This window comes from Ostrinia furnacalis, unplaced genomic scaffold, assembly GCF_004193835.3.
Source record: "Ostrinia furnacalis isolate ACB-3 unplaced genomic scaffold, ASM419383v2 OfSCF7284, whole genome shotgun sequence".
Lineage (NCBI taxonomy): Eukaryota > Metazoa > Arthropoda > Insecta > Lepidoptera > Crambidae > Ostrinia > Ostrinia furnacalis.
Window position 1 is genome coordinate 3335 of NW_021137523.1, and position 72089 is coordinate 75423.

The window sequence follows — 72089 nt, forward strand, 5'->3', positions numbered from 1 at the left end:
TGCGAGTGCACACTCGTATTGTAGGTACACCTATTTTTTAACGTTCTTAAGTGTGCGAAATATTAGTGAACATTGAATAAAGACATTTCATAACATATTTATATGGCTCAGATTGGCAACCCTAGAGTATGTTATAGCTTATACAAAAAAGTTAATTCAATACCCAATCATAGCGATATTTGACATGAATTTTTATATGGATACTGATTGCTCATTTTAAATAATAATGATATAGTTGACATGGCTTGTATTAAATACGAAAATAGCTCCGAAATTACTTAACTAAGTATGAATATGGGTACTTTATAAGGGTAGACGATAGTGAATACCAAAAAGACAGAATGAAACTTAGATCAATTGCGAATAAGAGCTCGCATTTTATTATGAAACTCACAATAGTGAATCATATCCATTTAAAATAACTGTTTAATATACCATTTCATAGTTCAACTCTCTCGCCACATCAGGTACATCACGAAAGCACAAATCTGAACAATAAGTATGACTACGAATACCGCTATCTTTAAAAAACACTTCACGTCGAATCTTTTTATTTCCACGTACGCAGGCGGCTCTAGCATAGGATTTTCCCTCGGTTTCTTCAGACTTAGCACCATTTTACCAGTTCTTGCCTTGCTTCAGGATAAAATATACACAGAACTTGACCTTGCCTTTAATTTGGCTTGGATTTGGTTGCTTTTAAGAAACCATCATCGTTGCACAATTCATTTTAAACTTTCGTGTTCAAATAATCAGTTTGTAAGTCACAATAACTAACATAGTATAAATGTTTTATTTAAATTGAATAAAATTTCAGTTTGTTGTGATACTTTGCGACAACAACGAAGAGATGACATACAAATGCCAGAAGTCACTAAAGTAACACAAATCAAAACTCAAACAATTAAATAAAACTTTTATTTCTACGTAGCTAAAGCACAAATCTATAAAACCTCTTTGACATTCTAATCCAAAGGATTTCTTTTCAGTCTGCATTTTTATTTCAGAACTTCTTTCAAAGTACGACTTCTTTAAAAGCGACTAAAGAACAAAACCGGTTTCTTCACAAGTGAAGATGTGTTAAAAGTTCCCTTTGCCCTTTCAGAGAAAAGTGCCTATTTGTAGACTGTAGAATTCCGTATATTCAAAAGGAAGCAGAAAATATCGCTCAATGAGCAATGTTAAACAGTGGCCTATTGAAACCATCTGAAACCTTTACAAAATCACCTTCCTTTGGAGCTTTTTGTGCAGACCGACGATGTTTATACTTCGCACATTTTCCATACACAATTTCGTGCTTCTGATGTCGTCTATATAGGTCTCACACTCGGGAGTTGCTATTCCAGCAGTAAATTAATACCATTCAAAGGCCTGCTGCTAGGACGTCCAGAGTTGGTAATGTTTTGGTGAATTAATGTTCATAAATGAATGCGTTGAATCAAATTCTAAAGAGTTTTTGCTTTTGGAATTTAATTGGAGATTTTAGAATTTTTGCGGTTTCTGAAAGGACCTTTTCAGGCGTCGCACGACACGCTTTTTTCAAAGCAATGAACGTGTATGTATAAAGTTCACTAATATATGAACACACCTAATCCACTTATCGTTGATTGTCCATCAGTTTTCTGCCTAAAAATTCGTCGGTAACACATTCCTAGCTTTTGTTCCGTTACAGGAACTGTTCCCGTCGCGACAATACTGCACTATTGTCGCGGTTAATTGTTCCCGCCTCGACTGGTCGAGTGTTAGCTAATGGCGGCGTAATTTACTTGTAAATAAAGTCTGTAATTGCTGTTTTCTAGCCGCCTTTGTTGGAACTTTGGTAGGACTACTAATAAGTTGTAAGTCTGAGGGAGTTTTGTTTAAAATGTTAAAAGAAAAATATATGTTTTATTTTTAAAATTACCAATATAGTCACTAGCTTTAGAGTATACAATTATCTATGTAGAGCATGGGCTCTTGTAAGTTGAAATATTATAATAACTACTAAGTCAATATCTTGCAGTAAGTGAAGAACATGGATAAGGCATAGAGATGTTGTAAGATCGGTAGAGCACTTCTTCTTACCAGCGCCAGCATAAGGTCTCTTTACGATTAGAATAGAAAATCAGGTCTTTGCTTATTTACTCCTTATTAATAATAAATAACTTAAAAACATATCTTTACACACAATAATTATAACACACTAAAACAAAATATAAGCGGCCCCATTCACATAATTTCTAAACGAACGTCAATAGAAAAATACAATATAACTCGCTTTTCATGGAAACCTCTGACGCGAGCGAGTTTGCAACTAAAATATAGAACATAAAGCTATTCAGAGAGCTAAGGAGTGAATCTTTATGAATGCGACCAAATTGTATGAGAGTAGTCCTCTTTCAAAACTTCTCATGAATAGTGTTAATTCGCTATAGGGAGTTTGCTCGGAGCCCGTCAATAGAGCATTTGGCGACTTGAGAAGTGCCCCAGTCGCGATATTGTGTATGGAAAATGCGGGAAATATAAATGGCGCCGAGGAAAGGGTCTGGTTTGTATAGACCCCGGGCGCTTCAGTGCGTAGCGTATTGTGACACTGGCCCTTTTAAACGATTTTAAAAAGTCGCTTCAGTGAAATCTCGACCAATATTAAACATTCGATATATGGGTACCTATAATTGACTTTAGGTGGGGATCAATTGACTCATACCTATATTTATGCAACAGCTAATTAACAATGGGGTTAGTTAAAATTGATGTGCATTTCTTTCATTTCTCCCAGAGACCCAACCTACGTAGCTATAGAAGGTACCTAAATGCAAAGCATTTACGATGTAAGTTAAATTAAGTTATTAGTCAATGCCCTTCTACCTACAAAACTAATGCCCGTTGCCGCCTCCTCCGTTCCTCCGTTTTCCCCAATCGCTTCCCGATGGTGTCATATATGAGCAAGAGCGACAATCACAAAAAATCGTGTTGTGGAGCCGCTAGATTGTTACAAGTGTTACATACAGCCCATAGACACAGCAGCAGAAGAATAAAGTAGTCAGCGGCCAGTGTTACCGAGGCCTCATTATGTAAACACGGCAATACAACCCAACCCTCTCGTCTTCAACACATCGCTCCAAAAGTGAAAAGTAAAAAACGGGGCGTGCCGTAACAAAGCGGCGAGCACAATGGGCCCGCGAACAATGCTAACTAGAGGAGCTGTAGCCTGTATCACTCGCAGATAAAGACGCTTCGGCAGCCTGACGGACTAATTTGGTGAATGACGGCCCGTGTCGATAGCTAGAGTTTGGCGATAAAGAAACTTGGGTTTCAATTACACGAGCTCTAAATGTGGAGTCGATAGTTAGTCAATTTTAATAATGAGTGCCGCAAGTGCCTGTGGAAACCAGTGGAGCGTAGCCTGTATCACTCGCAGATAAAGACGCTTCGACAGCCTGACTGACTAATTTCGTGAATGACGGCCCAGTGTCGATGGCTAAAGTTTGGCGATAATGGCGCTGGCTCTAAATGTAAAGTTGATAGTCAATTTTATTAATACATAGCTGCGGTAAAACGAGTTCCACAAGTGTCTGTAGCAAGTAGCATGTGTGCTGTAGCATGTATTACTCGCAGATAAAGACGCTACCAGCATCGGCAGCTTGACGGACAAATTGAATGACGGCCGAGTGTCGATGGCTAGAGTTTGGTGATAAAGGAACTGAGTTTCAATGGTGCCTGGTCTAGATATAAAGTTGATAGTATTTTTTTTAAAACGAGTGCCACAAGTAACTGGGCTAACTAGAGGAGCTAGCCTCTATCACTCGCAGAAGACGCTTTGGCAGCGTGACGGAATAATTTCATGAATGACTGCCCGTGTCGATGGCTAGAGTCGCCAAACTCTTGCCATCGACACTGGGCCGTCATTCACGAATTTAGCTTGGTGATAAAGGAACTCGGATTTCAGTGGTGTATATATTGATAAGTTTATTTATGGCTAAGTAAAACGAATATCGCAAGTGCCCTATGCCAACTAGAGGAGCTGTTGTAGCCTGTATCACGCAAGTATCATTACACTGCCGCTTTTTGTCACACGATGTGACACCTCTTTTAAGCGCTCTACCACACGCATCCTACCCTACATTATATCGGCGTATTATAATTCAAACGACACTTAGGACATAGAACATCCGCAAGCTCAGCACTAACGACTCAGTCCACAACAATGTGCCCTCTGAAGAGCTCCGAACAATCGAATGAAGACAATAAGCAGCGATACTCAGAGACAAAAAGAGGCGAAATAAAGGCTCACTTGTTTCCTGGCCGCATTGTGAGGACGGGAGAGGGCAGAGACAAAAGCGTAATGTGCCACGGACCCAAACAATGGAGCTGAGCCATTATTGTTACAGTAGCGCCGCTTCGCGGGATATGTTCGTGGTGCGAACTTGACATCGCGACGGCCTTGCCTCTGACGGAGTGCCAACGCTGCCGGGAATTTATAGTGCAAAGTTACATGTCATCCTGGTGCTGAATAGTCACTATTCAGCCAGCATTTTAGATAAGAGAAGCGTCATGCACTGCTCATTCATATTTGACATCGTAAAAATAGTGAGATCCTATAAAATTTCACAGATTAAAGAAAGCTACTGCGCGGTAAGTGGAACAAAAATATCATCGGCCTTTCACACTCAAAGTGATAAAGATTAATAAAGTATTCCTAATTGAAGCTGCAATGCTAGTGCCCTGACCAAAATTTTGCAAACCCAATCTGCGTCACCTCAACTTTGATAATCTTGCTTTCCTTCCCGGAAAAAAATGGCTATTGGATTTGAAAAGGAAAATATATGAATGGACCTACAAAATCGACCGCCAGTGTATTACTTTTTCATGTAACAAAGTTTTCTATAACGATGCGTTTTACTAAATTAGCTTTTTATAAGCTGGCCGTAGTGTAATTTAAAAATTAAATACCTAATAAAAGAAAATTCTATGACGTAGGTACCTACTACCTATATTGGATACGAAATTTCAGCGTGTATCAAGTAGGTACCAACATAAAATATACGATGCAGGCACAATTTAAAAAAAGAATATAAAGTAAAATATACCTTATGTCCTTATTTTGTGTCACCACCTGCGTAACTGGCCCGCCAGCTTACGCTCAATCATAGGATGCTGTACTAAAAGCTGTAAGTTAGCTGCGATATACGATGCCAGCTCTATAACGTCTAAGATTTGCTCAGCGTTAGGCTACACATAAGCTGTGACGCTCATGGTGCAGGACAAGAAAAAATATGTAGAGCAAGAGAATGATAAACAACCTATTTTGAAAAAAAAAATTAAAACTGTATTTTGTACAAAGAAAAGAATATAAAAATACATCTCTAAGTAAGTTAAAGTTTGACAAGCATCTCAGCTTACGCACAAAAGTTTATTCAAACTATTGCTAAACTCACCAATTCTGCTTCAGATGCTGCCAATACCTGTAACAAATACCATCAAAATTAGATATCAGTCATGAATAAAATCTAATTCATTTATAACGAGCAAACTGTAATCCGTAGACAGTATTCGTCAGTTATTTGACATTTTGACATATTGCCTATTAGATACTGAAACTGTTAATGTGCTAGTTATAAAAAAAAAATTATCATCTATATACCAGAAGTTATTTTCGGATAAAAGTTCGGTCGAATCGGGTCTAACTGTAGCAAAGAGTACCATTTCTTTCTGCCATCTGACTTCGGTGCGCTATAAAGAGTAGAGACTAACTAAAATATTGCTTAATTAGATGTCAGTCATGATTAAGTAACAGCTTATCCACAAAAAATACTAGAACACGGCTCACTGTGCAGCAAAGAGTACGATTCCTTTCTGCCTTCTGACGGTGCTCTATAAGAGTAGAGGCTAATATTGCTTAATTGCTTGTCAGTCATGATCAAATTTTCTATATTCGTGTATAACGAGCAACTAATCCCCAGACAGTACTGACCACGGATCACTGTGCAGCAAAGAGCATGATTCTTTTCTGCCTTCTGACGGTGCTCTATAAGAGTAGAGGCTATTATAATGCTTTGCCCGCGACACTTTTGATCTCTCGCCTGTTGGCTCTTCCAGTGTCCGACACTCGACCGCACACTGGGGTTGTCAATAATTAGGACTAACCCTGGGAGGGTATTTGTTGTTATTATTAGGTCTAATGGGTCCAACGATAGCGATGGTTAAATAAAAATATATTTAACCATCGTTATCGTTGATATTTAATTGATAGTTAAGAGGTATAATAACATATTTTCATAAACCTTTTACAATGAAACAAGATCCATAGAGACAGGGTAGATCCTGTCCCGTATCTATGTGCATTAATTCTAGTGAGTTGGTACAACAAACACCTAGCTACTTTATTTCAGATTTGAAAACGCCCAAACGACGGCATATTAAACTATCGGTACATTGTTCTTATGTAATGAATTAAAAGCGGCAACAAAAACAACGATTTGCCGTATACATAACAAATGGAACCTTTAATTAATTCTTAGTTTTCATTTATTGTACATACTCGTACGTATGTGAAATTAAGTTATTATAATCATCATAATTTATCATATCATACTTACATTACAACCCCCTCAGAAAACTACTAGGGATGCCAAAATACCTTCCAAACGACCCTTCTTGTACCTAATGTTACGAAACTTTGTAATATTTTATATCCAAGCACCTTCATTATCTTCATTAATATCATCATCATTTCAGCCTATGGCAGTCTACTGCAAGACGCATATATCACGTTTTTTTCAGCCTACTATCTTCTTGAGATCATCGGTCCATCGAGCTAGTGCGCGTCCGGCTACATTTGCCACTGTCTTTTTTATAACATTAGTATGTACGCGGCTTCACCCGCGTGAAATTTAGTTTGTCACAGATCGTCATAAATTAGTGCCTATATGTTATTCTAGGTTATAAACAATAATACTGTAAAGTTTCATCAAAATCCGTTCAGTAGTTTTTGCGTGAAAGAGTAACAAACATCCAGACATCCACACAAACTTTCGCATTTATAATATTAGTGTACTATGTATTAGGCAGACCAGAGGAACAGCCCTACAGCAGATGTGCAAGCACGCCCGGGCGGGCCTGAATGCGGTGGGCGGGCGGCGTCCCACGGCGCACGTATCAAAATTCAATCTTTTACCGCTACATGCATCGCAATATTCAAATTGAATTTTACCGGACGGGTTTCTAGTTGTGGGCCTACGATTCTAGATTATTAGAATTAGGAATTTTTCGGACATAAAAATGAGGTAGGTATTGTGAGATTCCAGACTTCAAGCAATACGAATTACTGATGCCATGTCTGGGATATAATAAGTATGCTAGATATTATAGTTATAGTTAAATAGTTATTTAGGAATCCAACCGAAGACCCTTGGATCAAGAGACGGTAAGGGACCCTCCTGCTCCTATACCACTAAGATACGAGTAGGATATACCTAACAACATAAGCCCATAAACACTCGATAACGATCACACTAAATTATCTCCAAGCTCAGCAATTAATAAAATCCTATAGTGACGTGGTCTTTGTCCAGCCCATTCATATGCTAACTCCGCGGCGGCTCCAAAGAACTGCACTTCATTGTGCCTCCAAACAATGGACGAATTACGATGTGCATGTGACCTCGTGTGAATTATCGACGGCACTGGTCGCTATACTTTCGTTGATATTGGTAGAATCACCGCTTCATTTTATAGGCTGATATGACCTCAAGCTACTCTTTCTCACTGGGGACTCTGGACTAGGTAACCCCGATCAACCTGTGAATACTAAAACAGTTGGTTCGTTATTGCTAAAAAAACAGTATTTTGTATTCTTTGTTTTTTTTTTCAGGAAAACTTTCGGCTTGATCCTTAAATACCCAGTATCCCCAGTAGGTTAAAGATGGCCCGCTGTATGACCTCGTTGAATTAAATACTCTGGCCACAGTTACAAGCGGTAAAATATTTATATCTACTTATTTACACCGCGAGCCATAGATAGAGTAACTTTGTATAGCTGGAGAGCGAAAACCACAGCGGCGGCTAGAGAATCCTTAGCTACTGTTGCAGGTGAGCATTGTTATATTGTTAGTCAAATAGTCTCATATGTATAACCGCTGCTGCTTGCGTCCGGTGTCTAAATATGCGCCTATTTTTGGAAATAACGCCTTTCCAAAAACCCATGGCGCCAAAATTCTCCTAATATTTTCTTTCATAGCAATGTAGTAGTAACCGAGATCGTCAATAATTGAGAACATCACGCCATCAATCACTGTCCCACTTTTTATGGGCTTTCAATACGCTGCTTCTCTATAAACTTTGAACGGATGAAATGCCAAGCTTAGTAACTAACTCCTTTTGAAGTCAATTTACTCAGAAACATAATTTTACAGCTAATAAAGGATGGATTGTTTTGAACAACTTATCGATTTTTTTACTATTAAAAAGGTTTTACATTTAAACATTAAATGCTGTCATGTTTAATAGGGGTAACAATGAAATATGTATCACTTTACGTCAATTATCAATATTATATCAGTGTTAAAAAAAAGTAAACCAAAATGGTCTTTATTACATATCAGCACCTTACCTTCAGAAATTGCGTTCCCTACTAAAGCAGTCCCTTTAAATTAAAACACTAACGTATGCAAATACGCCGATTCTCCCTCGCATTCATCAAAACCGGAGTCAATAGAAGGTCAGTGTTGCCAAGTCACTATCGTCCGACAAAGGCGAATAGTGGAGCCAGGTTTGGGTCCATTGTAATAAATTAATTAATAAAATCAGAGGGCTGCCGGCGGCCATTGTCCAGCAGGATGGATCTGATCTCATTAACCAGTCATTGTGGTCAGCACAATGGCTAAGCAAAGCGTCATCCTTGCTAGTGCTTTAGGTATAAGATCGGTTGAGGTTTAATTAATTTGCACAATAGACATAGCCGTTTAAACTTTAGAAAGCTTACTCACATCGCTTGGACATGGACAGAGCCATGTAAATAGAACTAATATTAAACTTAAATTAATCGCTATCAAACGTCTATAGTGTCTGATGAAGTCTAAGCGCTCCTGCACACGACGCCGCTACCGCGCCGCTACACTGTTCATACGCGCCGCGTGAACACTGCTCCCGCGGGCGAAATTATGCTTTGATCGGCGGCGCCGCGACGACAGCGCGGCGGCCACGCGGCGGCCGTTTTACTCGGTGCATATGAACAGTGTAGCGGCGCGGTGGCGGCGTCATGTGCAGGAGCCCTAATGATTGTAACCCCAGTCTGATGTAACAAACCCTTTACATGATACAGATTTAAATAAAAGTGAGTTTTGGAATGGCAACACGAAAATGAACGTAGCATCTCGTACCGTTTGTAGCGTTCTCGTAGCGTTGTAGCTTTCTCGTAGCATTGTAGCGTTCTCGTAGCGTTATCGTAGCGTGTTGCTACAGTACAGACGCTACAGCGAGATCCGGATGCTACGAATTTTTTTTTACAATTTGTAAAATAAATATTATCAAACTTCATGATGTTAACCTTAAACTTGTAGGTCTATCTGTTTCTTTTTTTCAAACTTTGTGAATTTATGTTACAACATAATATCTTGGCTTCTTTGTCTTGAGAGGACTGGTGAAGATGAGTTAAAATCACAGACTGACTTCATAAGGCACCAATAACACGCAAAGACAAACGCACTAAACAGAATAATCCGCGTAGCCAGCACAATTCAAAGAGCAGATATCATTCTTTACGGGTCGATAAATCTTAACAAAACTATCCGGGCCGGCAAACAGTAAAAAGGAATAGTATTCTTACACAAAAGTCTCTCTGTTGGACAATAGATGGCGCTTGATCTAGATAACGATATGTTAACATTGTCACAAAGGCGCGGTAATGGCGCGATTGTGCGCGCACAATGCTTTCAGTTGTCACCTCGACAATGAAAGCGTTCGTATCAGCCACTGTTGTGTTCACTCAAACGGCTAAATCGAATGAAAATCGCTTTAATATTGTAATAGTGGTCGTTGATGAAAAGTGAGTTTGTGGACCGCAAAATTGGCTCGGCGTCGTTTAGCCAACTCTTGCCGTTCCGAAGTTTCGGAACTTCGAGCTGGGAGCTAGACTTTAATAAATAAATTGGATCTTCTCATTTTTATCCAGAAGGCATTGCAATTGATTCTGAATGGGCGAAAATTACGAGTAGGTAGGATAATGATAAATTTTATCTTTAAATGTATAATGTGGAATGATTAACTCCTGAGTCGATATACGAGTAATAACTCACACTATTTTAAACTGACATTTCCATACTAAACGTCACTTTAAAACACTGTTTAAATTTTAAAATTTAAATCTGAAATTATCCTTATGTACGATTTGTCCCCTTGAACTTGGCTGCTTTGAAAATAAGGTAGGTATACTATAGATAAAACTAACTTATTGTGCAATAGCAAAAAGTAAATAATGCTAGTAGCAAAAAGTAAATAATACACAATGATTACAAAAGCACACGTACTAAAAAGCATTCCAGTGAATGTATACCTGTTCAATGAATCATCCATTTGTTAAGAGTTGAATAATAAGCGATTGATAAAATCGACCGACGCCACTGCCTGTGACAATTCGCACTCGAATCTGACTCCACAACAATGCTTTACCAGCACCAGGCTAACCTGACACTCACCCCCCTTCTCATTCGAACCAAGAGCAGAATCCTGGAGGGCGTGAGAGGGAGCTTTCAGAGGTCCACCACCACTGGTCGAGAGGCATAAGCCGCCCACCAACTATTCAATGAGATGTTATTCAGCCCATGATTGATCACAATTTCAGACAACATTGTATGGAGACAAATGAAATGCATAATGAATTGTAATCGAACACACATGCTTTATAATATCATCTTGCCATGTCTACGTAAAATATTATTAATTCGGTCAAAATGACTTCACTCTTCTTGCGGTTGCAGGACTAGCAGGGACGGTTACAAACAAACATTAGATAAACGTGACCTTATTCCAGGCTATAACGAGCAAGTTTTAACAGAATTTTCTACCAACTTTGTTTAAAAGAATATGTGCCACTTTACAGCAAATCGCGAAAGACGTTAACCTTAAAAAGTTATGATGTGAGTTAGTTAGTTAAGCTGTTTTTCTGTCTCTACAATCCCCCACTGTACAACAAAAAAGTTTACATTTCCCCAAACGAACTTAATTAAGCGTAGCCGAAGATTATTGAACCTATTATGTATTATATTTTGATTGGCTCTGTTTTTGCTCCCATATATCAGGCGAGTAAGCAATAACAATGGAGTACAACGCGATAGGCGATATCTCAATCGCGATCCTCACGGGTCATCCGTATCAGTATATCGGAACCGGAATTAATTAATCTACTGATCCGGACCGCTTGCGGATATTAGCTCTGGGTGTTTGACAATTTATTGCTTATCTGTAATCACAGGTTAGTTCATATTTATACAGTTATACAGGGTGACAGGGAAACTTGACGGATTCCTTGAAAGGAATTCTAAAAAATTTAAGAACGGTCACACCTCGGTAAGCATCCAGTTTTGACCCGTGGTTCACAGGACTTAATTTGTTGCTAATGATCTCTAGTATAATCCCTTTCCTGGAATAAGTCGAGTATCCTGTCACCCTGTATTATTTTTAAACTACACTAATAGGGTTTCTAATCCAAGGTAAAATCTTTATCATCATGATTTCTCAAGCAAAAATTCTATGTGATCTTAGTGCAGCATCATTATCCGCCTCTGTAGTCGAGTGGTATGACCAACTAACTACTTCAGATTCAGAGATCCCGATCAAGATAGTTATGCATTAGGTGCGATGCAGGCTAAGAGCTTACTCATTGTACATAAAAAATCACGACCATAGGTTGAGTTTTTCTAATTTTTTTTTTGCAAAAATATTACGTCTACTGCTCTAGTTTAGTTTCGACCAGTACATTTAGGACTGTCCCTATTATTATGTAAAATATTACTAACTAAGTTATAGAAATTCGCGTCGACTATTCCAACACTGCCAAAGAATTTAAAGCAAACAATGAAGATCGCTGAGTAAAAAGATACTTTCCTTTGAAATAATTGTAACAATGCGTGATTTATTATTTAAAATTAACATTGTATTGTTACGAGTTCTTATTGATATCTAAAGTTTTACTCGTATCATAAACTGTAAAAAGATAAAACCACCTAAATTACATTTACCTTATCATGTAAATAGATGTTGAATAATTTAATGCTTGATGTTAAAAACTTTATACCTAAATATAAATTGATAACTCTTTATTGAAAAGCAACGAAGGTCCGTGAATCATTTTCATAATAAACCTTTTTAAAATTACTGATGGTCAATGAAGTGATCGAGCATGCATCATTTTCCGTCATTTCACGCCTTTTTAATGCAAACAATAAACAATGGCGGCATACAGGGTGTCTCAATTTATTCCGAACTGTGAATTTATTATGAAACTATTGATGTACAAGTGGGTACATTGTTCGGTTGATAATAGGAAAATCTGTCAACACGGGAACAATGAGGAAGTTACACGGATCAGGAATTAGAGTCATTGTCCTTGGCACAATGGAGGGCTACAGCGACAGCGCAATCTAATTAGATATTATTTACTACATACCTACTCCGTGTAAAATGTGTTGCTCAGCAGATATTAGTCTGGATTATTATGTACCCATTGCATACACACTTCACAGGGCTTTTCATACATATAATATTCTATACACTATTAGTTTGTGAGGATGGATAGATTTTTGTTACTCTTTCATGCTTTTATTTATTTTATAATTTGCATTGGACGAAAATGGACTTGTATCACCCAGAAACAAAAACGAAAGTGTGTGACTAAGAAACACTCTATTCACCCCTCAGTTACTCTACCTCCAAAATTGACCACTTCAGAATCACCCAAGCGTTTCTTACAAGAAACTTTATACCAGCCTCGTGTAGCTATTGTCCAAAAACTATTGATAGAAAATATGAAACGGGATATGTCGTCCCCTCCGGTTGTCAACGCAAATTGTGTGTTTGCTCTGCACTTCATAAGAACATTTCGGGGGCTCATGAGGGATGCAGCATCTTAGTTATCAAATAGCAGGTGAATGTGCAAGGCAATCTTAGTTGAAGAATATGTGACTTATAATAATTATGTAAGAAATAAAAATGGAGAAAATGTGAAATATAATTTTAAATTCCTTCCTTTCATCACATTTTTGCGGTTACGCATCCAATTTGTCAATCAGACCAAGGCTTTCTATGACATTCCGTAGTTAGAAATAGATCAATTAAGATTCCTAAACTCTTCCAGAGATTACAAACAAATTGAAATGTTATGTATTGTGTGTACCTACTATCCCATTAAGTCTTCGCCTTTGTTCGATCAAATAAACGCGATATTCTATGAATAACTTACTGGTTCGTGCCAATATGAATAGAACGCGGCGTATGCGTTGCAACTCGGAATACTATACGTGAGTCACCGCAAAGTTCTTTTGTCGCGATTATCATGGAAAATCCGATCAGGGGAAGCGTGCCGGTCGCTTTCAACATCGGCAAACTGCATTATGAGTTATCTGAAGCTGAGCTATTGTTTCGGAAATGCGGACACCGCCAACTCTATAATCTAGCTCGCTCGGCGCGAGCGCTCGCTCCGCTCGAAACTTGTGGCTGGTCAATAGTGGCTGCGTTTTAACGTTATTTCTTTAGAGGGAGCCACAATGCCTATTGAAAGAGGGACGTTGGCCCAATGTTGAACAATGCTTGCACACTCCAATGTGTTTTGCTTGGAAAGACTTTGTGAGACAATCTTTTGCGTTAGGATAACATGGATTTTTATAAATTGAATTTAAATAAAGTTTTGCTCTTAATAATCGTTACTCGTAGTGTTTAAATAACTCATGATTATAAGAAGAAAGACGCAGAAGATCTGTAATTAAAGTAAAAGTACCTACTCAATTAATTTATTTTACGGTTAAATGCACGATTTAGGTAGTTCATTTTAATAAGCTCTTAGACCTTAGAATAAACATATTAAACATTGCAATGGCAATAGTGAATATGTAAGTTTAGTCATCACGATTGTCGTAGCCATATAAGATCCTCATAAAAGTTTCGTCCAAGATCCCGCGCGTTACGCCGCGATACCAGAATAGGTCTACAATGTAATCTCAGGAAAGCTTCAAACCAGCCATAAGCGGTAATAGCGCGAGTTCGTAACTCCATTCAGTAGATTATAGCCGATCCATTGAAAATATCCATAAAAGTCGAACATTACCCGAAACAATGGGGGGAGGGCCAGGGTATTAGGTGCTTGCGCGTCTATTGAACAACTTTTGTCCTATTGTTGTCCAGGGGAGGCGAACACAAAGACACGGCGCAGACATAGACCGAAATTCATCAGCAACACGATTGTTTGCTACATAAAGGACGGCATTGTGGACGACAAATATGATATCGTAACACAATGTGGACGCAATAATTAGAACGGTGAGCCGTAGGTGCGTACTTTACGATTTTGGCCGGTGTCTGTCATTTTTGCTACCTTATATGCTATCTACGCAAATCTATTTTATTAAAGAGAAGAGAGATACCTTGTTTTTATCTTATAGTATGATCACTGACGACAATAATACAATCCATGTAGACTCTACATTGTAGCGTATAAAACCTTTTTAAAATATTTTTGCTCTTATTATTTTTTATAAATTACATATTAAAAAATTAGGCCGCTACCAATCGATCAACATGGAAATCATTAGGGGAGGCCTATGTTCAGCAGTGGACGTCCTATGACTGAAATGATGATGATGATTTGGCTGACATATGAACAGCAATCGATAATATATCAAAATGCGGTTGACATGGCTGTGGTGTGGCTCCCTCAGTCACGCTGCACAAACTATCAAAGATTTAGAGTTCGTACTGGATGCGATATTGCTCAAATCAGCACAATTATCGACTCCGTATTTTACTCAAGTTATAATATCAAAGAATAATCATGATTATCTAAATTAAAAAATAATTAAAAGTCTAAAAAGCATAACACATGCCATTTTTAGCTAATACAACCTGCAGTAAGAATTCATGGCAAGTGAACCAGTAAGTGAACTGAATTAAAATGACTAGACCAGTGGTTCCCAAAGTTGTCTGTCTACGACTCATCTAATACAAGTTCCCAAACTCGGGCCCCACCTATAGGAAATTTAACCGTTACGAATATGCCTAATTATAGGACTCGGATCTGTAGGGTGGTGTTTCGTTCTACAGGCAGGGCCCACTCAATGTTCGCTCGCGACCCACCACTGGGTCGCGACCCATAGTTTGGGAAACCCTGGACTAGACTATTCTAGTTCTTATTTTTAGCCGACTTCAACAAAAGGAGGAGATTCTCAATCGATTTGTTTTTTTTATTACAGTAGGGAAATAGGTAACTCTACATTCATCTATAACACTATCTGGATTTGTCGCCATTTCCATTTATTTAGCTCCTTGCCCAGTGTGCCGAAGTGATTCGCGTCACAATGGGACCACTTTCGTTTTTTCCTATTTGAACTCACTTAAACATTGCGGTTCGGACCGGCACTTGTTTGGTCCCGATCCTCTTGTTTGCATTGACATTATTGTATCAGTTTACTATGCAAGTGGGTGGAATAAATATTTTTAGATATTATGTAAGATTTTCATGTTTATTATCTTCGTTAACTTACAAAAGCTTCATTTTTCTATTTTAAGTCTGGTATTAAAATTCTAGTAAGTTTTCAGTCTCCAACGTCATAAAACTGTTTATTTAGTTGAATTCATTGTACAAAGAATTCATATTAACTACATTATGGAAATCATTGCGGGAGGCCTATGTTCAGCAGTGGACGTCCTATGGCTGAAATTATGAAGATGGGATTTATTGTTTTGAGTTTTATTAATGAAAAAAGTTTTCTACACAATTACGATAAATGTCAATATCGAATTGCCTACCATACTCACTAGGCATTCCAAGGCAAAGTTTGTAGAGTCATCAAAAGAAGCTCGTTTGCGATGTGTTCATTACACTTAATTTAATCTATCATTCTTATCATTCCCAAAATCTTTTTTAATGTAAAAAATTAAGAAATTCTGATGATTAAAGAGTATCTCAACGAAGAGTCTTGATCCGCGCCTGCCTAATCTACGATCGCGCGTCGTTCGAACTATTGTGCCCCATCGGGCGGGCATTGTTTACCGCACTCGATAAAAAATGCTTTGGCCCTAGTCCAACTGATGCTGGTGCATTCTAGCCCTGTAGACCATGGGATGTGCTGAATGTGGCACTTGAACTTTACAGTATCAATACGATGCGATGCTGCTATTTTCTGGAAGAGAGTTGACGATGTCTAACCATAGAACTTAGGGAGACTCATGTACAAATTATCTCGTAGGTAGCATTCAATAATGTTAATGATATGAACTATTTTCTGAATTCAAGCTTCGTGGTAGGTAGATAAACGTATCTAGGTGGAAGTCTAGATTGGTCATATTTTTTAAGAAAGAGAGTGAAGTAGTGTGCAATGCCGTCATTTCTTTTTGTGGTAAATAAATATTACAAATATGATACCCAAATCACACTAATCTTATAATTTTCTGCTTAAATCTTTTAACTGAAGTCTTATAAAGCTTTTTATAAAACTAAAGGAAATCTGTACCTCATACAAAGAAACCGCGGGAGGCCAGTGGTCACCACAAATTAAAACTGCGTGTCGATTTTCATTACCAAATTCATAAACATCTACATGTGAATGTACACGTCAAATAAAGACCAAAGAACAATGAGTACATGCGTTTTTACCAACCCTTCGTCGGCAGTTAGAAAATGCATGTCACCCGCTGACCACCCCAGCTCACTGAATGGGGCAATATTGAATCGCATTAAGCTAATACTGCTATGAATAATAGCGGCACTTTATTACTTTGTCTATCTGTGGGGAGGGGTTGGATTTTGATTTTTGTTCGTAGGGTGTTTTCAATATTGTCAACACAAGCCCCGTTTTTATTGGTGACCGAGATAGATTTCCCGTTTACTCTTCTAATGTTTCCTTGAAAATTAGAATCCTCTTTTTTGTTTCCTTTTCCTTTTATTTCCATTTAGGCTTTTTACTGTTTACTTTAATAATGTTCGTCGGTCGGGCTTTCGCTTCATCTTATCTCTTTAAAATACTTTTTCTTTGAACAGCAAAGTAAGACGCTTCACAGTACTGAAATATTGTACTAACCAAACATTATTTCAAATTAATTTCAAAAAGGAAAAAATATCGAGTAGTCGTGTTAGAGGAAATCCTCCAATTTATACATTACGCTCAGCAGAATTGAATAGCGAGTAATTTTGTTTCTTTCAGGCAGAGGTTTGGGTGCATGCGCCCTAATTTGTGAGATGAAAGCGTTTATTTCAGCAAAACTAATGAAAATGTTGATTTAATTTAAAAGAAAACTGAAGTACAGAAATGTAGCGATCCTATGACTCGTGGAATGAACTACTAGTATTGCAAGTCACGAAGTTGGAGGATCCAGAGAGTTGTATTGTAATAGATAGACATATCCAAAAAATCTAACGCCCGTATTCACAAACGATGCTATGTGAAGCAGAAAATCGAACGCAAAGCATTGATCGAGCTCTGTGATTGGTTCGTGTCGTGTGTCACCCTGTGCGTCCATGCGCACTATGAGTGCACTGTTGCACATAGCATTCGTTGTTTTGCATCTAGCAAACGTTGTTTTGCACCTACGGGTATGTAAGTTCACATCCTATTCTCAGACCTACTGAACATAGACACAAAATTTCATTTCAAAGAATAATAACTACGCAACATAAAATACATCATAACGCCCTGCCCTTCACCAGAGTGCTCTATTCTCGCTCCAGCTCTTACTTTACACCGCATTCTAAGGTTGAGGATAGCTCATTGTGAAGGTACAATGAGGGCGGCAATCCTCCCGCCTCGGCGGTCTTGAATGTGGTCACTTTATACACAGAATTCACATGCAAAGTGAGAAACTATCGTCCTCGTGCGGCCTTTCTTTCAGCCCGTACCTACGGTGCTTTGCTTTGTTTCAGCCTGAAAGCTGACGTACTGAGCCCGCTTGGAGGCATAATAACGAGGTTTAACGAGGACCATTCATAATGGAAAGCCTACAGAATTGATACAGAGGGATGTTATTTAATTTTCTAAGTAAATTCGCATATTTGGACCGGCAAAGGTAAGTTTATTTATTATGCTTATTCAATAAATTAACGTGGCTCCGTCGTCACACCGCTGAGATTTTATTCGACGTATCTGATCATTCAAAGCAACTTTAATTAATTTTATTCCATTAATATTCCAAGTAATATATTATCTTTTCACCTGAAATTCGATCCGCACCGCCTCAAATTCATCGCTGAATTTGTTGCACGTCGTGCCTACTGTTTTTCAAGTTTCATTTATTACCTTTACCAACGTGGAGCATTGAAAATATGTAGACGCTACTTCCTCCGTACATACACCAAAGAAAAGATGTAAACACCACGCGACACTTTACATCGGAATGTTGCCACATCTCGCGACAAAAGCGAAGAATGAGGCCGGCATCAAAGGAAAATAGGTTAGGCTTGCAAGTCGGTACGACTCCACAGGACTCAGGACTTGGGTACATCATTTTAATCTAAATACACATATACAGGGTGTCCCAGAATGGGTGAATCAAACTGATAGGGGAGGTAGCTCTACTAATGTATTATCCCAAAAAAATATGAAAAAAAAATAAAGCGCATAAGGAAGCAAAAAAAATTTTTTTTTTTAAAGTGTATATCAGCTTTGCCTAAGTATCTGGCTATAATTGCTGCGTTTGGAGTTAATTTGTACTTTTTTCTTACTAATATTAACTGTACATGATCGCTTCGTTTATCTGTAAACAAACTTTTGACAATAATGACTAGATTTCGAGTTTAGAGCACTTTATTTACGTTAATTAAGTCATCGTAATTCATTTGTTCGATACTTAGTACTAATTTATTATTCTGTGGTAAGTTACGTACGATAAAAACAACGACGTTGAAATAAGTGTCTTATCGCCACAGTACCTACAAGGGAAAGGTAAGTTTAGATTAGGGAAGATACGATTAGATTAAGGCTCAATTTTAGTAAATTATGTAAATTGTAAATACATAGTTCCTATTTAATTCAGGGACGCGTCACGTATAAATTCAAAGATTCAATCACTGTGACAAATTTAAAAAAAAATTCAATAAACACATGTTTTTGTTCACCTCTGGTAATGTATTCTAAGAATCATGTTCTTGAAAAACCGTAAAAGGAACATGTCCACAATTCCACATACAGTATTGTTGAAATGTACAAACAATCGTTAGAAACAAGTGTATAATAAACAATAATTTTAATAGAAAGGTAGCACAATAAATATTGCAAGTACATTCCGCGATATAAAAGAGCCGATTGTATGATGAAATAATGGCGCGTCGATAATACCTCCCATACATTACGGCCTATTCATCCACTGACTCAAATACAATTCTTTGTATGGTTTCAGTTAAGCTGAAAAATAATACAATACTGTAACAAGTACCAGACCTTCAACTTTCAGGGACAAAGTATTTTTTAAAGTTTGTATGACTTCTTACAGAACTCATACAAATTACGATTAATCTGAATTTATCGCAATGAAAAACTCTTCCTTTTTCCTATTATTCCAACTTCTGGCATGTGTAAGTAAGTAGGTACCACGAGTAAGTAGAGAATTAAAAAACCTTCAAAGATTTGTCATTTTCAGTCATACATAATTCACTTGTCTTTAAATTAATTTTATTGTATATAATAGCTTAAAGACAAATGTGTGTTCTAACCCTTTGCTTATGAGTGCGAAGTTTAGTTATTTGTCCTACATAAAAACATAACCCTCCTTCTGGCGCAGTCGGGTAAAAAGTAAGGGAACAGCTCTACCTAAGCGAATCCTGTCGAGCTCCAATGACTCAATTTCGCGATTATGTCGCTGCCGATAATATACATAAAAATAGGGTATTAAAGTAAACAATAGATAGGAACAGGGTGGTGGGGGCGATCGGTATTTGCCGCTCGCATTGTCGTTGAATAATTTTTGTTCCTATTGTGTAGCTGAAAGTAGAGCCTCAAAGACGTTGAACATAAACCGAAATTCATCAGAGCACCGATTGTTCGACTGTTAATGGTGTTTGAAGCTGATGTACGCTTCGGACTACGATTTTTTGGATTTCGAACTTCGATTTGCAGGGTGACCTAACTCACTGAAAGTAAAAATAACATCTGGCAGTAGGCAAATTCACTAAAAGTAAAGTTCTGTTAAATCACCGAAGTAGTTAACTGAATGTAAAATGCGGGCAGCGCAGGACCGTTCATTATGGAAAACCTTGGGGGAGGCCTTTGTCCAGCAGTGGACGTCATTTGGCTGAAACGACGAATGTAAAATAAAAAATAAAATAAAATATGGTGTTCGATCTTCAGACTGAAAACCACTTCTTAAACCGTGCATGAAAGTGATGTTATTATTTAACTTTTAGATAATGATGTAATATAACTCACACTTGACCGATTTTAATGATGACTTAACCACACATAGTTTTTATTAGCTAATCTATTACAAAAGGCACAAAACAACTCACAATGAACAAATAATTAACAACATCATTCCGTACCTAGCTGTTTCTCTAATCACGAAGCAGTGTCTCCAAGATGACATCACGCTTAACAATATTTCGACAGTTACTATTCAAGTTGTGTAGCATTGTTACAAAAAGCCTGAGCGCTCCTACAAAAGCTTTAAAGAATGAATGGGAGCGGGGGAGCGATTCAATAGGAGAAAGGGGGGTAGTTACGTAAGTATGTTTTGTGGTGCGTGCGGTGCAAAGGAAGCAGTTTTTCTGAAGCGCCAAAAAGTTGATTGGGTGTAACAGATGACTTGCAAATGCAACCCTATGTACATCACAATAACAGCAATGATTCGTGACTCCTGGCTCGAACATGGACTCGAACATGGGCTCGAACAAGTACTTTTTATTGAAGTCAAAAAGAACAATGGAATGGTGACGTGAGAGATTAGGTCGTAGTAAATTCAAGATTTAGATTATTTAACACCTTTCCCATGTGAACATGTTAATCAATAACAAATAACGAAAGACACCTTTTAATATTTATGCAATTAATAATTGAACAATATTACATAAAACATTATTGAAAAATTCTAATTTGAGTCATATTCCTATTTGAAAACGCGTGTCAATAGATTTCTAACAAGGCCCGTTTCTATAACATCGCGGTTGTTTCAAAAGATGCACCAGCATTGACACACGTAGGTATACAAGACACAAGCACTGCATAGTACAAATAGGCATGACTAATGCCTTCTTAGCGAGAGAGATCTTTGGTAGCGTCGGCCCAAACAAAGGTCAAAGCGGTTGAGAAGTTTAGTGTGACCCCCACAAAGCGTGGAACGTCATTTAAATGCACACGTCTCATTGGCTCTGAATACTTGAGGGAAGTAGAAAAAGAACGCCAATTACGAGCTTTGTGAGGACAACCTCTTTCGACTGGAGTAACTTTGCGTGTGGGGTTTTTATTCGGTTAGGCCTTTCTGGCTGGCCTTTGATGTCTTTTGGTATGTTCTCGCTAATTAAGCTCTTGCATCTCTAGAGGCGTCTGAAAATGTCGAGTTAGACAAATTCGTGATGTTAGATCAAAATAACGAACGACATCTTCTTGCAAATTTTTCTTTTTGCGAAAATTCCAAAAATTCGTTTTTCTTTTTACTAAAAATACCTACCTCTTTCATCGCAGCTAGCCTGGCAGAGCCATGGCCAATAGAACACTATTCGGTGCGACCGCAAAGGCTTTGGTGGCCGGCGCTCTTTGCAGTCTTTCACTTCCGCTTCCTTTTAAAAGCATTCGTCTTTGCTTTACAGTTCTTCTTTGATTTGCTTCAGCAAGTGATATTCAAAAGTGTAAGGAATGTGAGCAAAGTTTTATTAATTATCGTCAAAAAGTAAATTCGTACGTTTACCTACCACGATTTGTACGTTTTCTGTGTACGTTTAGTGTGTGTAATTTGTTATTCTAATTTGAATTTTCAAAAACTTAAAAATATTTTTTCCGGCTTTGACGAGATAGAACGCTGAGCTTTTTGTCCTATCTAAATGAGTGTGTCCTATCTATAAGTCAGCTTGGCCTAATCTAATGTCTGTTCTCCATTAGACCATCCAAGGTTTTCACGAACATTAATATAGGTATGTTCGACCAAACATTTCCCTGCAATTTTCCCAGAATATCTTCGGAGCAGCATGTTATCCTCTACACAATCCAATACTCAAGCTGCAAACACTTTGCTTAGTTTTGCAGCTGGTCCGATATTTAGCCTAACAATGGATTGTGTATGTTTGGCCGAAGTTTGGCTTTATGCTTTATCCGCGGTGATGGCAGCAACCCTTCGGAGGATTGCGCCGCAGCGGCCGCAGGCGGCCGATGAAAATGCATTTACGAGCGTTCGGCCGTTCGTTAGTGACCGTCAATACGGCTCGCTCCACCCGCTATAAATTTAGTATTGAGCGGACACACAACAAAGCGCGTTTTGTCTTGCAAATGAAAACGCGCACATTTCGCGGTATTGTGCGCGGCTGTTTCGGTGCCCGCCATTATTAACGGCGAACATGAAAGACAAAAGGTTCGTCTGCAGCACTGAGGCTGGCCTAGATAGCGGATTATTGTACTAACACAATAGGAGCGTTAATTCCGCGACTCTACTATTATTTGGTTGTTTGCAACTTTATCGCCGCTTATTGATGCCATCGCTATCGATTTTCGCGAATGAATGAAACTTTTGTTGGAGGTTTTTCCAGTGACGTGCACGGAAAATGTTTACATATCGCTGGAAGGTTTATTTACCTTTGTCACTAAAACTAAGTACTGTTACTAGGCACAATGTGCTTTTGTAACTTAGATAAAGGTCTTCAAAACAATTGACTATCAACATTAGTCCTTCACTACCTTGGTACTATTACTTATTCTGTGCCTTCAGGTCAAATTAAATATAGGGGAGACCGGGTACAATAGTACCACGGGTCAATAGTACCATCGGCGATATTTCTTCATACAAGCGACGTTAGATTGTGTGCATAGCGTCAGAATATGCGCTTTTTGTGTTTCCATCCGCTCACCAGTCGGCGGCGCTTGTGCTGAGAAACGAAGGTGTACAGGAAGGATTTTTGTTTTTTGCCCAGCCGCAGTAAGTTTTTATGTCAAATATATGAGCCCATAAGTTGCCTAATATGCTATTTGTTACCAAAGTATTGTTGTCAATAGTTTATCCAGGCTCTAAACTTTGTATTGACAGCGAATTATTGGCATTCACTGTGAAAATGACTGAATTTTAGGTGAAGTTCTCTTGACTACCTACTTCGAACAATTGTACCAGTCTCTATGGGGTCAATTGTAGCGGTACAATCAACCCCGTGGTACAATTAACCCCTGGAACCTTGTTTTATACTTACTAAATAATATTTTAAATTGGTTTTAAAGTACCTATACTTATAATAAGATAAGTTATTATAAAACATTCACGTGGTTATTTTACATTTTTACAATTATATTTTTACAATTACAGGCATACCTACCTACTGAAAATATAGTCTAGGCTCATTCATAGTTGCATGCATTAAGCATTAATTAGATACATACTTAATGTGTTTTATTAAATAAGTAGATAAAAAGGTGATATAAGTACCTAAATGCCTACTTAAAATGTTTTAATATAGGTTTCTAAAACCCTTCTGAATATGTACATTTTAGCTTAATTCAGTAAGTAACTAAGTATTTGAACATTTTGTTTTAGATGCCTCGGCGTAGAGTCAAAAGTACGGATCGCGGATCAACGGATCTATTCCTTTATGAACAGGCTTATGAAAAAATCTTAAAAGGTCGAAGCAGTAGTAGGTATAAATAATCAGGGTCAATTGTACCAGGGGTCAATTGTACCCTCATACAAAAATAGATTTTTCAGTTTTGATATTTCTATCATTGTTATTATGCTTATTGTTGTTTCAGAAGCAATATCCGAGCCAAATAGATGGCATATTATGTAGAAACAGTTAGTTTATTCGTTTTTATGGAAGAAAAGTTATTGTGTTGTTTTTAAACTTAAGTGTTGATTTTTCATACTTGTTCCTAAATATTTTCGATCTCAATTAATAAAGACTGATGATTGTAGGAGATTAAGAGAACAGAATACCAATAAAGGTGATGATTAGATAAACATAACTACTTTTATTGCCTCATATATTATTGGTACAATTGACCCGTTGTAGGGGTCAATTGTAACATGAGACATCGTACAGTTCAAATTCGTTTTTCATTAAGTATTCGAAATAATAGTTCAACTCTGCATGCTTAAATTTGTAGCTTAAGAGTCTAGTTTTTACAGCATCCTAACAGAATAAGTTACATTTCATTAGATTTCTCAATATTGAACAATTTCCAAAAAATGGTACTATTGTCCCCGGTCTACCCTACTTACCTACATACTTAAATAAATTAATGAAAGCTAACATAAAATAACTAACCATTTGATTTTGATTTTGATTATGAGCGGAATCAAAAAATAATTAAAAATAGAAAAAAACAATTTCCATATTTTATTTTTAACACCCGACCCAAGAAGAGAGGGGTGTTTTATGTTGAATTATAATAGGTACCTATATTGATAACATGTATATTTCAGATGTGGGCAAAGCTTGTATTTCTTTCCACCTACCAAATTGAATACTTTGAACTTTGATTTCACTTTTATACAAGGCATTTTGTATTCAAAGAAAAACATGTAAGGATTCTGCACACTTTTCATTCATTGTACGCTGAAATTGAAGAATATAGAAAGCTATGGTAAACTTGTAAATTATTATTGAATTTTATTGAATGTGGAAATTAAATTTCTTTCGTATGAACTAAGCTGTTTCATACGACATCATTTATTGGGAAAATTTTAAATACCAATAATGCGTTAAAAGCTGAAGCTGTAATAAATCTACCTTCAAAAACGTAAGCCAAATAATATTATTGTAAGCAAATAAATAAATCCAACTGCTTATTGTTTGTAAACAAACTTACCGCTCCTCGTGTGTTCCGTTTCGCGTAAATAATATTCCAAAGAGGCCACAACACTGCACAGATCACCAATAATTCACAAACACTGCACAGTCACTCAAAACTGGCACACAAGAATTCACTGACGCACAAAAAATAAAAGCAAATTCGAAAAAATAATAATGGCGGGAGTTTTCCCGCGCATTGTCGAAAAAGTTCGGCCCGGAGTGTGAGGGAGCGTGCCTCAGAGAGTGGCGCGGTTGGCGGCAGGCGAGGACAGACTGCGAGCCGGCCGGCGCGGCGTGCTTTCGTTCTACCTGTGGTTTCGCGCAGGACTTTTGCGCACCACTCTTGCACCCTTTTGAGCTTTGAAACTTTTGAAAAGTAAGTATTTTTTCAATTCTTGAATTCTTGAAAGAATAAAAATTAAAAAAAAAATAAGTAAGAACTACTTATGGAGTTGGAATAAAGTTGACTGGAAAAATAAGGGAATTTCAGGATTTGGACAACAGAAAAAAAAGTGATGTAGTAAGTTATTTATTTTAGACACATACTATGAAACGAAGGGGTACTGGATATATTTTAAAATATTTATTGGAACCACAGATTCTACAGTGTAGATTAAACAATTTATTTTTTAATCCTTCAAGCTCCGCGAATCTAGACACAATAGATAATCAATTGTTACGCGGTAGCCGGCTACTGCTTGGGGGCTAAGACGACTATTCTCATCATTCTTCATCATTGTTTTTTCAGTTGTATCTAGATCGATCCCATAACCCAATATGACTGCCATGATAAAGTTTCGCCTTCAACACAGATACTTACAAATAGAGTACACGTCTCATCAAAGGAAGAAGCCAGAAGTAGAAGATACAATGTGGAAATGTTGGGTAATATGTCCGAATACAATGGTGCGAATACGCGGCACAAAGCCGCGGGCGGCATTGTGCGATCCCGTACAATACACCTTGCATACGAATATGTACATAATAGCATCTACAAAAACTATCGACATACAATTTGCAACCTTATTTTATTACCGCATTAATGTCACGTTACACGCAAAAATGACATACAATCTGCATTGCGTGTCGAAATAACTGATATTAATGGAGTATGGACGTATTGTGGACTCTACAATGTAGAGTTAACCTTGCTATTTAATAAGTGCATAATGCACTGAGCTATGTTTTGTATTTTTATAGAAACTCAAAAAAAAACATAAATAAATTATGCAACTTTACTTCTGATTAGTATATCTAAACATTAATCGCACAACTAAGTTGTAAAATAAACACACTGCAAGTTGCAACTACGGAACCTATTTAACGTGTGACTTCGCGTATTCGCGTCGGTCAAAGTAGGTGTAGTAGGTACCTGATTGTTGTTTTTATAACCAAGTAAAAAATATAGTACAGCACTAATTAAAACACTCGTGTAAATTACATAATTAGTTAAATTAAAAGTAGGAAGCTTCTATGGTTGCTGCGAGTCAGAAAAAATAACGTCATAAAATTAGTTCATGCCATACAGTCGGTTCTTGCCTATGATGGAGGTTTTCAATTCGATTGTTTTGTATTATTTCTGAAGTTTAATGAATAACTATAGAAATAATAAGAAGCAAGATGCAGTCCTTATGCCATTTAATTGATACTACTTTTTAGCAGCAGCGTAGCAGACCTGAAAATCTTTTACCAATAAGTAAATCTGCTACGGTAAATAAAATACAGCCTACACAATTTCTATTGATCGCCTGCACCGACCATAACTTCAAACTTATTCACGTGGAAAGTTGAAAGCTTCAATACGTAGGTACACAAAATAAATGTGAGGAATAAAATAAGTTTCGCGGTCCACCATTGTGTGAGGGCGGCCTTCCAGTCCAAACAGTATTTTCATTGTGTCTGCCATTACCTAGCCCTCTTTCCTCTTTTGTATTCGCTTTTCTATTGAGGAGTCCTTCCCAATGACGCTTACGGAGGCTTTGAAGTATGTAAGAGGTAGGTATATCTACATAATTCTGAATAACACATATGGAGGCAAACTAAAGATTTGGTAGCATAGGCATTCGTGTAGGTAATTGCTAGTTATCTAAATAAAAATACTTTTATTGAAGTTCACTGTTATTACTTTGTTAAAATAATTTTATTCTGTAACTGAAAATCAGCGGTCACACACAAACAAAAAGCTTTCATTTACCTCTTCGCGGTCATTGTGGTGGTAACTACTTAGGTACTAAGCGCCTGCTGCAATGTGGGTTGAGTTAAGCCACATGAGTAAAGAAAAAGGTTTCTTTACTCAAGTGGTTAAGTTTCGTGTCTCCTTGTCGGATGGGAATCAGCCCCCCTAGACAAGTTGCGTAACGCGACAGTTGTAGGTAATTTCGAAATCGCTTCGCTCCAGCTCCAGCATTTTTAGGGTTCCGTAGCCAAATGGCAAAAAACGGAAACCTTATTTTAGGTTGAGTTACTTCGCTTAATTTTGGGGAGCTGGTAAGCGCTGAGATGATTGTAATTAGAGTGGGTTTACAATAGTCTCGCGGGAGACACGGGAATCGGCTATCCGTCACTACTATAATGGACCTTTGGGCCTTATTACTACAAAAAGTTTGTGGTAAGGTAAGTTGTCACGTTAGTTTTATTTTTTTAAATGTATTTATTGAATTGTACTTGTATGAAAGTGAACACATTACAGTGTAATGTCGTTGTAATGATTACCTTGTGGATTACCTACAGTCCTACGCCGATTAGATATCGGCGGATTCTTCATGCCATGAGCAAACTATCGGGCGACTTAGTATGATGTGGGCGTCAGGCAGTCAGGCGCCTACCTATGACCTGACCTTACTCGAAAATAGTCTGTCAATGTTCACCAGTTAGCGCCATGTCTTATAGCCCACAATCTGTCTTATGCCCGTTTTTACCATCAATCCTTATTTTATAAGTGACTCCTATGAAAACAAATTCCTGTTAAGAAAACAAATTCCCCTGGGTCTGCGGGTGTCTATGGGCGACGGTAATCACTTATGTTGTACCATCAGCATCAGGTGATCCGTCTGCTCGTTTGCCTAAAAAAAATGTCACTTAAAAATTAGGGATTCATTGTGAAAACGGGCATTGCCACACAAGTGTGACAGGACCTTACTAAAGCCCGGTCCGTGAGCACGTAGAATTTTGTCCAATGACCCCTAGCTACCGATCCTTATCGCTCGCGCGTAATTATGTTACTATCGCGCTCGCACACTTACTGCGGGTGCCAGTCGCACAGTCGCGACAGCAATATAATTACGCGCGAGCGATAAGCATGGGTAGCTAGGGGTCATTGGACAAAATTCTACGTGCTCACGGACCGACCAGACTATAGCTAGTAGCAGAGTAAATACAAATGAGTAGGTTTTCCTATGTATTACTTTTCTCTATGGAGTAGGTCATCTTCATAGAAACGCCCGAGCGCGGTTTGTATGTGAACGCGCCAATACGTAGGTATGCGGCGCGCACGCACACACTGACAAAATTTAGCGTTGATCCGTTGATTATTCTTTATTCTTTATAATAATTATGGAAACCCTAATTTTCAGTTTTCAGTATAGTACCTACACGTACTGAAAGTTTCCCGAAGCTCAAGAGTTCATCTTCAAGAAATACCAAAAAATATTTTTAGGAGTTTTTCTAGATGTCGAGTACTGGTAATAGGTAGTTTTGTTTAATTTCATCTGGTCACACTAAAACAGACGCCATTTGCAATTTTATTGCGAATGAAATAGCGGCGTAGTTTTGTTGTGAAATTCAAACAAAAGCTCTCGTTTTAGCGTGTGTATCATTATAAATGTGAAGTTCATATAAAATAACTACAAACAAGATATAAAACCGGTAAGTGCTATTGTTTCCCTGGTTGTTTCCTGCTATAACCTTACATCAAGGACTAAAATGGCGTCCTTCTTGTACTCTCACTTTTATCGGCTGTCAATCAATTTACTAGCGGATAATTTACGTTTATTTACATATTTATTCAATTGATAACTAAGATTTTGTTTTAGTGTTCGCTATGGAAACGTCACTGGACGCGTCCCTAGTGGCGCAGTCCATAAATTACCACGGGCAGCAACTCCAAAAAACGTGGGAGGCTGAACGCGGGGAGGATGATTTATCGAAGATCGGAGTGGGTTCGCTGGATTTCGCGGTGTACCAGTCCAGGCACAAGCACCTGACATTCCAAGACCGGTCAAAGCGACTCAAACTACACCAGTTCATAGCAAAGGAGGCCAATGCTATATTTGATTCTACATTGCTGGAAGAAACGCCGTCTTCGTCGAGTTTAGGGGCTGACGCTACCACACCAGAAGATAGTAAGTGTCTCATAATATGTAGTATCATTCAAAAATCCTTTTTCACCTCTAAAACTTACATGCATTGTTTGCTCATGTAGGTGTTGTTTTTATCACTCAATATGCTAATTACACAAAATAAATTACCATTACAATCTATACCAATTTCAATATTTACATGGTCTTTAGAATCAACAATTTAAACTCTTATCAAGTACCAACTTATTATCAACTTAGTAACTGGTCAATTTAATTAATTACATTGCAGGAATTATTTTACTAAATGCATTTATTCCTATTTTGTTTCAGATCTCTATGCTTTGATGCCCCCATTTGAAACATTCTTGAATGTTGATAAATCGGCTAGATTGAGGCATTTCTTTGATGTAAGTATTCAGAAATAAAGAAATTCCTTTTCGGACTATAATCAGTAGAGATGAAACGGATATCCGGTAACTATCCGGTAGGCCGGATATCCGGCCTATATTTACTATCCGGCCGGATACCGGATAGTAAGTCACTATCCGGCCGGATACCGGATATTAAAAAACTACGACATTTTTTTATAATAAAATGAAATACATTAATCTTTGAGGTAAATATCAATAAAATGGCTTATAATAATGACGGCTTTTATTTAAAGCCCAAAAAGTTACATAAAAGCCATATTAAGGCCTTTCAAAAAACTAATTTCTTTTTCTGAGCTATTCACTCTAATGATAAATACATAAATAGTAAATATCTGTTAATGTCGAAATATTGCCAATAGTCCAGTCAATGAATGCCTTAACGACGGTGTAGAGAGAAATCCATGGAACACAATTTCTGACCTCGGGACTTTATTTAGCCTAGTTAGGTGGTGAACATAGCAAAAGTCCCCGCCCTTAGCCCTTAAGCCGGCGGGGAGAAGGGGGTTTAAAAGTATCACTTTTCGGTTTTTCGCTTAATCCTCGGAAACTATGCGTCCTAGTGACATGAGTACTATGAAACAAAAAAACTTATTCAATTTGCTACAGGTAAGACCGTCAAGTTTTTCTATATCTTGTATAGTTTTTCGCCATCTGCTCTAGAAGGTCTGTAAAATTGAAAATTTTATTGTTGTCTTACATGTTCCTTTCAGGAGAAAATCGACTAAATCAACATTAAGCAAACACTATAGACATGCGGGAGCATGTTAAGCCTAGTTCCAGGGAGGGGACTGCACCGTGCGTATATTTAGACGAACCAATTAGAGCCACTTTTGACTCCTCATCATTCAAAAACTACTGTGCATTAACACTTCAAATTTGGCTTATGTATTGAGACTTGCAAGATATACATCAGCTTCAAATTTCATAAATATACCTCAAACGGTTATTTAGGTATTGACGTTCAAAAATCGACATTTAGAACACTAAAATATATCTATCACATGTGAAATGTTAAAATTTACTGATTTTTTATTTGTTCCTTTGTATTTACATAACTACCTTTCTGGATGCCAAATTTGAACCTTCGAGGTCATCTGGAAGTGGTTAGAATTTGGTCTATAGGTCAGACATGTAGATTTTTGGACGTCAATACCTAAATAACCGTTTGAGGTATATTTATGAAATTTATGTAAACTGATGTATATCTTGCAAGTCTCAACACATGAACCAAAAGACAATGCCGGAAATTGGCGTCTTTTTTTTTTTCGCGCGGCCACCGACCAAACCATGTTTTTTGGATACAAAATAGTGTAATAAACCAAACTTACTATGACATGTATACCTCTAAACTCAGTCTGAACTGAGTTACGAGCATTAGAAGTTTGACGATTTACATACTAGATTTGCTTTTTGCACGCAAGTTTTGTAAGAAATTGCAACAAAATAGTGACATTGTATGTGTAAATAAACAATACCATCCATTAAAGGCTCCAGACATCAGTGTGGAGTAGAATCAGCGCAATAAGAAAATATCGCAATATTTTGTTGCAATTTCTTACAAAACTTGCGCGCAAAAAGCAAATCTAGTATGTAAATCATCAAACTTCTAATGCTCGTAACTCAGTTCAGACTGAGTTTAGAAGTATACATGCCATAGTAAGTTTGGTTTATTACACTATTTTGTAATCAAAAAACAGAGTTTGGTCGATGGCCGCGCGAAAAAAAAAAGACGCCACCTTCCATACAAAATCTGGCATTGCCATTTGAAGTGTTAATGCACAGTAGTTTTTGAGTGATGCGGAGTCAAAAGTGGCTCAAAGTGGTTCGTCTAAATATACGCACGGTGCAGTCCCCTCCCTGGAACTAGGCTTAACATGCTCCCGCATGTCTAGAATGATTGCTCAATGTTGATTTAGTCGGTTTTCTCCTGATGGGAACATGTAAGAAAAAAAATAAAATTTCCAATATTACAGACCTTCTAGAGCAGATGCCGCGAAAACTATACAATTTTTAGAAAAACTTGTCTATCTCACCTGTAGCAAATTGAATGTGAGTGTGAGTCATGTCACTAGGACGCATAGTTTCCGAGGATTAAGCGAAAAACCGGAAAGTGGCACCTTTAAACCCCCCTCTCCCCGCCGGCTCAAGGGCTAAAGGCGGGGACTTTTGCTATGTTCACCTCCTAACTAGTCTAAATAAAGTCCTGAAGTCAGAAATTGTGTTCTACAGTTTTCCATCTATAATGCTTTATTGACTGGACTACAAATAAAATGAGCGTTTTTTTTTTCACTGCTGGTCTGATGACATGATGCAGTTCAGTCAGATAACGCAGCAAGTGTAGTTAAACTAATTTAATTTTCGCTATTCAATCACACACTCACGATGGCAACCGAAATCGCCCGAATTGATCTGCCCCCTAGACAAGTGGCAAAATCTGACATTCTATTCGGTTTCAGACGGATTCGATTTTCGAAAAGTGTGACTAATTGTCTAGTCTACTAGACCCACTGATCGCGTTCGAAGCACCTGTGCGGCGTTAAACTCGTCATGACATGCGACGAGACAATGAGCCAACTATCCGGCCGCCGGATATCCGGCTATCCGGCCTAGCAGCTGGCCGGATATCCGGTATCCGGTATCCGGCCAAACAACTATCCGTTTCATCTCTAATAATCAGAATCTAATTTAAATTCTATTTTCAGAATGTGAAGACAGGAGAACTTATAATTGGCGCAGTGATCAACAGGACTGCTTCTGGCATGATGCTCAAGGTACTCTGCACAGCAGGGCCCACTTCCAGATTTGTGGCTGACATTAATGTGAAGGTAAACTTTTGTCTTCTTTGTCTAAGTTGTCTTACGAAGCTAGATTTATCCTAAGTACCTACATTGGCGCAAGAACTTTTAGTTGAGTCATTTTTGTTCTGGTAATACTTAATAGTTACATTGGACAGACAACAAGTAGTTTGATAGAGAATACTTGTGTCCATTTATGTGAATGTTTCACAATATGGTGAAGTAAGAAATGAGGTAAGTGGCCTCATTTCTTAGAGGCGTGGGTGAAATAGCCTTCCGCCCACAGACTTAAAAGCAGCATATTTACAACTTTTACAGAAGCAGCATATTACCACTTTTACCATACAAATTCAAATTTTCCATTCAAATACTGATATTATTGTTTTTTTACTTTTATCAATTCTCCCAACAGATGTGAGTGAATTCAGAATCCTTTTAAAAAGAATTTCTCTTTCTAATGAACTTGGTCTTGTTTGAAAATACTAATAAAATTCAGTGATCCAGTTACTATGGTGAAAATGACATAAAACGATTTTTGGACGCACTTCATTAATTCATGTTTTGTTCCAGGCATTTTTACCAGTTACAAATATCATACCAGCTGTAGACAAGAAAAATGTATCAAGAAACTACCTGATGAATGACACTGTGTGCTGCGAAGTCATTGAAGTTATCCCAGATACGGACAAAATGGTGTGCGGCATGAAAGGAGCCACCCGCGGCCCGGACGATCCTCCGCCAAAGCCCCCTCTAGGACTGCTCAGCACAGACGACTTTCCGCTGGTGTACAAGTATGTATAATAGCAGCCACGCTACAATTTATTGATAAATGTCGTACACAATTTTACAGGGCTATCAAAGCTACTTTTGTTTTAAAACACATTTTGTATTGTTTTTATATGTATCTTATATTGTGTGAAGGTCACGAGGCTATAAAATCAGTGGTATATTTATTTGTATAATTGAAGAAACTTGTTTATGACATGGAAGTGGTTTTGCAATTAATATGAAAGAATGCTGATGAAATGGAATGCTGTCCTACAAGTTAGAATGGATCAAGAATAAGAATCAAATCCTGAAGAATTTACTGGCAAAGGAATATGAGCAAACGTTTTAAGCAAAATTATAAAGAGAATACCAACAAAAATACCTCTGCTTTTGTAAGCACTCATGTGGAATTTGGTTGGTTTTTCACACAGCTGTTTTTAATCACTTGGGTAGGTATGTAAGTGCAAGGAAGATGGCTTTGGATAAATGTTTTCACTAGTTTGATCACTTTTCAGTACATACAAATCACACTTCACCAATTATGTGAAAATTATTGCATGGTATAAGATCAAAAGAAATTTTGACAACCAGAACATGTGGATGATTAAAGAATATTTACCTAAATGAGTATAACATTAGGATGGATCATTGATGTACTTCAAGTCTTGCAAAAGCCGAAATCATTTACACATTATTTTTGTTTTATTTATAACATGAAGAAGGTCAGTACAACTTCGGGTCAAATTCGATGTCTATAACAGGAAACTTAATTCTCTATTAAAGCTAATATTTAATATTCCAGCAATTACCATTTGATTGGACATTTTTGTGAAAGTTACCTATCGGACGTTGGCGTTATTTATTTTTATAAAGAAGTAGCTACCAAAAATTTTAGCTGATGTGAGGCTCCAGAAACCACACAAACTGGTCTGAAAAGACATTGCTGCAGTTCCGATTACTTCACTCTGGACCCTGCTGTAAACCCGAAAGGAAGACATTCCCTCCACTATTTTAGGGTGTTCTTTTCTAGGTGTACAACAATTCCCAAGACTTAGCTGCCATGTTACCATGAATGTAGCCCAGGCACTTTGGTAAAATTTATGTCACATAGTCGAGGCGACATCACTAAAAATGTTTTTGTGTGAAATATAAATTTTTTGAACAGCTTCATGGGAACAGGTGAGGATAAACGTATGTGTGACATTGAAAAAAAAAATAGGTTAAATGCTTGATTACTTCCTTATTAATTTTCAGAAGATGTAATTATAAAATCTCTGAGATTTCTTCATGAAATGAAACTGCGTCGCCATATAATATGTATTAATTGTTTTGTTTTCTGACAGGAAAACTATGGATATGAAAGGAGAAAGTTATGAAGCTATTTTGGAGAAGAGTCCAGGCTTCAATAACCCCAACTGCGTCCAATATCTCTCTGAACTGCTAGGAATCGCGAACATGCATTGCACCAACTTCCAATCACTAAGGTAATAAATTTTATATTGCAAATAACATGCTTAATACATGAATTGCAATTACCTACCCGCCTTTTGAGACATTAATCCTAATACTTAATTTTGTTCACTTAGGGGTGGATTCCCGCCGCCGGATTGTGCCGATGAACTTCGCCAAGCGCAAGCCAGCAAGTGGGCATTCCGCTCGGTCGCTGAAGGAATAGAACATTTTAAGGCTGGAAGACACTCAGAAGCATTCCAATGTTTGAACAAAGCTCTCAGTATAGATCCGAGAAACGTAGAAGGCCTAGTAGCAAGAGGAGCTCTGTATGCAAATAGTGGAACATTCAAGAAGGCCATAGAAGATTTTGAGACTTCTTTGAAACTGAACCCTAATCATGCTAATGCAAGGAAATATCTTGGAGAGACTCTCGTAGCTTTAGGTCGTAGCTATGAGGATGAGAACAAGATAACTGAAGCCCAGAAGGCATACGAAGATTGCTTAGCTATCATACCATTCCATGAAGAGGCTCAGAATTCGTTAGACTTCCTGAAGAGTAAAACATCGACGACCAAGCCATTGATTGAACCAGCTGAGCTGTTGTTGCCTGGTCTGACCGGTGCCAAGTCGTTTGAAATGAAAGAGACACTGAAACAGCTGTTGAATTTGACGGAGAAAAAGGAAAAGAAAAAGAAGAAGAAGAGAGGCAAGGGTAAGAAGAAGAGGTCTAGCAGTTCCTCGTCATCGTCAAGTGACTCGAGTAGTTCCAGTTCCTCCTCTGAATCGTCGTCCTCATCTTCGGAAAGCAGTGGTAAGTAAAACTATGTTATAAGGTACCCACAAGAGCACACTGCCGTGCGCCTTGTCGATTGTTTGAGACTTCTCGTACACGAACAAATGCTGGAAAACGATCACCCCTGTTTCGTCTTGTACAAAATTATAACGAGAGCTTTCACTCAGTCGATATTATTGCGGCTCAACCAGGTGCATTCAGAAAAATGATATTGCTCACATTGCAGAACAGTGCTATTTGAACCAACACAAATTTATAAGTACACTACCTCTCAACGAAATGTGTAATGATTTTGTTTAATAAATCTGTGGTAAACGGTGTTGGTGACAAATGGACACTTACTATTGTAATGTATACTTATTTGTATAATTTCTCGTTTGTCACTGTTTGTTTACCCCAATAAAATAAAATAAATAAAAATAAAGTGTAAAGATTGATTTAGACTTAAGGTTGATAAAAATCATGATTGTTTGAAAATGGTGTGTTTGACTTATTAATTTTCTACTAAAACTACTATTTATCTTATACTAGCAATACTCTAACGAACCACGAACAAATCACGGGGATTCCCCTTTTCCCAAAATTGTCGTGCATTTAATCGTTCGCCTAATTTCGTCATACGTAGTAACAATATGGGATAATATTTATTGTCAGAATGACTGAACGAAAGAAGGATCCCATTTGGCAACATTATACATAAATGTATAACATAAATAACGATTTTTTTCTAAAAAAAAGTAAAGTCAACCTGGACTTAGTAAAACAACATTGAATGGGTTTGGTTATGCAAAGCTTTTTATTGGCAGATTCGGAAGGCCCCAACCGAAAGAAGAAGCGGCGTTCGCAATCGAACAACAAGCGGCAGCGGTCTCTGTCGCCGCTCAGCAAACGGATGGCGATGCTTGGAGAGGCTGATTCTGCGTCTCGCACCCACAACTCTCAGTTCAACCACCCCTACGGGTACCAGCCGCCGCCGCCGCCTATCGAAGAGAACAACTCGCAGCCCATCAGGTCGCAAGCCGATATCGACTATGAGCTGAAGGTCAGTGGGTTCTTTTTCCTAGGTTTAGATATCAATTTGTTGTTCAGCTCACTTTTGATTAACGTGCTCTTTAAAACACATAGCAAACAAATTAGAACTTTCTCTTCTTTGGGTACTATCATATGATTTTAATCAGTTTATAGTCTAAATTAATTGGTAATTTCAATTAGAATTCAATAGATGTCATCTCAAGCCATATTGTTCAAAAAATTGTGATTCTAATTATTACCGAAGTATATTTATATCCACAAATGTAATGTGTGTAATAGAAGAAAACATCACCAGATCACCTTACTTTATGAAGACGTCCATGATAATTAATTATTAGCTGTGCTAAATAATCCTACTTTTCAGATGAGTGCCTTCAGGTCCAACCCAACGAAGACAACCTTATGTCATAAACCATGATTTGAGAAGAATGCTTCTTAATAGCGCTGCAGTGTGCCAAATTGACATAAAGCGTGATTGTATGAAGCTATAGCTTTGTTCTTTACCCATGTGCTCTTACTAAAACTGAATTATCCCAAACAGGTCCGCAAATTCCTGGAAATGACCAAGGAGGATTCTGACTACGAAGACAAAGTGCGCAACTTCCTCGAGGAGACGGCGCAGTACAAGCGCAACCGCAAGATGCAGGAGCTCGGCCAACAGCCGCAGCCGGGCGCCGAGCACGACAAGAAGAAGAAGAAGAAGAAAGATAAGTCGGTGTCACACACAATCTACTTTTACCTCTCTTTCACACACAGGCATCGTGACTTTTACCTCTCTTTTACACACAGGCATCGTGACTTTTACCTCTCTTTCACACACAGGCATCGTGACTTTTACCTCTCTTTCACACACAGGCATCGTGACTTTTACCTCTCTTTCACACACAGGCATCGTGACTTTTACCTCTCTTTCACACACAGGCATCGTGACTTTTACCTCTCTTTCACACACAGGCATCGTGAGCGCAAGGTGACGCCATCTCGCGTCAGTGGGTGCAACGCGATATATCAACCGTCGCCATTTCACGTAGCTCTCTCTTCCCCTTTCACCCTCTAGTTCTCTTGTCTCTTTCACTCTCTCACTCTCTATTTTCTCTCTCTTGTCACACTATTACAGCTGCTTTTTGTCACGTTGCACGGTCGCACTCAAGCCGTCTGTGGTCACCATATGGAAACCCTAATGTTCTACAAAGGTGACAGCACCATCATAACTTTTGATGAATAGTCTCCATGTGTGGAAAAATACACATTTGACAATTTGCTTTATTGAAATAAATGGTGACTTGACAACCTGAGGCGTCTAAAATGTATAAATTAAAACAGTCTGCATTAATTACTTGTGAGTTATTTATTTTAATAATTATAATATATTTAAAGTAATTAAAATAACAGGTGTTTATGCATTACTAACTTGTGTACAAAAACATCTTACTACGAACTTTAATCATGTCATTTCTTTTGTCTGCCAGCACAATACGTGGTATCACAAATACAATAAAAGTGCAAATAAAACAAATTGTTAAAGCAAACTCAACTGTGCAACCACATAAATCTAGTTGCATGACAAGAAACCAGGGCCGTGTGATATTTATGTCTTTGCTTACCGTTCTTTGTTCGTGGCGGACATGCAACTAATGTGAGTACCATTTTTTAGGAAAAAGAAGAAAGAATCTAAGAGGAAGCGCAAGGAACAAGAGAGGGAAGACAAAAGAAAGGCGAAACTTGCGCGCGCGGCAGCCAACAACTCGGAGTATAGCTTGCGCGACCTGGAGAACATCAGCGATAAGAAATTCAGAGATGCCATAAGGTAAAAACACCCTGTTAGTTTTAAAATAATATTGGATGTCCAAAAAAATCTTTGCAAATGTAAAATTATTCAAAAACTTCAATTTTTGGTCTCGTATTTTAATATTCGCCATCCAAAACCTCATACAAATGTTGATTTTACAGGAAAGAATTGAAAGGGAAAAAGAGAGACCTCAGTTCTGAGGGCGAATATGACAGAAAACACGGGGACAAGAGGTACCTTTTATTTCGTTATTGCGCATACTAAGGCACAAAACAAACAGTGTGCGAACTTAGTAAACGCAATAATGGGATATTGTTGTAACTAACATTACTACTATCTGTTGATGTATCTCTTGCTAACACAATAAGTAAATGGGCTTACAGCTTTTTGCTTGATTACAATTACATTTTAGGTATTTTTATGTATTCTGAAATCAGTAATAGAATAGTTTTTCCTGGATTCTAAAGTACAGTTGATAGCACATCATAATATATTGTCTGTTAAAAATTACACCTGAACGACTGAATTAGGGTCCTATTACATTAGGATACCATGGTGGCGCCACCGGTTGAGCCACCAACGGAGAATACCTCATCTGCTAACAGCTTGGTTGCGCAACAAATTTGTTGCAGGTAACCCAAAATTTTACCATTTGGTAGCTTAACCCTTAACCACTGACGTACGTACGTGGTACGTCGGTCAAACGGTTTTTCGTTCAAAACTTCATTTTGTGCGGGAATTTTTGCGTGTCCTTTATGGTAGTTTCCTAGTGGCCAGAGATGCGTGTGCGACGGGAGAAAATAAATGGGTATCACGTCCCTAAGTAGGAGAGCTAGACCACCCGACGTATGTGGTACGTAACGTCAGTGTTAGTGTAACTTTTTCAACATTGCTTTTGTATGTTGGTCCATAGATAAAATTAATTGTTAGCAGTCTTATTTATTTACTTGGCCGTCTATATATAAAAAACCTTATTTACGCCAAAAATTATTACAAATGACGAAGAAATTAGCAAAAAAATCCAGTGGATGAACATTTTTATATTAGTTGCGGTTTTCGAGTACAATCATCATGATGATGAAGGAGCTTTAGTTCGTGGCTTTGGATTTGACTTCTTCTGAAGATTGTATACCATATTTTCATATTTCCTAGCTAGTTTGAAGCACGGCAAACTGGTGACCAGGTCATCAAACAAAGAAAGACTATAGAAAATAGCCTTCCTAAATGAACTGTATTAAAAAGTGACTTAATTTGTGAATTATTGCTATTGTGATTTTTTCCTGATTAAAACTGTTATTAATCTTTAATATGGCCAAAATAGAAGTTCCTAGTGTTATCGAATATTTTTGTGTTGATTTTTAAAAATTGCCTGTCTAACTTTTATTACATCTGGAGGATTTCACTAATATCATATTATTCTATTAATGTGACTATGTTTTTTTTACTATCTCTGTTTAATATAAACATGTGTAAATAATTTAAATTCAAATTTCACCAAAGTTACACTCTATTGATACATCAGGAGGTCTTCAAAGTTACGTACGTATGCCGTACGTACGTCAGTGTTAGTGTAACAAAATGACACGTCAGTGGTTAAGGGTTAAGACACCACGGTGTCCTAATGACACGGCCGTTCTAGGTCACTGTTTAGTAGGATATGTCGTCGTCTGAACGCCTGTTGTACAACTTAGTGCCGCCGTCGCTGGCCACCGGTGGTTGTGGTCGGTGGCTTATTTGCGCCGAGTCTTAAATCCCTGCTACTAACAAAGCCATTTACTCCAGGATATTAGACGAGATGCACGGCCTAGAAGAGTTGGAGTCGAAACTGAGCGCGTACCACGTGATGGTGGAGAAAGAAATGGTGGGCAAACGTGACGGGCGCGGCTCCGTCAGTCCATTGGATCAAGCACCGCCGCCGCCGCTGGAGAAACCCAAGTGGAAGATGTCCATGAGCGCTGTGAAAGATTCGTGAGTGTTGTATAGTCACTGTCATATCCTATAGCGGATTTAGCAATAGGCCGAATATTTCTGAGCGTGTGCCACGTGATAGTGGAAAAAGAAATGACGCGCAAGCGCGACAGGAGCGGCTCCGTCAACCCGAGAAACCCAAGTGGAAATTGTCCACAAATGCCGTGGAAGATTCGTGAGTAGTGGCCATTGAATAGTCAACTTTACTAATCATTTCAACCACTACTGCATATAGGCCTCCCCTATTGATTTCCAGATTAGCCAATCGGCAGCATTCTGCATCCAACTCCTTTCTGCAACCTTTATGATGCCATCTTGCGGGTTTTGATGGATAAAATTATTTTTCTGTAGCATTGATGTTTCCATATTCTAGCACATTATAGTCCGCGCCACCAATACCATATTGTTTGTAATGTTTTATTTACTTATCATTTGAACTATGAAGAACTGTCATTGGTAAATTTATAATCTTTGCTTTCTCTGTTATTAGGGTAAAGAAGAAGGATGCCCCTGTATCAAAGGGTTACAAAGAAAGATACGCGTTTGAAGATAGCTCAGACGATTCCCAAGACGCACCAAAGGTAAGCTAATTATTTAGTTTATTATATTTCCCATCTTCAACACAGGTAAATTATTTATTTTATTATGTTTTTATTGTTTTAATAATGTAATAAACTTGTGCAAATATTAATACATACATTCATTGCACGCTCGCTGCAATGAAATGATGGCACTTGTTCAATTATAGCTTTTTCACATAGTTAATTCTGTTGCACTGTTAATAAAGTAATTTAATGAGTAAAATGAAAGCCCAGTTGCTCTTTTTTATTGCACAATAAAAAAGAGGAATGTATTAACGTTGGACATGTTTAGCCGGCGCCGGGCGACAAGAACGTGTCAGTGCGGCGTGCCATGGCCATGAAGGAGCCGCCGCCGCTGCCGGCCGCGCCGCCGCCTTCCAAGTCGCGCGAGCCAGACCCGCCCGGCACCGAGCCCGTGCACCCGCCGGTAAGGACAAGTCTTATTACAGCTAAGCTCAGATTGCAGCGGGATTCCGGATTGAATGTGTTATGACGTCATGTCAATGAAGAGAAATGGAGCTGCTCCAAAGAACGACGATGTTGGTAAGATCAAAATAAATAAACTATAACCATACCAATATTGATTAGGTGAATTTAATAGGACATTTATCTTGATTTAATTTTAACCAGGTCAACTGATTTCTCATTGATCAAAAGTAATATAACTAATCCTTCTTTATTTTTTATAAAATGTCCTGAAAATCCCTTCCTGTGCTCTAAATGGAGCGTATGGTACATGGACTAAGACTGAATTTGAATTCAATGAGGGTTTTCGCGATTGAAAAATCCGCCAGATGGCAATACGTAGACGTGAGGTCTAAATGCTGCATGATTGGTTATTTTTGACATAACATTGACAGATATGTCAAAATCCACCAATCATGCAGCATTGGGACCTCGCTTTTTTAATCGCGAAAACCCTCATTGACTGAATTAACATTAGAGATCCATTAGATTGTGGAGCGTAATATTCTAAAGCATAAGTCATTCCAAAACCTTTTTCTTCCACAGGTGCGCAAAGGCAACATAGTCCTCGACAAGTTCGGCTCGTTCCGTCTCGCTCAGGAAGGCGAGACACCGGTGTCGGTCGGCGACGGGCGGCCCGAGCAATTCGTGACGCGCATCAAACCGCCCACGCCGGCCGGCCGCCGCCCTCGTTCGCCGCCCTCGCCGCGCCGAAGGTCATCGAACTCCTCCGACGACGACCGACGCTCGCCCAAAAGGTCTAGAAGCAGGTGAGTTAATTCTCACCGCGTCATTTTTTAAGCTTGTGCCTTGCTGGATGTTGGTTGCTGCTTCAAAATGCCAATAGACGGCATTCGTTTTGCAGGTGAGCTGGTACATTAATCAGGCTTGTTGCAGTGTAATGCTAAATGTATTTAGAAAATATTTTTTTGAGAAATTCGACTGCCTATAAATATTTGTTTGCAAAATACCAATTCTATACCGTTGTTTTGTAACCCATGTGCTATGTGTATGTGTGTGTTTTTACCTTAAAATAATCATCTTATCAGTCTGCTAGAACATTGACTGACATAAACTAGCTCCAGAAAATATATGAATGTAAAAATTTCGTGACACTCTCCCAGCTAATTTCGCGCGTCTCAATAAACACTTAAGTTATGAGACATTCATATGAGATTATTAGCCTAGGAGCAGACCACCGATTTTTTATCGGCCGATAGTTTAATCAGTATGGGCATGTATGGAAGTGCGCACATTACACCGATTGATTCTTCATACAAATTAGAATCGGACCGAACTATCGGCCGGACAAAAATCAGTGGTCTGCGCCTGGGCTTAATGGCTTGAATACGAACTTTATGTACTTTATAAGTTGACTATCTGTTCATGAACCAATGAGGCTAACTCAAAATCAAAAATATTTATTCAGTTTAGACCACAAGTGGCACTTATGAACGTCAATAGAAAATAATAAAAAAAGAAAAGGTAGCCCTTATGGGGCACTTTACATGTCTCCTTATCTTTTGGGCCCTACCAGCGCTGTTAAACATTTCTAATAAACATCCTTTGGTCGCATCTACTTCTTCTTTATCTAATAAACACTCACTTCCCAGGTCCCGTCCTCGCAAGTACCGCTCCCGTTCAGGCTCGCGGTCTCGCTCGGGTTCCAGCGCGTCTGGCTCGGCGGCGTCGCGGCGCCGGCGCTCGGCCTCTCCGCGGTCGCGCTCGCGATCCGACGCGAGCCGATCGTACTACTCGCGGAGCCGAAGTCGCAGCCGGTCCACGTCGAGAGACAGGTGATTACACGACTAGTAATATTTTGTGAGTTAAACCTTTACCTGGTAGTGGCAGAATTGTTGCCACCATATTTTGAACCTTATTGAGAAAACATAAGGTTCAAAACTAATGAAAAATATTTTTCTCTATACCAGTTAAAGGGTTAAGGTGTAGGCTTGCCTAAAAATCCAGTGTCGATAGCCTGTCGAAAGGCCCTCGCCCACGGCGACTTTTTGTAGCGATGCAGTCGCGCTGCCGTAGCGCGTTGGCATCACTTCTGTATTGCGTTGCAAATGCGACTAACGCGCGCTAGTAGCGTTCCTGTCGCGCGTTTACGAAAAAGTCGCTATGGGCGAGGGCCCATAATCATTCAAGTGGTGAAATTGCATATTTTTTTATAATTATCTACTAACGATTGGTTATTCAAACCATTTCTCCGGTCCGCCTTGTTGGAAACCGAACCTTAAACAGATTCTATCGTTAGTATGAGTGATTTCAAGTGGTCGATGGTCGATTTTTAGGCAAGTCTACTGAGAAGGTCCCAACAACAGTGTCAAGACTTCATGATCAGATATTTGATTTGTGTTAATTCAAGCCTAAAATTTCATGACTGATTTATGCAATGATTTCCCAATTTGTTCATTCCTTTTTTTTATTTGGCAAAATTCATTTTGAGAATCGATAAAATCCAAGAAATAATATCACATCACTTTTCAAAAAATAAAGTTAGGTCAAATATTAATCATCACAATATTGTTTTTTATGCTGGCATGGTAAGCAGGAATCGGCATATGATGAAGTAAGGCAGAAACACTCCACAAAATTCTAATTCATATTTTTATTTTGTTATGTTATCAATTCATCCATCATTCCTACGAAATCAAAGTTTACACAAATACACTTTACATTTATGTTTGTACTAGATGCAGTTTGCCAGTAAAATCATGTAAATGTTATTGAAAGAACCGAGTTTTATTAAAATTCAAAGCATCACCATTAGAGTAACCACTCCATTGGAAGGCTAATGTTATTATTCCAATAGTAACAAATATTTAATTTTTTGTGTCCAGATGATTGTTTCATGTACTAAAGCTACACATGGTATTTGACAAAATTTACCCATGTCATGCCAGCAATTCATATTAAATCGGGCTGGTAATGTAACCATCTGTTTAATGTGCACATTTGAAGAACTTGAATTCATTTTACAAAGTGTAAGGCGATTCGCATACTATTTCGGAACTTCTATGTTTAATTTTAATACTGTTTGCTAGCTGTCACTATGATGATTAAATCCTCAAAACCAGGGGTAATCGCCGCTTCAACCGCCGCGGCAATTGGCGCGGGCGAGGCGGGTACGAGCGCGGCACGTACTACCGGCCTCGCTTCCACACTTACAACGGCGGCGGCAACCGCGGACGCGGCCGCGGCGGCGACTTCAGGCGCGACGACGGACGCCGCTTCCAGCCCGAGTGGCGCGATAACAGGCAGGGTTGCATGATTTAAATCAAGTTGATTTAAATCACGATTTATATTACATGATTTTTGTAATAAAACTGTAATGTTCGAAAACAATGTTAATATTAGGTGTTAATGAAATTGTCGTTTTGTATGGAGAATCTGAAAATTTTAATTTTTCCACTCAATCACATTTGCGATTTTTCAGATAACCACATAATTATTATTTTTTTGGCGGTGTTGCCTGCTCCATACATCAATTCCATACAGAAATGATCGCAGAACCTAATAAAATCAAATAATCAAAAAATCGTGATTTTAAAAAAAAAATCTGATTTTTTTGATTGAAATAAATAAATCGTGATTTTTATCCACCCTGATAACAGGTCGCGCGGCGGACGACCCTTCAGGCCTAGGAGGGGAGGCGGCGGGAGGGGTAGACCTTTCAGGTAATTTTGACTGACCCTTTACGATTTAAAAGAGTTTTTTGACTTGCTTAGTTTTGTTCTTCTTTGGAATCGTCGCTAATATTGTGGTGTTTCTAATTTAACTTTTGCATGCTAATAATTTTAGCTAAACATGTATCGTTCTCACTGTCTGTACCTAACATCTTTATATACCATGTTTAATTGCAAATAAATGATTATGATTATTATGATGATTTGACTAAAATTATTCTGCGTCTGTCACTCCAACTGATGACCAAATTTTTAAGTGGCAATACCCAAAAATATTCTATGTAGGGCTTTAACTTTGAGCCATGATTTTACACGAGTTATCTGAGCTTCGTAAACTTATTTTAATTATATTGACTATTTCAGGGGTGGATTCCGTGACTTCCGAGACCGCCGTGGTGGCAGGTACTCTCGATCCCGCAGCCCCGACCGCACTCGTCGCTCCCGCTCCTACAGTCCTGAGAGGCGCGACAAAGACAGAGACAGGTTTGTAAACTCTTTTACGTCTCCAAAAAATTTAGTCTATATTCATTTTTCACTCATACCCGGCCTGTTCATCTCCGCGAGTTTACATCGAAAACAAAACACGCACGATGGCCCACCTACAGGATACTATTCGACAAGGCCTCACATACGAGCGAACATTGACTCACGCACGCGTATTCTTGTGTATGATGGAAGAAAATAAAGAAAATGGTGTACTAAATACTGTGCAGTATTTAACTGCCTAAATAATAATAAAAACACAGAATGTACTTTTTTAAGTTGCCTCAAGACACTGAGAGGTAAATAGGTAAGTAGTTAATATTATTCATGATAATTCATGCTAAATCCTGTATTTCCTCCGCCATTTTCCGCAGTTTGGCACCTCACGTCACATCATTTTACCGAAGTCAGCCCTATAGCTTCGGCGCAGTGCCGATCACTGACGTTTGTCAACAAAATGGTGCTTGACTCTTGAGACAGGCTAAATTACACCATATTGTTAATGACATTGAGCATACATTTTTTTAAATACCTTCGCGAAGTAAAACTTCTGTACGTAGTACTTATTATTATTCTGTGGTCATACTCAAAAACGCAGTTTTTGCAATCAACTTGCATTTAGAGTGTAATTAATTCTATTTTTTATTGTTTAGCTACTCGCGCTACTCTGAACGCGACAGCCATCGTAGCGAAGGAGAGTACGAAGAAGAGAGATACGTTGACAGGAAAGAGTACGACGGGAAGTGGGCCGACGGCAACGAACCAGAACGTCCCCCCGCAGAAGAGAAGCCCGCCGAACAACCCCCCAAAGAATAGATGTCGTTACGCGCGAGTAGGCTAGGGCGACGGTTACAAGTCATAGGGTGCCCAGTGAGTTTGCACGATTTAGTTTTACACTGTGTGTACACACTATTCTTATAATTATTATCGTTTAGTTGTAAATATAGTTATGGTGATAAGACAATTAAAGTTTCAGTGAAGTCCAATGTTTAATTTTAAATCATACATTATAATTATCACAAACATACCGTTTGTAGAGCATTTGATTTTAAATTAGATTACTTTGTGGTGCCAGATAATGTTGCAATATTAATTTAACTGATTACATTTCGCCGTGTATTTCTGAATTAATATCATCTTATTCCTCCCTAAAGTTATGTAATATTAAATTGGGTCTGTAATTATTATTATCTTTGCCAAACCAAATTTGTTTAGCTCAACAGCAAAATAAATGTTTTTAATGTGAACGTTATTTTTTCTGCCTATTCCCCTTTTATTAAATTACTACTAGCTTTTGCCCGCGGCTTCATCTGCGTGAAATTTAGTTTGCCTCAGATCGTCTTAAATTATAATATATTATTCTGCCTATACAGGGTGCTAGGTAAATGGTTATATGAGCCGACACTAGCCCATGTTAATTTAACACCATGTATGTTATTCTGGGTTATAAACAAGTTTCATCAAAATCCGTTCAGTAGTTTTTGCGTGAAAGCGTAACATGTTAACATCAATACAAACTTTCTTTAGTTCTACCGAACGCGATGGAGGGCTTGTGGACGCCCTCTGCCCCACAAACTTTCGCATTTATAATATTAGTAAGATTCTAATAGAACAAAAAAATATTACCAACATATGTAGTACACTAGCTTACCGCCCGCGTGGAATTTTGTCTGTCATAGAAAAACCTTATCGCGCGCGTCCCTGTTTCAAAAACCGGGATAATAAACTATCCTATGTCCTTTCCCGGGACTCGAAACTATCTCAATGCCAAATTTCATCAAAATCGCTTCAGTGGTTTAGGCGTGAAAGCGTGACCGTGACAGACAGTTACTTTCGCATTTATCTATATACACCGTGTTACTTTGCATTCTTGCCATATTCACAGAGATAAAAGTAGGTAACAGTACCTATTATTTAAGATAAACAAGAAACTCCCATAAAGAAAGCACACTAAGATTTTAGTAAATTTGGTTTTTCAGTACAAATTGGAATAAACTAATTTTGTCTCGCACGTTCTACAGGTGCAAGTGGAATAAACCTAGTGGGCGTGGCCTAGTTCTTAATTTTATGGCTTTGGGTACCAGCCTTTTTATCCAGTCATAATAACTATTTTAAAATACTCTTCAGTTGATTTCAGATTTTCCTTTCTACTTTACGGGCTTAGGACCGTCAAAAATACGTAATAATTATTAGGGTTTCAATTAATTTACAACATTGTACCCTATTTTTACAAATTAATAAATTAAGTATGAAATGAAATCACCTTATTCACGATTAATTATTTATTCATAAGTTCCTACTTACAAAGTTAACGTACTGCGAAGCAAGTGTTCAAAGTGTCCTCCGTTCTGATGAAGGCACAGTCTAGCACGGCGAAGCGTAGGTTTTTCGCATTAGTTTTCGCAACACATAAACGTTTTGTATCACAGTTTCACTAAAACAATCCTTTCATGTAACGCGTTTACACTGTTTATCTCCACCACCAGTCGTTTCAAGTCACTCCAAAAATCCATTGGTGTCAGGTCCGAAAATCGTGGTGACCAAGCTACTGGACCCCTCGTCCAATCCACTGTTCACCAAACGTATTATTCGCGCACTTGACGACCTTATTGTGGGGGAGCACCATCCTGCTGGTAGTAGAGCATTTTGTGTAACGCTAAGGGTACGTCATCAAGCATTTCGTCTAAGACGTCTTGCAGACACTCCAAGCACCATTTTGATTAAATTATTCGTTGTTTGAATACACTTCAGTCATTTTTGTATTATTTATAACGTGATTTGTGTTTGATGGATTTCTCAGTTTTTTACAAGTGTCAAAAAGACATTTTAAAGACAATAGATATTTAAAAATACAATAAAAAGTAAAAAAGTCTCCATCGCCATCGCCAACAAGTGATGTGCATGCGTTACGATAATTAGTGGTGTGTTTAACAGATTGTCGATAAAATAAAATACTCAAGATTAAAAAAAAAATTTTTCGGGCATTATTTTTTTACGGATTTGTGTTCAGTATCAGTAATATAGTAACCTCTGTAAATATGGCAAGAATGCAAAGTAACACCCTGTATATAAAAGAAAGTCGTGTTAGTTACTCCACTTATAACTCAAGAACGGCTGAACCGATTTATCTGAAAATTGTCAGGGAGGTAGTTTAGAGCCAGGAGAAGGACATAGGATACTTTTTATCCCGTTCGAAATAAAAAAAAAGTCTGCTTATTTATTGCCATTAAGGCGAAACAAAGTTCGCCGGGTCAGCTAGTAATATTATATACTGGCATATTGTTATGTCTCTAATAATTCTTTTTAATAAAACTACTTAGGTGTGTTGCAAATTAAAAGTCAATGTTTTTATAAACATATTTATTCAATTCATTTGATCTAAAATGCATGTTTTCAGAATCAACAGTCTTATGTTCTTTTCTTCTTCTTCTTATTCTTGTTTTTATTTGACTTATCAACATTCCAATACCAGAACAGCTGCAGGACAATAGCTGCATTGGCTGCGGTAGATACACAATAAGTAAGAATTATAATAAAGTCTCCCGTTTCTTGAATGGATGTGAAAATTCTGGCGATACTGCCTCCAAATAATAGCAGACATGTAACAGCCGATAATTGACCAGTGCTGCCATTTTTGTAGTTGGTGATAACTTGAATAGCCTGAAACAAGAAAAGTTATTAATGTGAGACAGTGGAGCTTCAATTTTCTGTAAGGTGGTTAAAAATAGGGCCCAACTGGCACTAATTTTCTGAAATTAACAAATTAAAAGTGGAAAGTACTAAGCAAACCTTTGAAACATGAAAATGTTTAATTCTAGTTTGACTAGTAGTCACAATTCAGTTTATTACCTTTGCCATGACAATAATAGGAACATTGACTGCTTGCATTGTCCACAATATGTCTGTAGGTGTAACTCCACTAACTAGAGTGGACACGAGGCCGACGTACGTCGCCAAGAACAAGGCAGCTTTTCCAGAACCCCCACCATAGTGCAATACCAGAGATGCAATAATTGCAGTTTGTATTGCTAGGAATGTACCTTCTCCCCATGCACTGAAAGATAAAAAACAAACTCAATGCATGAACTCATTTACTGTAGGTAACTGTATGTAAAAAACTGGGTCAATGCATTTTTATTATACAAACCTAAATGGGAAGCCCATAACATAACTGTAAGCAAAGTTAGCAGTTATTGCAAACAGTTCCAAATAAACTCCGTAAATGTTTATACCCTCCGCACTTTTACTGCTTAGTATTTTGAGTATCTGGGGGACTTTGACCAATATCGATCCGGCAATGATACCGATACCAAGTCCCTTACTCAGCGATGACTTGAAGCACGGAACTAAAAGAATAGAAGAGAGAATTAAGTAAAACTATGTCAATGTGCGGTAAATAAATCACTAAAAGCAGGGCAATACACATACCATCCATAAAATTGTATTTGATGAAGTATTCATCGTAACATTTTTCTGATAACACTGACAACAATAGGCCTTTTAAAAATTCAGCCATTATGGATATATAATTATGTAACTAAATTATTATGCTTAATAAATAAATTAAACTATTGAACGCAACCACGATAATCACAATTCCATTTTTTAGTTCAATGCGGCAACTCAACTTTCTTCCACAAAGTCAATCAAATCACGGGGTGGAAACGCCATAGAGTTTGACAGCTCCATAGAGAGTGAATTTTTTTGACAGTTCCGAGAGGAAGTGACTTTTTTTATAGTTGTCTTCTGTATGCGACAGTGGTCTTTTGCATGTTAGAAACCTTAGAAACCTTTTCGAATTACAACTTCAGCTTTTATTCATAAATTATTTTATTGAATCTATGTGATTTCTATAAATTAAATGGTTATTTAAAAGTATAATAATTCAAAGTCGTAATTTTCACTTTAATCACTTTAGTTCCGTCTCAAGTCTACAACTGTGACATTATTAAAAAAAAAATAAACGTCAAAATTTTTTCATCGAAAAAACGTGTTTTTCTACGATTTTTAATTGTTTCTAATTGAAATCAATAATTTCTCAGTCATTATTAATAAGAACTACATGTGCATGGATTGCCTGTTGGATTGATGTTTGTTTACGAAAAAAATTCTCTCAAGTAAGTTAATAAGTAAGTTATTTCACTCGAGATAGGTTANTGTGGGAGGCAGACGCCATATTGTTTACAGCGCCACCTACTGGACAATCTAGCTCGGTACCAGTTTGTTTATCGTTCAACAAATACTAGGGCCGTTTCCTATCTGTCTTTAGACATACTCTCTAATCTGTGAATCAAATCAAGGCACAGAATCAAGGGAGGGAAGGGATGTCAATGTCATTAACGTCAACGATTGAAGAGCGGGCGGGTGGTGGTGTTACCATCTCTCGAAAATATTTATCCCTGAAAGTAAAAAAAAGGTTTTTTTTGCGACCATAAAATCTCGCCAAAATTACTGGATAATTTACGTATAATAAAATACAATATTGCTTTACAATTATAAAGAAACTAGATAGTTTCGTGGATCGCCATTCACAACTTGTAAGTTCCCATTCTTTGCCCCGTTGAGACTCCCGTTGGACCACATTCGGAATCATTGGCGTAGACCAATAAAATAAAACAATGAACTCACTTCTCAAATTTTGTCTGTCTTTTCTCGGACTCTCACCGCCTACCCACTAAAAGCTGGGCCTACCCACTAAAATTCTACGGTTTCCACCAGAGCCCAAAGAAACGAAGCCGCGGGTTATTGTCCTAGTTCATTGGTTCCCAAACTTATTTGAGACGCGCCCCCTTTCGACCATACAAAAAATTGCGCGCCCCCCCCCCTCCTTCAGTCAAGATTATTTATTGGTTGTATCGAGGAGTCTGGAATGCATTCTCTCAGTGGTCCCAGGTTTTTTATACTTGTACACAGATGGCCCGCGACCCCCACTTTAGGAACCAATGCCCTAGCTAGTTGGACATTCGTCCGGAGCCCCCAAACCCCAATCCCTTCCCCCCTTATCCCCTCAGTTGATTTTTATAGAGGTTTTCTCCTCGTGGCCCTAGTACAACAGCTCTGCTGATCAGAGAAGTACCGAGAGTGGCCCTCCAAAGAATGGGCCCGGACAAACGTCCCACCAGCCCCCATCTGTGGGAGTTTTTAAATATTATGTCCCCTGCATCGTGACCTGGGCAAATGCCTCGATGGCCCCTGGCTCATTCAATTGTGGGTTACGGGTTGCTCAAAATTCCCGACGAGTTGATGAGAAACACTGAAAACTTGGCTGTAAGTCAAGTAAGTCAAATACTTACCACACCTTTGCATTTTCCTACAAAATAAATAAATTATGTTGACATGTTTTTGTTGATTGTGTTAATTCCTGTCCAGAGCACAATCCAAAAGGTGATCGCGAATACATTTCTGAGATTTTTAACTTAGTTAATTAATTATGCGTTTTATATAAAAATCAATTTGTAGTGACTTACTTCCGTCACTATAATCGAAAATATCGAAACGTATAACAACTTGGATAATCATGCCATCCACCTCACTTTTCCTATAATTTGAGGAGAAAGTGCTAAAACTAGCAACATTATTTTGACATATTTTGTCTTTCGTAAAGTTTCGTCGTGGCATTTCGTCGTCGTGGCAATGGGCGATGGGCACAGATAAATGATAAAAAATACAATATTTTACTATATTTTATATAGCCTGACCAGGAACATAAAAACCCTCGCCATGTTGCGGAAAACTAATGGTACTAATTTCTTTTAATGGCAACAGTATAGTTCCAAAATACTGAACTGTCCTATCGATGACATTGACAGCGGGGCGCCACCGTCAATACCGAATCGTTGGTTCCGATTTTTGTCATGTTGGAAACCATAAAGTTGAACGATGGTAGCGCCCCCCTGTCATTGAGTTTGGCGGGACAGTTCAGCGTGGGTCATCTATAACTGAAAACTTCATTGACATGTCACCTTGCATGTCAGTCTATTGCTGTCAAAGTGTAAACAAACTTTATTTTAAATGTGCGCAATTGATTTTGTGAATGAAATTCCTAAAATATTTTTATAGTCGTGAAAGAAAAGTGGTTCACAATGTGTTAGTGGAAACAACCTACGATTCATTTTGTTTATTTACGTGCAATATGTGGGCATATTATAAAAGTGGAATGCCGAGTTGTATTTCTAAAACTTGTTCTATTATTTTATACTATTCGGCTGCGACTCGGCGTGACGACAATACAAAACATTTTTCGCGAATCGGTGTTCATACATTCACACAATACATTAGACGCCATGTTGTCATAAACGACATAATTATTATAAAATCGCTGTGATTTAATATTCTTAATCATTAATTTTATGGCAAGTGTCCATCAGGAATCATTGTTCTTACACACAGAATCGTATTATTTCGCTTTCGGGTAGTAATATGTCAAAATTGTTGGTTCTTAGGCGAACAATGTATGGAGAACGAACATTGTCCTTTTTTAGACATAATTTCTACTGGATACTTTACTTGTAAAGTGCTGTATAACATGGTTCTGTCAACCCAAAAGTATAGGTATATATTATTTTCAGCATTTTTTTAATTACATTACAGTATTAGTTCCATCATAGTTTTTTTTTTTTCAAATTATTTTAGTTTGAGATGCGATCATGTTATAATAACTATGCTATGTATGTCCTTCACATACATCAAGCTTAATGACTCGAACCTGATTGGCATTCACACTCAAGTTTCCCCAAAACAAAAGTTCACCCTCACGCCAATTTCACCCCACATAACCTTTTCCATTTTTTGATAAACGGGTCGCTTGATCGAACCGAGGACGGATCCAGTTTGATAATATCTCGTGGTGGGACAAATTTGTTATATCGGCTCAGGACGGCCTACAGATAAAAACCTTCAGGAACTTATGCTCCGGAGTAAAATAGGCACAGTTTGGGAGGATTTTTAGGATTCTATATGTCAATCTCGTGAATCAAGCAAGATACATGGAAATGGAAGAAGTAGGTATTGCGTTATGTCACCAAGCGCGTTTCGCACTTTCGAAAACAATTTCTTGACGACTCTTCTTTCAATAACATTTTATTTGCCTTCTATTCGAACCTGTCTAGCTTCCATTACTTTTATTACTGAATATTTTATACTATCCATCATAAATAAAATGCGAATAAAGACTTCGCTCTAATGCCGATTATGTGTTTTCAACGAAACGAATACCATTTCACATAAACATCTCCACGAAAATGGTTCTGTTATCGATTCCGTGCGTCGTTCGGCAATCTGTCCCCCATAAAACATCCAAACTTTAAATATGAAAGGAGACAAGAAAATCGCGGTGCTTTTTCAGGACAGCCATAAATATTGTTAGATAAATATGTATCATTGTCCGCTGTCACGCTCGCGCAGCGCCGCTATGAAGACGTGCTCGTATGGGGTTAAAATTCTAATAGTTTCCGAGTTCAGAATAAAGGGAGAGAAGTCTTGGATTACATTCCTCAAAGACATACCTCCTTTCATGTTACGTGTCGATTTGATGTTACTCAACACCTTGTTTTTCATGGTTCCCCACAAAATAATGCTTATTTTTCTTTATACAAAACGGGTGATTTGTACCCGTGTATGTAATGGGCCGACTTATAAAAATAGTGCCTGACCTACATACATTCTGTAGAGTCACGTTTTTAATTAAACCGATTCTGTTAAACAGGGAACAAAAGTGGATTCTTTATGCAAGTCACATATTCGTATGTGAGTTCGCTGAACGTTTTAGCGCCCGTATACTAGTCTGAATTGGCGCCCAACGTGGGGCTTAAAATGTTTATGTATTTTTTTTTGTAGTATTCCCTTGGTCTACCTTTTTTTATAGAATATTAATAATACACATGTCCTAACCTTATGAATAAATCAGTAGAGAAATGTGCGTGTAAAAATAAATCTGTAAGCGGATACAAGTTTATCCATCCTTTCAAAACAGGGTAACACAGGCGCGTCTGTAGATCTCCGAAGTCAGATGACGAATGCCCACATCTTCGCCCCGGGACGGGATATATAATGCGTAAAATTACCGGCTTCAACTATCTTCATATATTTCACGAATAACGTTCGTGCAATGAAAAATACGACCATCTCAATTTTGAGCGCACTTTAAATTAAACATACTAGCGCTTCTGTTGTATTATCATTCTTGTTTTCATAGTTTGTTTGGATAATAACTTTGCTATACTATAAGAGTCATCTTCAGAATCTCAGAAACGTTTTACACAGAATAATTGCTTCATAAAGCGAGGCTCTTATTTTAAGATTAAGTTGTATCGTTGCTCTTAGTGCGCGCTGTTGTTATTTAAGGAGATAGTGTAAAGAAATTACAACCATATATTTTATCTTTCTACCGCCCGCTGAGATATCGCCTGATGCATGCGGGGCGAGCCGGGGGTGGTCACGTTCAGCTACTCGAGTTTAATTACGCGGTGATTAAAGTTCTAGAGCGGACTACAACGGAGCACAGTCTCTCGTGGACTCCGCGTCTTTGGCGCCCAACGTGGGGCGACGGTTGTTATTTAACTGAGCTAATAGATTACAGAAGCTGAGAAAACTTTCCGCCGAAGAATTAATCAAGTAAGACGAGTTACAAAGACTTTAAAGTCTTTTGTTTCGTAATATCCTGTGTCGTTGGAAATATAAATGACAGGTTTGTATTATGCTGCATGTATAAAACATATTTCATGCAAATGTTTGTCTGCTGTGAGCTTGGGTGCGGCTCAAAAATGTTGATTAAGGTGACTTCATTATCACGCAGTACATTTTGCCTTTGAAGGGCCTTGTTAAGTGCATATTTGATGGATATTTGGCCCAAAAAAGGCGGTAGCGTCGCACGTAAGTCTTTATTAAAAATTCAAATGCCGGGGATGAAGTCGCTCGTGGGTGAGGGATGGGAGTTGATCTCCGAGATCATGATTGAACATTTTATATTCACTTCGGCAGATCGATGCGGCAGATACGTGAATTATGGAGCACTATATTAAACTTAAACAAGCTTCCTCACTGTCGGAAGGAATCTGTGGGCTTTAATGTTTATAAAATTCATGATAGTTTTACCAAAACGACATTCTGCGAACATGTTTTGAAAGATATCATCGCTGTGAATCGATAAAAGTCAAATTATTCTAATGGATTCCATAAAATTACCAACTTACAGTCGCCGTAATCAAAGATTCGGCCAAGAAAGAAAGAAATTGCCCTAAATTAATGGGGAGGCAGTCTTTGAACATTTTATTTAATAAGGCTTTGTGCAGCCCTTCGTACATAATTGTAAATTAATTGCGATCTCAGGAAAAGGGACCTCCTAATAGCTAATTAGACAAACGATAAATTATATTTTACAAGCTTGTAGGTGGCACCTCAAGGTCCTACGTGTTCTTTGTGTAAAGCTAATATTATATTTTAGGTTTCCACTTTTGTTCCCAGCTGAATGTTGAAAGGATTTTTCGACTGTAATACTTTTGTGACGTTAGCATTTTTTAAAATGAGTTTCCCCGTATTTCTCAGTACAAACTAGAAGTTTTCTCATCTACCATTCGTACCACGGAGCAATCTTAATAGACAAACAAGAAAAAGGATGAAATATTAGATTTCTCACGGCGGTGCGAGGTTTCAATCGCGGCTTGATTTAATTAAACATGCCTCATGGGGTTTCCTCGTTGCTCTTTTATATAAAATGCTTTATTTTCTGGTCTATTTTCACTAGACGCTTACGTCGAGACGCGATCTATATTGCTGAGGGAAATATCGTCTTATGACGAAGCTGAGCTATTAATATTCATAACAGTATTAAAGCTACTGAAGCTCTTTCATGGTCATAAAATGAGAGTTTTCTATGTTATTTCTTTTGGTCGGTTTTGATGTCTTCCGCTTGGTAGGTCAACGATGGCTTACGGCCAAAATCTTATTTACCCTCGTTCAATATTATGATTGGTATTTACCTACCTACTTACCGAATCGCTCTCGTAAAAGGTTTAAGGTTTTTACAAAGCAAATAAATTGCTGCAGGATTTAGAGACTACGTTTTGGAGTTAAAAATGTACAGATTTGGCGATTTATTTTCCGGCGGTATAGCGCCATCTGTCCTGTTTTGCGCGCAACGTCGCGTTTATCTTGCTAAACGTTTTTCGTGCGAATGCATTCGCGCACGACTTCCGGGTTTCCGTGTTCAGTAAGGATGTCAGAATAAAATGATACGGGCGTTACATTATTTTTTATCGATATCATTATACTCACTAATGCACTATGTGCACTATGAATGATGCATATTGGGAATATTTAGTTATGCTACAAGTGATGAACACTTTTCGTGACGAATCGACTTTGTGGCAAATCGACAATAACCCAATTTAGGCGGTCTCACATTGATTTGTGACATGGTCAGAACAAAGATAGAATATAGGCACTATTTTTGAAAGTAAATTAAAAATAATTCTCGTATAATTCAGATGCCGTTGAAAAATGACAAAACACACGTCTACCTATAGGATCAACAGGTTCGGTGTCCCCCAGGGCAGTGTACTGGGACCACTCCTATTCCTATTATTCCTATATTGAAGAACATGAAAATGAAGTCAATAAAACAATTAATGAATGTATAAACTGGTTAACATCAAATAATCTTAAAGTAAATGTTTCTAAAACTAAATATATTAAATTTTATAATAGGAAACCAAAAAGTAACAATTTCAAAATACAGTATAAGGATGAGGAAATCTTGGAAAGCGAAAGTACAACTTTTCTTGGTATAGTACTTGATCATACCTGTTCATGGACACCTCACATTGACACACTGAACACTAAAATAAATAGATTTGTCTATTGTCTTTGGAAATTAGCGAAAATAACAGACTTTAAGACTGCTCTGTTAGCCTATCNTTTCTAAAACTAAATATATTAAATTTTATAATAGGAAACCAAAAAGTAACAATTTCAAAATACAGTATAAGGATGAGGAAATCTTGGAAAGCGAGAGTACAACTTTTCTTGGTATAGTACTTGATCATACCTGTTCATGGACACCTCACATTGACACACTGAACACTAAAATAAATAGATTTGTCTATTGTCTTTGGAAATTAGCGAAAATAACAGACATTAAGACTGCTCTTTTAGCCTATCATGGTTATGTCGCTTCTTTGCTTCGGTATGGACTTGTACTGTGGGGCAATGGAGTAAAGGCTAACAATATATTTATTGCACAAAAGAAGTGTTTACGTGCTATCTTCAATGTACCCCCATGGACGCCTTGTGCTCCAATATTTAAGGAACACAAACTCCTCACTCTCCCCTGCCTGTACATTTTTGAACTGTGCAAGTTTGTAAAAACGTATCCAAACTTATTCATCAAGTTTGAAGACCAATATAAATTTAGCGACAGACACAAAAACAAACTAGCACACCCCAGGGTGAGAACTGCATTGTACAGTCGGAACTGTTTTGTTATGGCCACAGTCGTATTTAATAAATTACCAGCTCAACTGAGAGAGCTTAATGGATCATTATTTAATAGAAAATTATTTAATTTATTAGTTGACAAATGTTTTTACTCGGTAAAAGATTATCTGACATATAAATTCTAGTGGTTAATACCTATTGTTTGTCGTATGTATTCTGTGGTACTAATATGAATCTGACATTAATTAAAATCAATCTTGACTGTATTCGAATAACTGACGTATATTTACTGACATTATCTTTATTGACATATTGTAATTCAAATAATTTATCTGTTCTTTGTTTGTAGTTGGAATGTTCTGATTTTTTTTTTTACTATGCATGGGTCAATAAAAAAAAAAATGTAATAATCACACACTAGCTTGCTGGTGAGATAAGCTGAACTGTATTAAACTATTGTAACATCTACCTTGTTGTATTACCTTGTCTCGGTGAATAAATGATCTTTATCTTTATCTTTATCTTTATCTTTAAAAATAAATAACAACAAATTGTAGTGTCTTCAGTCATAACGTCGGTCGATAAGTCCGTACGTCCCTGGTTCCGTGTTCAGGGCAGTTATTTCAGCTGCAAAATGTTTATAGCCGCTGGATGCAATGTTGATTAAGTTGGAGTTACGACCTCTGAAAAGACGAATTAAACGGTCACGAGAACTGTAACTGCCGGTTACAATAGTTCGTGTTAAAAGTGAATCAAATTATATTTTTAGGAACGTGTGAAAATGTTTTTACTGATGTTTAATGCAATTGCCAGTGTACTGCAGGAAATGAAGCATGAAAGTTTCAAATAATTTCCTTTATTTAACAAAATATGCTGACGATAAAGTTTTTACAAAAGAAAAATAAATTGGTTACCGATTTACAATATGTTTTTTGTAGTGTTATTTTAAAGTACACACATCAAGATACATTAAAATTTTGTATTATATTCGTATTTCGTATATTATAGTAAACAATTTAGGCAACCGTAAGTATATCTAACCACGAGAAGCTTTCTTCAGGAAGCTTTCGACTTCTTTCTATGCCGGCTTCCCTAAAATCAACGATGCAAATTAAAAACTAACATTAATAAGCCTGTGCAAACTAAGTTGGTTTGCAGCTAAATGGCCGGCTATTAAGAGGGTATTTTTACTCCATTTTTAGGGTTCCGTAGTATTGATCTTACGGGTTTTTCTAAGAGGTCTGCGGTCAAAGTGGATGGGATGTTATTTTTTAATTTGGAGCAGGATGGCAAGTCTTGTTTGATTTATTCTTATTATTCAATGAAATAAATCTAACTTGGTAGGTTTTTTGGCTTTTTTATTTCAATATTTAGACCAATGGTTGGTTGAATTTCAATATTTAGACCAATAACAAGACAGGCAGACACATCTACGACTGACTGATATTTAATCCAGCTTTGAGCCTTTTTTTTATAATAAGGGCCTATTTAAGCTCTTGTTGAAGTCTTGTTTTTCGGAAACCCGGTATTTCCAGTATTTAAATAGAATTAGCACGTCTGGGTCCCCTAGGCCAGGGTTGCGCGCGCTATGAGTTATTGTAGCAGCGTTTGTGGGGTTGGGGTATTACGTAATTGTGAGGAGCGTTTTGCATAAACTTAGCACTAACTTTACCATAAATTGCTTATTCGAACGCAACTGGCGAGGAAGAGAAAAAGCTATGCAACGAAAATAGAAGCTCTACAATACATAATGGGTCTGACTCGGAATACAATTCTTCTTTTCAAGTATGGGTGTAAGAAAACCTAGTTCACTAATGCTGTAGATTTCGGTCCCGAAGAGTGTCTGTTCGGTCACCTAGAGAGAGTACCTGTCAGGTATTCATATCAGTATCAGGTCTGATACAGCATAGCTTTGTTTGTTTATTCACATTTCCCTTGTATCATGTATTAGACAGATCGCTGCATGACTGGCAAATGTTCCATCTTGAAGGCAAGGGGTTCATATGATAATATCACCGATTGAGATTAAATATTATTTTTTTCGGTAACCCTAACCCAATGAAAGCCTAAACCTAAACCCTAGCTACAATGAAAGCTACCTTTCTCAGGGGCAGACGGATTCTTATTTTAAAAAGAATCGTGGATAGTACACTAATTGTCTGGGTTGACTGACTCGGCGTCTTCGCGAGACCTTTTTTATTCGTTTGAACGAAATTATTTCATTCTATAGTTGCTACAATGCTTTGGCTGTAATATTATCAAAGGTTGAGGAAATGTCACGGATTACCTTACCCTATTTTAATACTTTTCGTACACAATGGCATTTATATTATGGCATTTATAATAATTTTATATTATGGTTTTCATTTTATTTCAATTGCCGGAAAAAATATTTTTATCTGGAACTTATCTAGAAAGTTTTCTCAAATTGTCACTTGGTCTCCAACAAACAATGAATTAACAACGCAAATAAATATCTTTGTAGGTAGGTACTCTTACGCCGTAGTATGTAACCGAATCCGAGGGATCTTACACGGAACCCTAAAAACATAAACACCATGAAGTCACAAATGTTGTCTGTCCATCGTAAAAACTTTAGTCCACTCTTGCTATCGGTTTGTATCGAATGTGATACTTCGCTGAAAAATGACCATCCGGGGCCTATTCACTAAATTCGTTTCAGTTTAGTGAGATAAACGAGCTGTTGTAGGCTTGTGACCTACATTAATGCTAAGCTAAAGATATTCTTGAAGTTATCAGTAATGTACTTTTTGCTTGTTCTTGTTCAAATATGTAACTTTTTTAGGCTGTGTATTTTTTTTCCTTTTTTGTGTAACTTTTTCAGATTTTTGATAACGTGTAGAAAAATTCTTGCTGGATTCAGGAATCTCGAAATTAAAGATGCCGAGTGGGCCGAATTTTACTTTCAAAGGCTACAATTTTGCACATTGAAGCCTGTACCTATACAGCCAAATTACCTAGTAATTTATACAGAGATGTGGTGCGTGGATTTTTATAGAATAGGTCACTCGGGAATGAATTCTACTAGTGTTTTTTTCATAATCGGTTCAATTCTGGAGTTTATTTAAAAAAAATAAAAACAAACAAAACTTTACTTCTAAGCTGTTATTTTATGTGATATTTATAAATCATAGTATATCTCCACCTGTGCTACATACCCGCATTTATTAGGGCTGTCCTCTGTGTCCAGCGGGCCTCAGGTGGACCAATTGTTTTAGTCGGGAACATTTACTACGAGGTGCTCCCTCAAGGCTACATTAGTTTATTTATTTAGCCGGCCTTTTTATTCGGCCCTTTGATTGATAACGGCTTTGTCGTGGACCGTTGAAGTAAGGAAGTTGTGAAGCGATACGAGTTTTATTGTTGTCTTGAGGATACACGACTACGGGTTGAAAGTTGCTCGTTTATTTTTATGCATAACAAGGCAATTATTTGACCTCAATCGCACCTAATGTTAAAGTGGGATGCAGTCTAGGATGGTACATACTATCTGCCCTGTAAGACAAGTGCCTATTCACTCTCGCCTTGAAAAGGCCCAGATTATAGTCTTCGGGAAGCCAGCCCAGCAGCTGGCATTTATTTTATTTGACGTGGAGTAGGAGATTCATCTTTCATCACACAAATATTAGCAATATTATAATACAAAGCATGCATACAATAAAATGTTAATACTTTAATAGCACAAAGACCAGCTTGTAACGTACTAGCTACCTTCCGAAGCACGTCTCCATACAAAAACCGTAACCGAAATAATCGTCTAAATAATATAATCACGTTTTTTTAACCCATCCAACTTCCAACAAGGAATGCTAAACCACATTATTCACAACTTAGAACAACGAATACCCATGCAAAAGCATATTGTTAATATCAAAAGTACTTATTGAAAATCTCGACCGAACCACTCGTCTAAAAATGGAAGGATTTATAATTTGTATGTTCACCTGAAACCGAAATATAAAATATATTTGATCCATTATGTTTGCACATCATCGAATCCTCTCATCCATTCGATTAACCTCTCAGGAGTGCGGGATTGAAATGCTTTATGTCCTTTATTGCTATTATATCTCGATTTTTCGGTACCTACGCCTCGAGTCCTATGTGCTCCTTCAGCGGGCTCTGAGGCCCCGAGAACTCTTCAACTGAAAGAGGAAGTTTATGCCAAAATCACCTGAAACACCACTCCTGAAAGTCCATTTTACTGCAGATCGTAAGGTCATGAAAAGCGAAGATTATTTCGATTTGATTCCTTTGTGAATTGCTTATGAATAGTATTGACAATTTTGCGAGAAGTTCTAAGTTTTGTGTGTATGAAAAATCCGAATTTTCTATTTGGGAGAGCAATTTAATACCGATTGTGAGTTCACAAAGGATGTCTTACCTAACTTGCTCTAGAGATGCATGTTTTGTTGGGATAATTTTTTATCCCACATTTTCTACTTAAACCTCTAACTGTGTGGCTAGTGAGCTAAAAATTAAACGTTCCTGATTTCATGCTCTTTTTTCAGTTTTTAATCCTTTTTGTAGGTAACCTCATCATCCGAATCATCTACATGAACTCGGAAACACTATTCACCCTTTTGATTTGAATTCCACTGGAGATACCAGAAAGGGAATCCCTGCAAATGAATTTTGACCCAAACGCTCTCAAATAGCAATACATAAGTTATCGAATATCGTGCGGGTTTACCCGCGGTTATCGTTTGAATGTATGTCACATCTGTTTATTCGAGCCCCTTCTAGCGTGGAGTGGTTTGGACGAGTGTTTACTATTTTTTGATGTATCCACGCGGCTGTTTCCACATATTTTGACTCGCGTTTTGGTATGATTTGTTTTGGCGTTGATCAAAAATATTCGTGAAGGGATATTGTCATACGCGTACTTTTGCCCTCAGCTTTGCCCGCGTGAGGACAATGTATTCTATTTTGGCCTTAGATTAATAAAACCTAGATGGATAGTTTCATACAAACGCTTCGTCAAGAGTGAGGCAAAAATCTTATGTCATTAGTGTCAATTTTGTTGGGGAGTGTAGACAGTGAAGGCGATTTTCCCGAAAGTAGGGAAATTTTTAATACGTTTTTAATTATTTTATAACTAACAAAAACAAAACGCATCATGTACTTACTTATTTATTGAATTCAAAGTACCTACCTAATTACAATAAGATAAATCGACTGAAAAGTCTCGATTTCATAAAAAAGGAAGTGTATTTGTACGGCGAACAATTGGGAAATAAATTTTCTTGTTACTGGTATCATTCCCGTATTTAATTTTTGAAAGCCAAATTCAAGCAAAATACGCGTCGAATCGTAGTACTTACTTATGAAATGTAACACTGGTCACTTTCTTTAGTTTTTCTGATGTATTTAGACACCCTTTCACAGCACAAACCGTCTTAATTAATTAAAAGTCGTCGGACGTGTTTACCAATTTTTCACTTTGACAGTTCATGTGACGTTTACGAGTAAGCCATTCTGGCTTACTAAAATCTGCCTCACCTTTCGTGCACTGACTATCTATCTAGGTTTTATTAATCTAAGATTTTGGCCTTAAAACGACTATTCATGCCAATTTAAAATGTCTCAACTTTTTTTACCAAGTAACTTTGTTGTCATTTATAGTTTTATCTAGTATTATATTATCTGTGGTTTTATTCTTCTTTTAAGTTCTTTATAGTTCTCACCGTGTCCTTTAGAGAGATATAAAGAAATGATCGCATATTATATTTTATAAAGGCGACACATTCCGAATGTGCTGTGAATTTCATTCAGCTGCGAATCTTTTGTCAGGACTTAGTCGAGTGTCGCTAATGGGTTCTTTTAGAGAACCTTTTTGGAACACGGATGAATTATTTTGGCTCGACGCTTTTCAGTAAGTCTTTAAAATTATTTTCGAACAAGATATGAAAGTATTTTTGCTTTTGGGTGAAATTGATGATGATATTGTAATTAATTGGTCTAGACACAGACTAAGTATAATACCTACTTATGTATTTAAGTTTATTAAAAGTATAGAATTAGGAGATTAAGAATAATACAAATAATTAACCTACATAGACTAAATATTTACAAATATTTACAAATATTTACAAATAAAAAATATGTCCCAAATCGCTGTCCAAACAACGCGACATGTGCCCAGAATGCTGGCTGCATTTCCGCGCTGAATGGCCAAACTGATTCGTTGGCCAAGAAATGTGCCAGCTCTTCTATCACCTGTACAGTCAATCAGCCGCTTGGCTAATTCCCTGTACAGGCGATGAGCACTTGGTCCCCACGGACCTAGCGTCTCGACCCCAAATGGCTCAAAAATGTAGGTACTACTAAGACCTACATATTTGCGTCGCTTGAGGGATTCCGCTGATGCAGCGGCAGTACCAGCCCCAGACGAGGTTTGCGGAAGATGAGACGGTGCCAGTGTGTCTACGCAGGTTGCATCCCACACTAGTGGCCGTCCCACCTTCCATGGAACCAAAGTCATACCATCAGGTCTCTTACCATCACTTCGAACCAGGCCATTTGGTTCAAGAATGGCCGGTACGGAAGCGCTAGAAAGAGACCTGCGTATGATGTCATTGAGGCTGGCGTGACGGGAAAATCTCCCGGCACTTCTGCTGCATGACAGTCCGTGATGACCAAGGGAGTCAACCATGTCACCGCAGGGACAGCGATGGGGGACAATGCATGGTGCCCCCAAACGGAGCGAGACTGCTAAATTAAAAGTGGTATTATCCAAAAGTGTGCCAATATGAGGAGAAGGTAGGGAGTGAAGCCAAAGACCTGATTCCCACTCGGCTACAGCCAGAAGACGAGCTCGATCTGCAGAACTGGAAGACGTGTTTAATAAGTTATTCCGTACAAGTCTGCAGAGCGGCTCGTCCCACTGCCTTTGTGAGATGAGAGACAACGGCAAATTTTCAGAGCTTAACTGCCTCCAAGCGCTAATGCCTTCGGCTAGGTGGATGGTAGTTGAGTCAGAACACTTACTCAGTATTTTTGANGTAATCGCATCACTACTCTAAGAGATTCGTATTTGACCTCAATCGCATCGAGGTTCTTTATTACGATTTTGGTATTTCGGTAGTAATCGCATCACTACTCTTAGGAAATACATAGATTACCTTAATAGCATTAAGGTAAGATTCCATGAACACGGTATGAACTTCATCACAGCACAACTCACATCACAGCACAACTCAGTGTTAAATTAGGATCCAATATATTACGTACCTATGTACGAGCACAGATTGAACATAGTCGAAAACATTTTGCCATTCCTTTTACAGTTGGGTAAAAACAAAATAATTGTTTTAAATATTCCCCAAACTCATCTGCCTCTCGGTCGGTACACTCTTGCCAGAGTGGTCGTAGTCATCATTGTGATTCACGATGAGTGATGTTTTTTGCAATACGGCGCGATTCCTCGCAGACTGCAGCTTGGCAGGCACTTTCGTTGGCGGAGCACTTACTTGCGGCCTTGATCCGGTCTCCTGATTCCCCAACAGGTAGCCATTATTATCCTCCAAATGTCGCGTCGCTCTAGACGACGTAATAACTGTGTATTTTATCGAAATGTTTACTTTTATGGTCATTTCACATTTAAACACACACGAAGCACACACTTTTTCCAATTTAATTTAATTAAATTTTTGCGGCACGAACGAGAAATTTCGATGTTACGATGCCCGCACTATCGAAGCGAATGACGACTCGACGGTTGGAGGGGTGTGACGTAAGCGTGCCCCACTACCGCCGGATATCGAGTCATAACAAGTACTTTTTTGTATTGTATGCTCTAAAATGTTCGATGCCTAGTACAATGAGAAGTGGACTACCTGGTAAATATGAAAATCTCGAGGATGCAGCGACGAAGTATAATCCAAAAGTGTGCCAATATGAGGAGAAGGTAGGGAGTGAAGCCAAAGACCTGATTCCCACTCAGCTACAGCCAGAAGACGAGCTCGATCTGCAGAACTGGAAGACGTGTTTAATAAGTTATTCCGTACAAGTTTGCAGAGAGGCTCGCTTTTTGCTTTTTGATATTGAAATTCTGGTCATACCCGTATGTCCAAGACTCAGATCATAGAAAGAGAATAGATATGAAGTCGCGCATAACTACAACGAGAACCAGTGTCCCCACATTTCCCCCACCACAGCTCCCACACACACATTCAACTGTGTAAAAACAGAGCGACTGAGAGTCTACGACAACATGTGCAACCGGCTTGAAAGTGCTGTGATTGGCCAGAAGGCATGCCTTATGGCCAATCAATGGCCGCGTGACGTGACGCACACTTTGAAAACGCTAGTGAGAGAACAAAGATAAAATGGAGTCGACAAGATATCGATACTTTAAATCGCTAGGGGCAAGGCTCGAAAGTGATTTCACAAAATGCTTATGTATGAAAACCTTTTTATTATTATACGTTATTATTAACTGCTATCACGCATTTACTTTTTAATTATGGCGATCTGCGTACCGCATATGTTTATCAAAAATAATGCCTATATTAGGCTTTCAACTAGCTCTTATAGTAATTACATAGTTGACAGTTACTAATTACTTCTACTGTTTTTTTTTGTAAAATCTTATAATCGCAAGTAACACAAATGATTTTTTTATTTAAAATTACAAAATAGAAAATTATAATTTACTTCTATTTATCGATAATAGGAAACCGCATTAGAACACGAGCACGGCACTATGTTACGACCGGCACATGCGGCCGTACTGTGTATTTTCACACGACAGTGGATATCGGAAGAAATTAAATACATTGCGCAGTAGTTGAGCATGACATAAAGTGGTTGCTAACTAAATCGTCAATGTACAAGTGTGTTAGAATCTTTATCACCACTGATTTCGATATCGCAGTAACTGGTACGGCACTGAATTTGTTCGTAAAAATGTTTAGTTTTTTTTTATTTATAAGCAAAATACCAATGGATTGCAATACTTACATGTATTAAATGACTCCATTGTTCCTGTAGTTCTTCGTTTCACTTGTTTTATTGCACGTAACGACGCATTATCCAAAATATCGGAGAACATTTCCTTAGTACGACTGAATCGCGACTAACCTAGCTACGCGGCCGATGTTCGTTTCTGGGCATATCGCGGAGACACGCGCCACGCCCCCGTTTCACATCTATTCCTTTCTATGATCTGAGGTCCAAGAATTCTTCTGGACCAAGTTGAAATATATTATTAATTTTAAGTGAAATTAAGTTTCATCCGTATTTGTGGACTGTAATTTAGTGGTAATTACAGGATTTATACAGTGTTTTAGTTTCTTAAATCTTTCGCTACTTGATTCATGATAGGTTAAGGTTAAAATAGGTCATTCAACTCACTATCCGAACATTTGGAAGAAACTTTATATCTAATCTAATCATTTAAAATAAATCCTCGCTCTGTCGATGAGAGCGAAACTAAAAACTTTTCAATACTATTCTCAATAGCCCTCATTGCCACAGAAAATAAGTTTTCTTTAGCCCGAGTTTAAAATTGGATTTGCTACTCTATGGACCCGAGTTGGCTCTCTTAAAAATATTAGCTCTATTCTAGAGACAGCTCGGAGATTTCAATATCTCCAGCTTCTTTCTTTGCGGTTTTCAAACAACCATTGTATAAATCCTTAGAATGGACGCTTTTATCTGTCTTCCAAGTAAATATCGGATTCTTTGAAACGAGATTCTTCGTTTGATAACCGATGAGGAATTAGAACTTGAGCACTATTCTGATAGGGAGATGAATCAATTTTGAGGAGCAACGATTGTAAATTGTGGCCAGAGTCAGGGTTATCTTTTGTCAGGGTTCGTTCACTCATTTGTCGGCTAAAATTGTCCGAGAAGCGACTATTGTGTGGAGAGATAGTGGACTAGTGTGAACTGGGCCTTTGGTCTTCCATTAACTTATTATCGTTGTTCTACTTTCAATCACTATCGAAGTGTGAGATGAAAGTGGTTTGTAAAGAAATGAAATATATTTTTGTCATGCGATCGAACTTGGAAAGTTTAATGTTTTCTTTTCCAAAATCAAGTACCAATGTGCCTATTAATTTTCCTTTCAGATTTTTTAATTTATGTTCTTAATCCTAAGATCTAGAGTTTTTTTTCTGAATAATTTCTATCATATTTTATACCTACCTACTTGCTTACATCTATCTTTTCGAGGTCTTGCAATTAACTGTTGAATCTAATAGGTACACTTTTAACTTTGTACAACATAATATGACAGTCTCAGCAGTCCTCAAATTGACCTCCATTACGTATGACGTAACAAAACTTTTATTTCGTGATATTAAATCATGATATTCATGACTACGGTGTAATGTCCGCAATGGCGGAATAAAGAATGTTATGGACCCTCTGGGAGGCCTAATGACCGAGGCTAATGACGAAGGGAGATAAACAGGTATAAATATCGTGCCACCTTACTTTTGGGGCAAGGCATTAACATTTTTAATGTTTTGTGAGGATTTTTTTACAGTTTGTAATAAGTGTGACTTTTCTTGACTAAAAGCTGGCTTAGTTCGTGATCTCTCCACAATGTATGTTAGATTGCACTCAAAATTACATTAATTTCTGGAAAAGGATCGGTGTCTCAGAGTCTGATCTATGATCTGAGGTGACATCCAATGGGCTTACCAAGCAAAATGACATACTCGTACGACATTGCGGACGAAACGATACAGGATACAATAATGATAGTGACTTATTGTTACATTTAAAACTCTAAAATACTTCAATTGGGTCCGGTTTGCTTACAAACAATAGTATTTTCAATGGTTTTTGTTTAGTTACTTATACAGGGTGTTAGGTAAATGGGTATATGAGCCGACACTAGCCCATGTTAACATGAGCATATACATGATATCAATTTTCTGACTTTACCATACCATTTATATGCATATTTTAACATGGGCTAGTGTCGGCTCATATACCCATTTACCTAACACCCTGTATACCTTAGAAAAAGCTTAATAGATCGGATTAAGTTAACTTCAAACCATGTACGACTTTTTGTATTGTGAAACTTTTCTATCGAACTTGTTTGTACTTGTTGGAATCTAGGTGCCCTGTTTCTGTGTAGTTTGTTCGATTATAGAATAGCTGAGCCCGCAGCTTTTTACGTGAAAATCTTTCTTATCCTTTTCCAGTTAGTTGCTCAGAGAAACAAGTTCTTATTTTTTGGCTTGAGTGCCCGTACATTACATCCATGATTCTAAGAACTGAAAAAATACAGCGCTACATTTTTCTCTTTTCAAGAAATGTACAGAATGACGGCTCATCAAGTTAATTTCACCACTTTTTTATCTTATTCGGTGGTAAGAAGCACAGTTTTGTAACAAAAGAATGTAGGTAAATACTGTTTTCGAAATTTTCATTTTGTAAACAAACTGTAACGACAATAGCACGGTAATACATATTACCGTGACAATATAATCAAACTAGCGGCCGCCCGCGACTACGTACGTGTGGATCCCGTTTTATCTCCTTTGGGGTTGAATTTTGCCGAATCCCGTCTAAGTGAGCACCTACGTTCTAAAAGTAACCCTCATGCAAAATTAGTTGTAGTTTCTGAGATTTCGTGTGAGTGATGGAGTCAGTCAGTCAGTCAATCAGTGACCTTTCGCTTTTATAGATAGAGATAATGACGTTAACAGCTGCAGCAGTTCAAAATATCTAAAACCGCCAGATCTGTGTGCCTACCATGAGTTTACGTTAGGTGTGCTCGCTAGCGACTGCGTAAAAAAATGACATTTAAATGTATGACATATTGTGAAGCGCCCTTTCAAGAAATAAAATCTTCATAGAATTTTTTGACGTATTCGCTAGCGAGCTCACCTAACGTAAACTCATGGTAGGCACACTGACATTTAACCGCGTCTTTCAGTTCACCGCTCTCTCAAAGTTTCAACTCGCTACGGAGCCTGAAATCGGTTGCGGTTCGTAGCAATAAGCAAACAAGTCAGATGCCTCCGGCTACGAACTGCTACGGACTACGGCCGACTACGGGGAGTTACGAACAGCCAATTAGTACGGACAACAAGCGGTCTGGGGTCATGGGCCTTTTGATGTAAGGAAACCATTTTGGATTTGTAACATTATTTACGATATTTATTACATATTAGGCCAGATTATTTGATGTAACAAAATAATCGGTTGGCCAGATAAGGTAAGTTCCTTATGGGCTATAATGAAATCAACATTAAATAACCTTCCGTACTTATCTTGCTTCGAAACCCATAGGAAAATATACTAGGTACTTACCTATACTCGTAGTAGGTAAAACGACTGTAATGAACACAGTCATCGTGATACTAAAATGATAACAGAAAAACTCATTTTATATGAAGACAAATGTCTCATAAAAATTAGAGTTTTTCAAGTTCTTTCTAAATTATTAAAAGCAAAAGCTTACCTAAAAATACCGCAGCAAAGATGTTGCCACCCTCAAAATTCACCTCTTCATAATATCATATCCTGGGACATACGTAGTTATAATAAGTCCTGTGGAACATTTGCCTCTACGTAAGTTAATTTAATATTTGCAAGTATGTAAGTCAGCTGCCGGCGCAAGTACGAACTGCGAACCTTGGGCTGATTCCACACTGCTGAACATTGCCTTAATAAGTAGGGCGACGAAATATTATGACAGAGTTGAGACTTTATAATTAGATTTAAAATATTCTGGAGTTTAGTTTTCATATGAATGAGTATTTACTTCATCTCCGTCAACAGACGCATCTACTTGCAAATCTCATTCTTATTTTCACCGGGTAAAATTACTAAGTGTTCGCAGAACGATACCTTTATTTTATTTGGTTAAAACTTCTAAACTTTCGCTCACTAAGATGCTTTCATGACTGACTGTGACAAATAAAGAACCAAATTGTATGAATAAAGCGCTAAATATTAATCATAACGATCAGGTACTTACTGTTGACTTAAAAGGTGCCTATACAAAATTGCTCCGCTTGCTAATTTTTTTTTTCATTTAAAGTAACGTCGTATAGATTTTCAGTGAAATACACGACTCTCCTGCTTTTGAATTGCCATTTTTACTGAGATAGGTGTTTATCCAGTGTTATATCAGAAATTATTCAAGAATTCAAGAAGACTTGAGAATATTTTTGAATCCATATCATACTAGTTCGTCTGTGCATCCTACGTCGACTTGAACCGAGGTGAATTTGCGTTAAATTATGAAGCTTATTAGCCATTGTTCCCCTGTGTGTCGTACTGGCACAATGAAAGCGTTGTGCCTCATCTCCGCCGCTGGTGAATTATTTACGTCTCACCATAACTCCATAAGCAACTGTGGTGAGATCGTCTTGATTAATTTCGCCATGGACAGCTAGGGTTCGCGACAATCAGAGATTACAAGGGGTTTGTAATCTTGGAAGTGAATGCAGTTTTTGTGGTGAGGTTGTTTGTATGCTAATGATTCTTTTGATGCGCTGTCCTTGATGAAGTACTTAAACTCGTCATAATTTATGTTTGTTGGGCTCAAAATTAGGTGCAATTAGTGACAGTCAAACGTTGTAAATATTAGCATGTTAGCGCTATAATCCTAGTAGGTATTCTAATTTTGTTTTGATCAATTAAATATTAAAGCCTGTTTGGTTGAGTTTCAATAAATTAGACCAATGGTAACCAATTTTTTGAGCGTTTCACAATTCTTTTCAATCCATTTCCAAACCAAAAACTGTTTGACATCATTCGTCCTTCTTTTTTACTTGATTTGGCCTAGTCGTTTTTATAATGCAAATAAATTAATTTATTAATACACTTAAAACTACTTATAAAGTTTCAAAGGCAGTTTGAAACGCCATTGATTTGAGGATTTCAAGAACACTTTACGTGAGAGATCTCAAAACTCCGCAACCTTCAGCGAATTGAGCAAAGCGTTTAAAACTTTGAAGAA

At 37.8% G+C, this 72089-nt stretch overlaps 2 protein-coding genes across 4 annotated transcripts; one reads left to right on the top strand and one right to left on the bottom strand.

The window, feature by feature from the left end:
- The first annotated feature begins 28865 nt into the window (after positions 1 to 28865).
- On the top strand, positions 28866 to 46952 carry LOC114363763 (tetratricopeptide repeat protein 14 homolog). Of its 3 annotated transcripts, none has more exons than XM_028319579.1 (20): positions 28866 to 29017; positions 29185 to 29493; positions 29782 to 29858; positions 32585 to 32707; positions 33248 to 33468; positions 34789 to 34929; positions 35032 to 35708; positions 36497 to 36732; positions 37264 to 37433; positions 38377 to 38529; positions 38673 to 38744; positions 40294 to 40479; positions 40970 to 41060; positions 41353 to 41487; positions 42072 to 42295; positions 43139 to 43321; positions 44609 to 44788; positions 45146 to 45208; positions 45581 to 45700; positions 46354 to 46952. In XM_028319579.1, exons 2-20 carry the CDS (start codon positions 29193 to 29195, stop codon positions 46514 to 46516), a joined length of 3516 nt encoding a protein of 1171 aa, XP_028175380.1. In that variant the 5' UTR covers positions 28866 to 29017; positions 29185 to 29192; the 3' UTR covers positions 46517 to 46952. The 3 variants fall into 3 exon arrangements, with proteins under 3 accessions (XP_028175380.1, XP_028175381.1, XP_028175382.1); XM_028319580.1 differs by having other exon boundaries at positions 28881 to 29017; positions 42072 to 42283; XM_028319581.1 differs by lacking the exon at positions 41353 to 41487 and having other exon boundaries at positions 28881 to 29017.
- Positions 46953 to 49057: 2105 nt separating this feature from the next.
- On the bottom strand, positions 49058 to 50522 carry LOC114363761 (mannose-P-dolichol utilization defect 1 protein homolog). The gene is made up of 4 exons (XM_028319577.1): positions 50129 to 50522; positions 49848 to 50046; positions 49550 to 49754; positions 49058 to 49360 (listed from the first exon to the last, which is right to left on the bottom strand). Exons 1-4 carry the CDS (start codon positions 50214 to 50216, stop codon positions 49109 to 49111), a joined length of 744 nt encoding a protein of 247 aa, XP_028175378.1. The 5' UTR covers positions 50217 to 50522; the 3' UTR covers positions 49058 to 49108.
- Positions 50523 to 72089: the final 21567 nt, after the last annotated feature.

Coding starts and splice junctions, on each gene's coding strand:
- LOC114363763 (XM_028319579.1), top strand. CDS start 29,193: ATGGAAACGTCACTGGACGCGTCCCTAGTGGCGCAGTCCATAAATTAC. Junction 36,733..37,263: donor ATATCGACTATGAGCTGAAG/GTCAGTGGGTTC, acceptor TATCCCAAACAG/GTCCGCAAATTCCTGGAAAT. Junction 45,701..46,353: donor CGCGACAAAGACAGAGACAG/GTTTGTAAACTC, acceptor TTTATTGTTTAG/CTACTCGCGCTACTCTGAAC.
- LOC114363761 (XM_028319577.1), bottom strand. CDS start 50,216: ATGGCTGAATTTTTAAAAGGCCTATTGTTGTCAGTGTTATCAGAAAAA. Junction 50,047..50,128: donor CAAATACAATTTTATGGATG/GTATGTGTATTG, acceptor CTATTCTTTTAG/TTCCGTGCTTCAAGTCATCG. Junction 49,755..49,847: donor GTTATGGGCTTCCCATTTAG/GTTTGTATAATA, acceptor TTTATCTTTCAG/TGCATGGGGAGAAGGTACAT.